A 72089-nucleotide genomic window follows, 5' to 3' on the forward strand; every position below is an offset into this window, starting at 1 on the left:
CTTTTTAGTGCCGAAAAGTTCGGGTCCCCATTGACTGCAATGGGGTTCGGGTTCGGGACGAAGTTCGGATCGGGTTCGGATCCCGAACCCGAACATTTCCGGGAAGTTCGGCCGAACTTCTCGAACCCGAACATCCAGGTGTCCGCTTAACTCTACCAGGAAGCTGTGTGCAGCAGGTACCCCAAAAACTCTAAACCACCTGTGCCAGGTGAAGTTAGGAGACACTCCAGCGGAGGGTCTGCTGGACTCAGGGAATCTGGTGTCCCTAGTAAGGGCTTCCTTGGTACGGTCAGCGGAGTATACTGGCCGGAAAGCCGGGGTCATGTGCATCCATGGAGACTTAAAAGACTATCCAACCGCCCTGGTGTCGCTAACCACAGGGGCTGGCAGATGGACTTGAAGTGGCAGTTGCCCCAAATTTACAATACAAACTTATAATACTTCCCGGGCTTCCCGGCACTGTGGCCTGCTATGAGAGTGACTGATACCCATGAGACAGGGGTAACCCTAGCAGAGTGGCCCGGCTCAGGGGGAAGACCAGAACCCTGGAAACCTGAGACCGAAGGGCCAGTGGTAGAGGTGACCGCCACTTCGGTGGAAGAGGGGGAGACAACCCTGCTAAGTGTGATGGTGGGAGACGTGGAGGACTTGCTGCCGGGTCCTGAATTGGCAGACCTCAATGTCTCCGGGTATAATTTTGGTACCGCCCAACGTCGGGACCTAACCGTATCCCTCGTCTGTGAAAATCTTAAGAGTAGATGGTGAACCACAAGAACCTGGGGCAGAGTCAGTGTTTCCCCATTTTGTGGTTCATCAGGATATGTTGTATTGGATAAACCAACTATGGGTGGAGCCTATTGAACAGTTGGTGGACCCCAAGGCTTATCACAAGCTTGTGTTAGATCTAGCCCACTAACACGTTCTCGGGGTCACCTGGGGCTTCAGAAAACTCAGGATCGTATTCTACAGCGGTTTTACTGGCCAAGCATATTTAAAGAAGTGGAAGAGTTTTGTAAGTCTTGCCCTACCTGCCAGATAACTAGCCCCGAGCCACATTTCCGTAGTCACCTAGTACATCTCCCGATTATCAAAGTACCGTTTGACCGAATAGCTATGGACCTCATAGGCCCAGTACCGAAGTCCACCAGAGGACATCAATGCATCTTAGTCATTCTAGACTATGCCACTCGGTACCCGGAGGCGGTGCCACTGTGACATACCTCGGCCAAACTCATAGCTAAGGAGTTAATGAAGATGTTTTCCCGAGTAGGACTACCTAAAGAGGTTCTGACCGACCAAGGGACCCCTTATATGTCCAAGGTGATGAGGGAACTCTGTAAGTTGCTGCAAATAAAACAACTACGGACGTTCGTTTACCATCCGCAAATGGACGGTCTGGTAGAAAGGTTTAACCAAACATTAAAAAATATGTTGAAAAAGGTAGTGTCTAAAGATGGGAAGGACTGGGACCTCCTTCTACCCTATCTCATGTTTGCAGTGCGAGAGGTACCCCGGGCCTCTACTGGGTTCTCACGCTTCGAACTGCTATATGGCAGACACCCTTGTGGTCTCTTGAACGTCACCAAAGAGGCGTGGGAACAACAACCCAGTCCACATAAAAGTGTCATTGAGTACATTACACAGATGCAAGATCGGATAGAGACAGTGTTGCCTCTTGTTAGGGAGCATATGGAGGCAGCTCAGCGAGCCCAGAGTCGGGTCTATAATCGGCAGGCTCGGATCCGGATTTTTAACCCGGTGATCAGGTTTTGGTTCTGGTGTCGACCGTGGACAGTAAGTTCCTGGCCCTATCTTATATGAAGGATGGCCTTATGCCATCCTTATGTCATGTACTCTAGAAAATTTGAGATGTAAACTACAGGGTACACCAGCCAGGGCGGCGAAAGCTGGAGCAGGTTTACCATGTGAAATTACTCAAACCGTGGAAAGATAGGGAAATCTGTACAGAAGACAGCCCGCAGCCGAGTTTTGTAGGAGAAGAGGTACCGGCCCCTCTGTCTGATGCAAGAGAGGCGGCTGCTACAGTAAAAATTTCAGTGACTAATGGACATTGTGCTTCGTCAACATCGTCGGTAAGCTTCGGCTTACCTGGACGATATTGTCATCAACAGTACCAACTGGGAAAGTCACCTACCCAAAGTGCAGGCTGTAGTGGACTCCCCCAAGTGAACAAAATAGAGGCGATACCGAATTGGCCCCAACCTGTCACCACTAGGCAAATAAAGTAATTCCTGGAAATGGTGGGCTATTACATGAGGTTTGTTCCCCACTTTGCTACTCTAGCCGCGCCCTTGACAGGGCCCTGGAAGGGACGAAAATCAGTGATGGTTCACTGGGATGATCAGGCGCAAGAGGATTTTGACCCTTTGAAGTCGGCCCTGTTTGGGTCACCGGTTTTGGTGACGCCCGAATTCAAGAGGGAGTTTGCGGTACAAACGGATGCCTCCGAAGTAGGCCTTGGTGCTGTACTGTCTCAGGAAGTCAATGGGGAGGAGTATCCCATTGTCTTCCCAAGCTCACCCCAGACAAAACCAGGTACAGTATAGTGGAGAGAGAGAGCCTGGCTGTCAAGTGGGGACTCGAGTCTCTCCGCTACTATTTGTTGGGGAGAAAGTTCCGCCTTGTGACCGACCACTCCCCTCTCAAGTGGATGAGTCAGGTCAAAGACAGGAATGCATGTGTCACCAGATGGTTTTTGTCTCTGCAGAACGTTAATTTCTCGGTAGAACACAGAGCAGGCCAGTTGCAGGGAAACGTGGATGCCCTGTCCCGGATGCATTGTCTGGCGTGTATCCATCCCCTCAGGGTTGAACAAAAGGGGGGGGGTATGTGACAAATGGGGGGGGGGTGTAGTGATCCAGCCTGTAATGTGCCCCCTGTAGTGCTCCAGCCTTGAATGCTCCTCTGTAGTGCTCCAGCCTGCATATCCCCCCTGTAGTGCACCAGCCTGTAATGCACCCCCTGCAGTGCTCCAGCCTTTAATGTCCCTCTGTAATGATCCAGCTTGTGATGTCCACCCTGTAGGAGCCCCACTTTGTAATGCCCTCCCTGTAGTGCTCCAGCCTGTAGTGCCCACCTTATAGTAGCACCAGACTGTAATGCCCACCTTTAGTGCTCTAGCCTGTAATGCACCCCCTGTAGTGCTCCAGTCTGAAATCCCCCCCCCCCCCCTTCCCGGTAGTGCTCCAGCCTATAATGCATTCCTGTAGTGTTCAAGCCTGTAATGCATCCCCTGTAGACCTCTAGCCTGTAATATGCCCTTGTAGTGCTCCAGCCTTTATTGCCCCTGTAGCGAGACATAGAACAAGATGGTAGTGACTCTGGCTATAGCGGTCAATCACAGCAGTTCACACTTTTGCCCCCCCTTGGGCCATGCAGTGAAAGAAGGGTGCACCCTTTCTTCCCTCAGGGCATTCCCTGGTTCTGGAGTTCCTTCCTGATGGTAGTTGGGGTGACAGTGTCATATCCACAACCTCCTGGGCTGGCTCTCAGGCAGCAACCTGCAGGGGGAGTGCTAGGAGAAAGATGGGAGTGGTAGCAGTGGCACAGATAGGATTACTAGTGGTTCCCGGTGGCTATCCTCTCACTCTACTGCTCCCTGGGGCTGTGCAGTGACTGGGGAAGGGGGGGGGGGGGGGTGAGCCTTTTCTTCTGTTTGGGTACACCCTGGGCCTTTTGGGGATTACTGCCTGGTGGTAGTTGGGATGCCCTTCATAGTGATCAGTTGGAAGGGCGTAAGGCAGAAGTACAGGTGTAGGGCTGGTGATAGGTTAATGAAGTCAATGACCCAGCCCAGTTTAGTGATAACAAAGAACAGTGTCTTTATTGTGGATGATGAGTGATGCAGTACAAGCATATATCAGGCACAATTCTCAGGTATTTCACAGAGTTTGCTTTGCCCCATAGCTGTAAAGGCAGTAGCAATTATAGTGGTAAGTAGTAGTATTTCTCCCTGAGTCTTACTCTAAACACACCTTGCAATCTTCCCAAATAACCACAGACATGCAGGTTTGCTCTCATTAGCTCTATCTGCAGATGGCCAGTTTATCTCAAAATTGTGGCCGGAGCAGAAGTAATATACCCTTTGTACAGCAGTAAGGTCTTTTGCCATAAACGAGCATTACTTACTGCCTGTATTAAGTGCACTCCTTAATGGTTCAAAACCTTCTGTGGATGTCTGTTCGCTTTCCCTCAGGGGAAAGTTTCTCTCAGTTAAGTTGTTCTCTGGCAGCTGTTCAGTTACCTGAATGAGGCTTCACTTTGGGCCTACTTGACAGCAGTCTTGCTCAACTCAGACTCACTAACCAGAGGAGGCTGGACCAGTCATTCTCCAGGACAACCGAACTAAGACTGCCAGTATTAACTGGTTTTCATCCAAACACAACCGCCTGGAATACATAGTGCATAAAGAGTGCTTTCAGCATTAAATTACATTTAACTCTTTACGCAATTAACTTTTAGCAGTGATCCACCTGGTCACTGCACAGGTACTGCTCCTACAAGGGTCCTGGAGGCACAGCATCACTGTGAAGTGCATTGCTCTCTACATTGACTTCTTTACATCACCTTCCCATCTTCTCTGAGTAACAGCTGTAGAGGTCTCCTGGTTGGATGCTACAGCTGTCAATCGCAAAAGGGAAGGGCTGTGAAGCAGCGCTATGCAGAGAGCATCTCACAGTGAAGCCCCGCTTCTTGGTCACTTTCAGGAGCAGAATCTGGCAGAATAAATGTTCATATTCACACAGCTCCTAATAATAAAAGCTTCATAGAAGGTATGTTTGTCCTGCTCTCCAAAACACCTACCTAGTGCTGTCAGCAGTTTAGCATGGTCATAACTGCTAAAATATTCCCTTAAACAAATATAAATCACAACGTTGATCACTTATTCACTAACATCAATGTGCTCGTCCAGAGTGATAAAAAAAAACCACAACAAATATTTTCATATTTCACGTCTAGATTTTCTTTAAAAATAGATACTTTATTATAAATCTTACACCAAGTCAGTGTTGCATAGGAGTTCCAAAAGTGTAATCATGTAACATGTACAGCGAGTTCTGCATGGCTCCATTCATACCCATTCTAGAGGGAGCTATTCTCAGATGACCAGTGATCTGCACATATGGCTTCACCATCAAACATGTGCTTCGATGAGACCCATCTCTAAAGTGTTTTAAAAAAAACAAAATTGTAAGATAATTTTACAACAATGAAAGAGAAATAAAAATCTTCCGTACGATGTGGATTACGAGATACCTGGAGGTTAGATATTTGCTCACAGTCTAGGAACTGGCATATTGTTTGCCAGGAAGTGATTTCTGCGTAATGCGGCCATAGACATGACATCACTGTTACCTGAAATGTATGATGCTGACTGTGTTTGGCATTTGTTACTCATCATTTACCCCCTTGAATAGATAATGACCTGGAGAGAATTAGACTAGAGACCTCTAAAAACTGACAGAATTTTATCGTATAAATCTTATATCTATGCATGGGATTTGGAGCTCTGTATCACATGCAGGTGTAATTACAAGAAGATGTCCTATTCACTTCAATAGGACGGCTCGTTTCTATACACTTGTATAGGAACGAGCCGTCCCATAGAAGTGAATGAGAAAGCTTAGGTTTAATTACACCTGCTCACAACTGCAATGGCGAGCAGGTAAAGGCTGTGTTGGTGTCTGACACCCGGCTGATATTTATCACCTATCCTGAGGATAGGTCATCAAGAAAAATATATGGGAAAACCCCTTTAATGCTGACAATAACATAACTATTTTTGGGGTTTTCCAGTTTTACGTAATTAAGACGGAAAACTGATGGCCTTATTCAAATTTGTCCATGTCACCCCCGAGTTAGGTCCCTATGTCAGCGTTGCACATGGACCTAGGAACTGTTGGAGAGAGTTGGCTCCAATGGTCTCCAGGTCTATGTTTTGTGAGGCCCGGACCAAAGTGGTCCATGCCCCAAGGGTTTGTGCAGAAAAAGCCAGGTGTGAATTGCACTATTGATTGCTGTTGGTCTGTATGCTGTCTGTGTGCAATTCATTGAGCATACGGATAGCGCACGGCTAAAAAATACAGCCTTCTGGACCAGCCTTTAAAGGGGTATTCCAATTACTAAAAGTTATCTCCTATTCACTCCATAGGACAGGATAATGAATAATTGGTGGGGATCTGACGACTAGGACCCCCAGTGATCTCAAGAACAGGGGCCTGTACCTTGCCACTCCATTCATACCCTATGGGACTGTATGAAATAGCTGAGCACAGCACTTGCTTATTTCTGGCAGTCCCATAGAGAATGAATGGGGGTACCTCTGTTCTTCTGGTGGGAGTCTCATCATTGATCAGTTAGTTATCCCCATACTGTGGATAGGGGATAACCTTTAGAAACCAGAATACCCCCTTTAAGCTCAGTCATTGCATAAAGAAAAGTTTAGCAACTTTCTGACAATGTCTGCGTCACCTGTATAGCTCATTACAATGTGTCTGAGCTGTCTCTTATTACAAGCTCCGCAGTTGCATGAGCTTTTGGATATACGGTAAACAGGGTTTTAATTCACAGTAAGCAGAAAACCTGGGAATGGCGAGGAACTGAAATACAAAGTAAATTAGGAAGTGTAAGAACTTTCGATGTTCCTGAAAGACCCCATGTGATAGATTACTACATGTTATATAAAAATAATTTCATGAAGATGCATTCGGCTGGGTAAAAGCACTTTATACAAGTCAACGATTGGGGCAATTATTGGGTGGGAGCATTTCTAGAAACACTCATTCCTGATAACTGCCCTGTGTAAAGGGGCCACTGATCACCCGATGAGCTAGCAAACGCTCTTTAAAAATCATCACCCTAAATCATCTTCTATGGGCAGCAGAAGATGGTAAAGCTGGTACTTGTGGTTGACTGTAATATTTAGCACTACTGGTCACTCTTTGGCTTCATTTTAACGTGAAATATAGAAAGGCACATAAAGTGAATCAGCCACGCAAGCCATTCCTGAGAAGATATTGTGGGGGAATAGTCAGGCTGGGTTTAGCTCTTGCACGCCCCCGTGTTCATGGAGGTGGCTACTACACATAGTAAGGCAGATGGGATTTCTACATCTGTAAATAAGGTGTATGATGAAAATCTCTGCAGCTTTGTAATAGACTTGGGGAACATTTATTAAGATAGAAGTCTTAATCTGTGGCCCGCTGACCTCAGATGTGGCACAGTTATTAGGAGGACATCTTGGGTTGCCAGAACTTAACTCTACGCCATCTAGGTTTGAATTATGTCAGTTTTCGGGCGTAATTATAATAAATGTGCTAGGCTCCCTAGACCAAGCACTCCCTACCACAAGCCCCCACTTTTTTGAAAAGTGTCAACGCCCCAAACAGTGGCAAATTTTTCTACAAGGAGCATCTTTTGCCAAATTAAGTGACTTTTTGTAGGCAGTTTTCTGGTGTAGGGAATTTAATGAAAATGTGCTGCTTTGTATTTTAATGTTTTCCTATTTTCAACATGTCTGCTGTTAGGATAAATCATAGCTAATGTCTATGCCAGCCACTTGCTGGCATAGATTTTGAGTGTCTGGTGCATGGAGGCCAGAGATGGGCCACAGCATCTGCCTCTCAATAAGCACACAAGGGATCAAGGCTGGTGTAGGGAACATCAGTCTTCGTAAATAACCCCCATTATCTCTGTGTTGAGGGTTGCAAAAGACTCAAGTCCCGGCTGCTTATCTCACTCTGGATTGTCTAGACTGGAAACAATGCAGCTATACTGTCATCTGTAAGAATCACAGGACTGTACCGATAATCGACCTCTAGATGTAAACAGGAATGATCCCATTCACGGACAGCAAGCATTTTGAACTAACACAACATAGTCCAGATTTACTAAAGTTTCTGCACCTAGAATTTGTCTAAAAAAGAGGAGACACAACTAGGTTTTCTATTATTTTTTTCTTAGACTCATTGAAAGGGATGTGGCTTAACAGAAAGGGCGTGGCTTGGTGGGCAAGGGTGTGGCCTGAGATGTGTCAAAATTGTGCCACAGTTCTGGAGTAAAATCGCATCTCAAAGGAAGCCAACCAATAGTTGGCATAAAGCTGTCTATCCGTGCACCAGAATTATCATCCAACCTGAGCCCCCGTGATAGATCTGGTCAGGTCTAGACCGTACGTCTAAGCTTACACCATCTATAGGATGTTTTTCATTATATGATGATCACATTTTATGCATTGGAGTTATATTCTGTACATTAATAGAGATTACATGATCTGTCCTAAGTCATTTAACGTTTAATTATAATTTATTGAGAAGTTTAACCGCACTTTTATAAAACTTTTCATGTTATAGTGCTGAGACCACCACCGATTGCAGAAATAGTAGGCTAACCGTGGCTTCCCTTCAGCTGTGATCGGCTCTCCTTGCTAGCAGAAATCGGATACATAGAAGTCCATGGGGGAGATTTATCAAAACTGGTGTAAAGGAAAACTGGCTTAGTCACCAATAGCAATCAATTACATTCTACCATTCATTTTTCTGAGCTTCCTAGGAAAATGTAAGGTGGAATCTGATTGTTTTTTTTGGGCGGATCAATTATAACAATGCCTTTCCTTGTCCACGAATCAGACAAGAATAGGACATGTTCTATCTTTTTTGCGGGGCTGCGGAACGGACATTCGGTATAGGGACCGCATCCTATCCACAAAAAATGCGGATGGGATGCAGACCAGAAATACAGTCGTGTGAATGGGGCCTTACACCAGTTTTGATCAATCTCCCCCTAGAGCGTATCTTCAGATAAAAGGGACAGCAGATCACAGCTAATGGGGAGCAGCGGCTGGCTGAATGTTTCTGCCTCTTCATTTCAGTGATGGCGGGGTCTCAGCACTATGACATAAAAGGTTTTATGAAAGCGCAGTTACTATTTAACCTGAGGGCAGAATACACATTGTACACTGGTTGCCGCTGACCCGAGAACTGTTTGCTGTAGTAACTTTGTCTATGTTACAGCTGACATTGAGTCTTTGGTGACGGCTACTTCCATCGTTGTATGCTTTAGGCCTCTTTCCCACGGGCGTGTGCGCATCCGCGCCCGTGTATTGCGGATCCATTCACTTCAATGGGTCCGCAAATCCGGGGATGCGGAATGGCGAGGAACGGAACCCTAAGGAAGCACTACGGAGTGGCTCCGTGGGGTTTCGTCCCGTACTTCCATTCCGAAAAATGAGAGAACATGTCCTATCTTTTTGCGGAACGGCCGGATGCGCAGCACGACCACGTGGGAAAAAGGCCTTATACACATGATCTCTATAGCAGTATCCCATTCAATATGATAGGCGAGACACAAGGTAACCTTCTGCAACATAGATGAGAGATCTATTTGTTTGGAGCCATGCTCTCGTCATGACCTGGCGTGACTCCCCGCTGGTACTGAGACTAGGGATGAAACATCCGAAGTCGATTCGCATAAAACTTTGTTTCAATACTGTACGGAGGTACCACTTAGAACCGAACCCGAGTTCGGGAAATTGTTTTTTACTGTAGAAATCAATTTATGAAGTTATTAAGCGAAGTCTCGCGAGACTTGGCAAAGTATTACCTTCGGCCCATGGGAGCCAATACATTTTAATACTGTACAGAGCGCTCGATCCGTACAGTATTGAAATGAAGTTTTATGCGAATCGACTTTGGATGTCTCATCCGAAGTCGATTCGTTCCTCCCTGAGACCTAAATATCAGCCTGTTATGGAACTTAAGCCCTAGTTCTGAAGAGAGAAGAGATTAAATGACTGCGGCCCTGAATTAACACATAAAGATTGTTTTACAAGATTTAACATGCAAAAAGGCACTTAATGTGAAAGCATTCTCAAGTAAGTTACACTGGGAAAACAACTTCTTTCCCTTTAGCTTTGGCTTTTTTCACCCTTTCCACTGCAGTTTCTGGCACAATAATAAAGAACACTATATATACACTGTCCAATTCTTTTCCAAACACAGCAAAAATTCCCAGTCTTGTCTGTACAGACCCCATTAGTCACGGAGATCCTCCATTCTCTTCCCTCCTCCATGTGGCTTTAACCTTTTCTCTTCTAGATAAAAGGTCTTGGAGAGAAGATTCCCTTTAGGGTTGGGGTCTGCACATAGGATGAGCACACAGCAGATAACCCCCAGAGACTGTGGGTGCAGCTTGGCGCACTTTCTTTATGAACACATTTTGTCTTTTGGTTTTTAGCTGGAGACGCCTCTGTCATTTGTTGAGATGTTCAGCTGTGAAGTAGATGTGGCAGGAGGCGATCCTGATTCCAGTTTTTTGCCTTCCTCTTGTTCATTTCCTTCCAGTGGTTGTTTGTCCTTATCTTCTCCCAGTGCCCTTTCTTGCTCCTCTTCAGCATTTACTGCCTCAAGCTGAGCCTCTTGGGCCAGTCTTTTCAATTTCTCCTCTGCCTCGATTTCCTCTGAAGTTGGGATAGAATTTTTCTTTGGACGTCCCTTTGGCTTGGTAGGTGCCTCTTGTCCACCCTTGAGAACCTATGGAAAAGTAAAGGATTTTTTTTCACGTATTAGGATTCAGTTGGGCATTTGCTTACAACACAACAGTGCGATGGTTCATAGCTATTGTCTTTTAGGTATGGCCATTATTTATACTGACCGTGTGAGGAGTATCAGTAGGTCACAGGTGCTCATTCGTGTAATTCATTCTTAGGAGACCATTGGCCTGTAATAACATTTTGTATGGGCAGGTAAAATCTGTGGTTCTTATTTCTCTAAAGATTATATGAACTGATGACTGTGGGGCACTAATAAATTTAATTATGGGGAAACTGACCTGGTTACATGGACCAGATAACCAAATAATACCTACTTTGGCCAATTGAACTTTAATCTTGCCATCTTGAGAAAAATTCTTTCAACAAATAATTAAAATAATAAATACTTTAATATAATAAAAATATATATATATATTAAATAATTATCTAGGAATAGTTTGTTCTTTGTATGATTGAGCTTCTGCTTTCATCAGGCTATATTAATTAAAAAGCTCCTCCACCTAATTCAGTCTGGTTGCCAAGAATACATTAACTATAAACCACAGCCTTCTCAATGGCACTTTTCAGGAAGCACTTTCCTGGCCACCAAAGTCTCTGAGATTCCCCATTTTAAAGAAGAATTGCTGTGGAGCTGAAGACGACTTTGATCAGGCCTCTCTGCATCTTATACTGCATCAGTAAATATATCACCTCCTACAAGCCCTATTAAAAGTGCTGTCCCACCAAAAATATTGTACATTTTTCAAACCAGCCCATGGATCTGAATTTTTGTAATTTCATGTAGTCAAACGTATGGGGCTCATGCACACATGGTTTTTGCAGATCAGATGAGGACCTATTCACTTCAATGGGGCCGCAAAAGATGTGGACAGCACTCCGCGTGTTGTCCGCATCTGCACGTCCATTCCGTGGTCCCGCCAAAAATTGAGGGCAGGACGTTCCGTTCCGCATTTTGCACACAGCCAGCAACCATCTTTTGCTCATCTGCAATTTGCAGACCGCAAAACGGACACGGTTGTTTGCATGAGGCCTTATTCAGTAAAATGTATCTGTAAAGCACCACCTGCTGTTTGTTCTTTTTCTCATCTCTCTGTCCACCTCGCTGAGGTGGACGCACATGCTCAGTTCCATCTTTCAGCTGCCTCCAACCATATTTTCTGTTAGAAGCTGTGACGGTTACAAGGACAGAGCTGCAGCAGAAAGGACACACTTTCTGAACAGTGATATTGACAGAGCAACAGCAGAAAGGACACACACCCTGACAAAGGACTGCCATCTTGAAATAAATCTAGCAGAGCAATTGGAGTAATAAATGGGGAGAGCTCTGGAACCATTTAAAGAACTTCAATAGTTCTAGCTTTGTTAGAAAATGACTGCCATATACCATATGATGTCTGATTTAATTTTTTACATTAATCATGGGATCCTTTAAGAACAGTAATACATGTAAAGAACACTTGCTGCTGACCTTGGACCAGTAATTTGTATGTCGATACTCCCCCCTGTTCCCCTGCAAACTGGCCCTTGAATGCATTGAGAGGCCTCATGAGCGTGCACACATAGAGAGGACTGCAGGAAAAGTCATCTAATTGCATTCCAGGTCCGGTTCCAGGGATGAGTATCAACATATGAATTACTGATCAGCGGTCAGTGGCAAGTGTACTGTTCATATATTACCGTACTTAATAGGGCTTTCAGTAGGCAACAAATTCCCTTTAAGCACAGGTATAACCAGAGGCATGGCAACAGGGAGTGCAGACATGCAGATTCTATATGGGCTCTGGCACCATATACGAACACAGCAGTATTGTAAATGGGTCACAGGTAGGAGCCTTCTTACAGATTGGGATCCCACTGATGTCTCTAAATATAACCAATTTTATACACTTGTTTCTTACAATAAATGAAACAATTTTAGAGTGAAATATCAAAATCCAAATATTTTTAATGATTACTTTTATTAATGACTCAAAGGGTTTTATGGATTGTATCTGATCTTTTCTATTCTGTAGATTTGCCAGTTATTGGTACTATCATAAGATAAAGCATTACATATATGGCAGCTATAGTAATCCCCATAAACTAGACTTACAATTTTTTTCCACTTCATTCTTCGATTCTGGTACCACGTCTTAACCTGTAGCTGTGTCAATCCCAATGACTGAGCCAAATCTAGCCTGAAAAATAAAGCAGACTGGGTGAATTTTAATGCAGCAGGCCTCCATTAGCAAGCATTATGGCTAACACTATATAGCACTGTTATTTTGACACTGTATGACATCATTATGTTTGCACTGTATGGTACTATTACATAGGTTTGTCGTCTGCAACTGGTGTAGCTGTTGTTGCATATCCTGACAGCCAATGGCAGTATATGGCAGAATTATGTGTCCACTGTATATGATTGTTTTTAGCACTGTACGGTGGTATTACACATAACAAAATCTAAGGGACAAAACTTTCCTGAGCTGAGAGCCAGAATGTACTTGTAATAATATATTTGTTGGATCTGATGGGGTTTACTGTTACTGAAGCATTTCATCTGATGTTTCATCGTACAGGAGCTTGAAATTCACCATAATAAATGTCTCCATAGTCTACAGTGGTTCCTCTATTTGTGCAAATGCTTCTGATCTTGGGCATGTGGGTAACAGGCAGACCGATTGATCTTCCATACTGAATAATTGTGCCAACTCAGATGCCAGAGCTGTATACGGGATTTGGCCATGCTGCAGGCTGACATCACCGTGCAGCTGGGGAACCGTTTAAGCCGCAAACAGCTGGAGTGTAGTTAGGTTGGCAGGGAATGTGAACAGACCAAAGAAATTGGGTTTCTTTAAACAGCCTGAAATGAAAGTGAATAGGATCATTTATAGTCACAGGATGCCTGCTGCTCGGGAAGGAGGATTGTCCTGGTTTTCGAGTGCTGACATTCAAGCTGGTAGAACTGCACAGCCGCTTATCTGGTGGGAGAAGCCTTTGAACTTCTGCGTAGTGTAACATTACTGTCTAGTCTTGTGTATTTGTCTCTTGTCAAGTTTATATTTTATGACCATACTTTTCAGACTGCTGTAATGCAAAAAGTGTGACCTCTTAGCACCTCAAGGTGTGCACATTAGGCCATCATGGTGCAGGTATAGGAGATGCAGATGTTGCAGTTGCTCGTGGGCCCTGGTTCCTGAGGCTCGCATGTGCCCATAAGAGAACAGAAGTACTGTATAATACAAGGATAACAATAAGTATTAGAACACCGACACAATTCTAACATTTTTGGCTCTATACACCATCACAATGGATTTGAAATGAAACGAACAAGATGTGCTTTAACGGCAGACTGTCAGCTTTAATGTGAGGGTATTTACATGCAAATCAGGTGAACGGTGTAGGAATTACAACAGTTTGCATATGTGCCTCCGACATGTTAAGGGACCAAAAGTAATGGGACAGAATAATAATCATAAATCAAACTTTCACTTTTAAATACTTGGTTGCAAATCCTTTGCAGTCATTTACAGCCTGAAGTCTGGAACGCATAGACATCACCAGACGCTGGGTTTCATCCCTGGTGATGCCCTGCCAGGCCACTACTGCTACTGTCTTCAGTTCCTGCTTGTTCTTGGGGCATTTTCCCTTCAGTTTTGTCTTCAGTAAGTGAAATGCATGCTCAATCGGATTCAGGTTAGGTGATTGACTTGGCCATTGCATAACATTCCACGTCTTTCCCTTAAAAAACTCTTTGGTTGCTTTTGCAGTATGCTTTAGGTCATTGTCCATTTGCACTGTGGAGCGCCGTACAATAAGTTCTGAAGCATTTGGCTGAATATGAGCAGATAATATTGCCCGAAATACTTCAGAATTCATCCTGCTGCTTTTGTCAGCAGTCACCTCATCAATACATACAAGAGAACCAGTTCCATTGGCAGCCATACATGCCCACACCATGACACTACCACCACCATGCTTCACTGATGAGGTGGTATGCTTAGGATGATGAGCAGTTCCTTTCCTTCTCCATACTCTTCTCTTCCCATCACTCCGGTACAAGTTGATCTTGGTCTCATCTGTCCATAGGATGTTGTTCCAGAACTGTGAAGGCTTTTTTAGATGTCGTTTGGTGAACTCTAATCTGGCCTTCCTGTTTTTGAGGCTCACCAATGGTTTATATCTTGTGGTGAACCCTCTGTATTCACTCTGGTGAAGTCTTTTCTTGATTGTTGACTTTGACACACATACACGTAGCTCCTGGAGATTGTTCTTGATCTGGCCAACTGTTGTGAAGGGTGTTTTCTTCACCAGGGAAAGAATTCTTCGGTCATCCACCACAGTTGTTTTGCTTGGTCTTCAGGGTCTTTTGGTGTTGCTGAGCTCACTGTTGCGGTCCTTCTTTTTAAGAATGTTCCAAACAGTTGTTTTGGTCATGCCCAATGTTTTTGCTATCTCTCTGATGGGTTTGTTGTGTTTTTTCAGCCTAATGATGGCTTTCTTCACTGATAGTGACAGCTCTTTGGATCTCATCTTGAGAGTTGACAGCAACAGATTCCAAATGCAAATAGCACACTTGAAATGAACTCTGGACCTTTTATCTGCTCATTGTAATTGGGATAATGAGGGAATAACACACACCTGGCCATGGAACAGCTGAGAAGACAATTGTCCCATTACTTTTGGTCCCTTAACAAGTGGGAGGCACATATGCAAACGGTTGTAATTCCTACACCATTCACCTGATTTGGATGTAAATACCCTCAAATTAAAGCTGACAGTCTGCAGATAAAGCACATCTTGTTTGTTTCAAATCCATTGTTGTGGTGTATAGTGCCAAAAATGTTAGAATTGTGTTGATGTCCCAATATTTATGGACCTGACTGTAGTAGAGGCATGGTATTCTCATTTGCACAATAAAAACTTGCCTTGACTTATGCTACTCTACAAATTAACCCTTTATTTAGTGTCCTTACACACATGAATTTGGATCTGTCATATATATATATTTTATTTTTTATTTTTAACCTGTAATAATAAGCGCTGGCATTTTTTTTATCTAATTAAAAACGCATATATGATATTACACAAAAATGTATTAGTAGAACAAATAATACAACATATCACAGAATAAAATAATTAGCAGCAATACATGAAGGTACTATGACAGTATTAGTTCACCCTAATCATTCAAGGCCGCATTGTCACATCTACATAGGGTATGCTGTGCCAGTAATTATTATACACATATCACCTAAAATCTTATAAAGTGCACCTATGTACCCATCTAGCTACAAATAATATTGCACAAGTCCCATAAGTAGCAATACCAGTAGCTACTGTAACCTTGCAGAGAAAAAATCCCAACAGGAATTAACCTGATAAGTTGGAATGCTAACCCATATACCTTGGTAAGGACAAAACAAACACCAATGAATGATAAGTGCAAAATGTAGCATAAGAGAACAATAGCCCAGACCAGAGCCCAGGAGTGAACCCCAACCCCGATGCGACACCCCCTAGAGGAAGCAAGGCAAAATGCGTGTCGAGGTTCTTGCTACTTATGGGACTTGTGCAATATTATTTGTAGCCTAGATGGGTACATAGGTGCACTTTATAAGATTTTAGGTGATATGTGTATAATAATTACTGGCACAGCATACCCTATGTAGATGTCACAATGCGGCCTTGAATGACCAGGGTGAACTAATACTGTCATAGTACCTTCATATGTTGCTGCTAATTATTTTATTCTGTGATATGTTGTCTGTTGTATGATTTGTTCTACTAATACATTTTTGTGTAATATCATATGTGTGTTTTATATTTGGTGTTTTGCTGTACATATTGCAGTCCCATTGGATTGCTATATTTGGTGGTTCCATTTTTTTTTACCTGTAATAAGCTCTGACATTTTTTTTACCTTTAGTAAGTGTTGGCATTTTTTTTACCTGTCATAAGTAGGGTTGAGCGAACCCGTGGAAGTTCAGGTTCGCCCGAACTTCAGGTCAAAGTTCAGGTTCGGGACCCGAACTTCAACCCGAACCCAGACCCCATTTAAGTCAATGGGGACCCGAACTTCACTTTATTATTTTCTATTATAACATGGTTATAACGGAAAATAATAGCATTCTTAAAACAGAATGCTAAATAAAATGTCTATTGAAGGGTTTAAAATAAAAAAAACTCACCTCATCACTTGATCGCGCAGCCGGAATCTTCTTTTCTTCAGGACCTGCAAAAGGACCTGTGGTGACATCACCGCAGGTCCTTTTGCAGGTCCTGAAGGAAAAAAGATACCGGCTGCGCGATCATGTGTATGAAGTGATTTTATTTTTATTTTTTTTAACCCCTCAATAGACATTTTATTTAGCATGCTATTATTTTCTGTTATAACCATGTTATAATGGAAAATAATAAAATCACGCGAACACCGAACCCGAAAAAGGCTGAGTTCGGGTCCAGGTACCCGATTTCGCAAAGTTCGGTACGAACCCGGGTTCGCTCAACCCTAGTCATAAGCACTGCCATTTTTTTTACCTGTAATAAACACTGTCATTTTTTTTACTTGTAATAAGCACTGGCATTATCTAAGGCTACTTTCACATTAGCGTTTTTTGTGGATCCGTCATGGATTTGCAAAAAAGCTTCCATTACAATAATACAACCGAATGCATCCATCATGAACGGATCCGGTTGTATTATCTCTTATATAGCCATGACGGATCCGTTTTGAACACCATTAAATGTCAATGGGGGGCGGATCAGTTTTCTATTGTGTCAGAGAAAACGGATCCGTCCCCATTGACTTACATTGTGTGTCAGGAAGTTTCTCTGACAAATAGAAAACGACTTGCTCCGCACCAAATTGTGGACAGAAAAACGCTGCTTGCAGAGTTTTTCTGTCCGCGATGGGGACGCAACCCAATGGAACGGAATGCATTTTGGTGCACTCTTTTTCGTTCAGTTCAGTTTTGTCCCAATTGACAATGAATGGGGACAAAACTGAAGCGTTTTCTTCCGCTATTCAGATCCTATGACGGATCTCTATAGCGGAATTGAAAACGCAGATGTGAAAGTGTTGGCATTTTTTTGGGCCACTTGTGTGTTATGTGTCAGTTATGTTTTCGGTTTTAGCTGAGGATTTCATCCTTTCAAGGGTGAGATATGCGGCAAAATCACATTAAATCCGCACCAAAAGCCACTGTTAGACATTGCGTATTTTGGTGCTGATGCGATGCATTCAACTGCTCCTGTGTGCAGGTGGCCTTGGGATTTCTATACTTTGTTCCGACATGCTTGATGAGGGGCGGGGAAATAGGTGGAGCTTCACTGGAAAGATGTGGGATCTAAGATCTGCTAATTGTGCCCCCAAATTGCACAACAATTCTGGGGTGAAAATATATCTCAAATTAAACCAACCACTAGTTGGTATCGAGTCAGAGAGAAGTGTCTATCCCTGCACCACTGGAATAAATCTGGTGCATTTATCCATCTAGATTTTTTAAAAGAAGCCAGAAAGACAAAACAAAACACATCTAATGAATAAAAATGCCAGGAGCAAAAAAACTATAAATAAAAAAAGCACTTATGTGTCCTTCTTTTCATATTTCCTGTAGACTTTCAGCTAACATCTGGAGCTGGTGATTTTACAGCAAAAAGGGCTGATGATAAAAAAAAACCCACAAGAGTATCTGTGCGGCCATGCTGCAATGATATAACCTGTCCTATTCTAGTCCATTTGGCAGACAAGATTAGGCTTATTTTTAGCGGGTCCCGTGAAAACTGCGGGATGCACACGGCCCACATCCATAGGCCTCATGCACACGACCGTTGTGTGCATCCGTGGCCGTTGTGCCGTTTTCCGTTTTTTTTCACGGACCCATTGACTTTCAATGGGTCCGTGGAAAAATCGGAAAATGCACCGTTTGGCAGCCACATCCGTGATCCGTGTTTCCTGGCCGTGAAAAAAATATGACCTGTCCTATTTTTTTCACGGCCAACGGTTCACGGACCCATTCAAGTCAATGGGTCCGTGAAAAATCACGGATGCACACAAGATTGTCATCCGTGTCCGTGATCCGTGTCCGTGATCCGTTTCAGTTTTTTCCTATCATTTCAATGGCAAACTTGACTTAGATTTTTTTTTCATTTTTCATGTCCGTGGATCCTCCAAAAAACAAGGAAGACCCACGGACGAAAAAACGGTCACGGATCACAGACCTACGGACCCCGTTTTTGCGGACCTTAAAAAAAAACGGTCGTGTGCATGAGGCCATATTTTGCAGATTCGCGATTTGCGGACTGCAAAATAGATACGGTGGTGTGCAGGAGGGCTTATTGTCATAATTAGTATAGATCCTGCACAGTCGGAATCCATTACAAATAACAGCATGTGAGAGTTTGGGGCCCTGGCACAGATGGTGGACAGGGGCCCAGGGACCTCAAGCTATGTACTCACCGGTCTGGAGTGGACAAGTATTTCTGCTTCTGGAATTTCTTTTCCAGCCCCATGAGCTGACTCTCTGTGAATATGGTTCGGCTACGACGTGGCTTCTTCACACGAGGAGCTGTTTGTTCGAGTTCGGATTCACTGCTGTGCGGAGCTTCACTGGCTGGCGTCTCAGAGCGCGCACATGGTGGAGAGAGATGTGCGGGAGACAGAACCTGAATGGGTGAGGAGGACGTGGAGGGGACAACGTGGCTAAGGACAGTGGGCTGGCGGCTGATGACTGAGAGAAGAGGGTATGTCCGAAGCGGTGATGAACCTGTGAATGTAAAGCACAGAATGGTCTAAAATGGTCCAGCAAAACTTACTTCATACAACAGATTTATTTCTATGGCACTGCTGGATTATGATAATTAGGGGTTATTCATATGGCCGTTGCCCAACCGGGCCCGTATTGCGGCCCACAAACAGCGTCTCTGCAATATACGGCACTGGCCTTGGGCGCACCGTATGACAGATGCAGACCCATTCACTTGAAAGGGTCTGCAATCCGGAAGCACTACGGAGTTCTTCTGTAGGTTTTCTGTCCGTGCCTCTGCGTTCTGGACCGTCAGGTGCGGATCGCAGACCCCAAGTAAATGGGTCCGTATCCGCAGATGGTGGGCACACTGTCAATGCCTGTGCATTTGCGGCACACGTTCGTATGCATAAACCCTTAGAGGAATATGTCAGAATTCTATAAATGAGAAAAATAAGTAAAATAAAGGTTTTACAACTTTAGGCCTCTTTCACACAGCCGTAGTGGTCCTGTGGTCGTATTGCGGGCACTACGGAGTGCTTCCGTGGTGTTCCGTTCTGCGCTTCTGTTACGCAAAAATATAGAACTTGTTCTATCTTTTTGCGGAACGGACGGATCGCAGACCCCATTCAAGTGAATGGGTCCGCGATCCGCATGCGGTGTCGGTGCCCGTGCATTGCGGACCACAGCAGCTGTAAGGAGCACTCGTATGTAATAACTTCATGTGATGCACGCAAGTACTTCACTGTTGTTACTTCACCATGGAGAGGACAGATCTTAAGAAACACTCCTCTTATAATTAAAAAGCCACCACTAATAATGGTGTCAGCTCTACCGCTTTGATAAAAGCAGCTGCTTTAATTAATGAAGGGCTTGAACTGAATTGTTCACTGCAGTTGTTTATACTTGGCTCTGTGCGTTCACCTCCGGGCTCCAGCACCAAGGATCTGCAAACCAAACAATGAACATCTTCCTTGTGTTTGTGTCAATGCAGAATGGTTTCCTGCGCTAAAGAGGTTAATCTTCCAGGACTTGCCTCCTGGGCAAAAACAACCTGTTCTGTTTAAAAAGTCAAGGGGGTGAATATAGAAGATTAATGGATGTCATTCCTTGGCAGATTGATTCAGCAGGAAGCCAAACCACTGTACATAATGTCACAGACCCATCTGATGGGAGAGTAGCCTGTAGGGTAGTGTGCAGGGAGCTACAGGTGAAACTCGAAAAATTGGAATATCGTGCAAAAGTCCATTTATTTCAGTAATGCAAATGAAAAGAAATTGCATTAATGCAGCTTAAAATTAGAATATTGTGAAAAGGTTCAATATTCTAGGTTCAAAGTGTCACACTCTAGTCAGCTAATGAATCCATACCCCCTGAGCAAAGGGGACCTGAGATTGTGACTTTGTGGTTTCATAAACTGTAAGCCATAATCATCCAATCATCCAAATGATAACAAATAAAGGCCTGAAATATCTCGCTTTGCATGTAATGAGTCTCATATGTTAGTTTCACCTTTTAAATTGGATTACTGAAATAAATGAACTTTGCACGATATTCTAATTTTTCGAGTTTCACCTGTATATGCCTGATACAGCGCTGCGGTATTATCTGGAAAGTGTCTGAAGGAATCTCCCTCCATATATGACATATTCATTTCCTTGGTTACAAGCAAATTTATAGCATCATAAAAGCCCCTATTCACCTCTGGTCAAACTGACTACAAATCACAGTGGAGATAATCTCTGCATACATTTTGGAAATGATCCTGTACTGATCCTAAGTTACATTTTATATTATGCTTCAGAGCTGCACTCACTATTCTGCTGGTGGAGTTACTGTATAAACCATCACTTCTCCAGTACTGATCATAAGTTACATCCTGTATTATACTCCAGAGCTGTACTCACTATTCTGCTGGTGGAGTCACTGTGTACATACATTACTTATGCTGTACTAATCCTGAGCCACACCCTGTATTATTCTACAGAGCTGCGCTCACTATTCTGCTGGTGGAGTCACTGTGTGCATATATTACTTAGGCCTCATGCACACGACTGGTCTGCATCCGAGCCGCACTTCAATGGGGCAAAAAAAGATGCGGACAGCACTCCATGTGCTGTCCGCATCCGTTGCTCCGTTACGTAGCCCCACAAAAAAAATATAACATGTCCTATTCTTGTCCGTTTTGCGGACAAGAATAGGCATTTCTACAATGGGCCGCCTGTTCCGTTCCGCAAATTGCGGAAGGCACACGGACGGCTTCCGTGTTTTGCGGATCCGCAATTTGCGGACCCGAAATTACGTAACGGTCCTGTGCATGAGGCCTTATGCTGTACTAATCCTGAGCTACACTAAAGAGCAGCACTCACTGTTCTGCTGGTGGAGTTACTGTGTAAACCATCACTTCTCCTGTACTGATCCTAAGTTACAGCCTTTATTATACTCCAGAGCTGCATTCACTGTTCTGCTGGTTGAGTCACTGTGTACATTCATTATTATATGCCTGCTAAGCGACAAAGTAGACCCATATAAATCAGAATCTCACCTCCCTCCTCAGAACATAAATGATAGTTAAAGTCTACACTAGCTCATGACTGGTGTAGATTTAAAATTCTGGAGCACAGACTGCATGGGCATGAACCAAATTTATTATGCCTCTTAATACATTTGACATATTCTGCGCTGGCAGACTTTATACTAAGACTGGCATATCTAATACCTGTCTTAGTGGATCTGCCCTCAGCATACATACATTACATTATCTTTTTTATACGCAGAACGGCACTCAATATTCTGTAAGTTTCAATTATAAAATCTCCAGAGAAAAAAAACATATGTAACACAGTGATAACTCTCTGGGGACAGATAATGTTGTAGATGTCACCTGCAGTCCTATGTAACACCACAGATAACATAGTGCTAACTCTCTGAGTACAGATAATGTAGCAAATGTTATCTGCAGTCCTATGTAACACCACAGATAACATACAGCAATAACTCGCTGAGTACAGATAATGTAGTATATGCTATCTGCAGTCCTATGTAACACCACAGATAACATACAGTAATAACTCGCTGAGTACAGATAATGTAGTATATGTTATCTGCAGTCCTATGTAACACCACATATAACATAGTGCTAACTCTCTGAGTACAAATAATGTAGTATATGTTATCTGCAGTCCTATGCAACACCACAGATAACATACAGTAATAACTCTCCGAGTACAGATAATGTAGTATATGTTACCTGCAGTCCTATGTAACACCACAGATAACACAGTGATAACTGTACGAGAACAGATAATGCAGTAGATGTCTCCTGCAGCCTTATGTAACACCACAGATAACACACAATGATAACTCTGTGAGTACAGGTAATGCAGTCCTGTGTAACACCACAGAATACACACTAAACATATTTTCTTTCTGTGCCCATTCCATTTTTTTCCGGACTGTATGCGGAACCATTCATTTCAATGGGTGCATTCCGTTTCTATCATTAGGGTACAACCACACTGGGCAGTTGTGTGGCGGTTGTGATGCGGCCACCTACAAGGACTGCAGTGTTTACTTGGTCTACATTGTTAATGGACGCATGGTATTAAAAGTGTTGTGTGGCCATTAACAATACAGACCTACTAAACAGTGCAGTCCTCAGTTTAAAGGGGTATTCCTGTTCAAGATATCACTAGCCACCAGCACGCTCACCTATCTCCGAAACTCCCATAGAAATGAATGGAGCAGCCTCGTGCATGTGTGACTGGCCACTCAGGTCATTTAGGTGGAGCTGCAGGGGGTACAGGGCCCTACGTCTTGTAATCAGTGGGGGTCACAGTGGTAGCACCCCCACCAATCTAATAGTTATCTCCTATCCTGTGGATAAGGGATACCTTTAACCAACTGAAATATCCTTTTAACTAGAGTCTGCTGTTGGACAAACCACCACATGGTACTCAGCCACAAGAACATGGCAATCCCGAGTGTCCGTACCCTTAGACCTCTTTCACACAAGCAAGTTTTCCGTCCGGTTACGATGCGTGTTGCGAACGCATAGCATCTGGACTGAATCTTTACCCATTAATTTCAATGGGTCTGTATACTGTACATGAGCATTGTTTATCACTGATCATCTCTGCGTTTAGGAAAAATCGCTGCATATTCTATATTGTACGTTTTTCAAACAAGCTCCATAGAAGTGAACTGGGCTTGCATGAAAAACGGAAGGCATCCGGATGCTATGTGTTTTTCACTGGTGGTTGTTAGGAGGTGTTGAGTGGTGTTCTTTAGTTTTACTTTATGTCCGTGAAAAACACTGAAAAAACTGAATGCAATTGTAGACAAAACTTGCATGAAAAACCAACCAGACCCTGACTCATTCCGTATCACTCGTGTGAAATAAGCCTTATTTTGTAAGCTTCAATTATGAAATCTCCCAGGAAAGACCATACTTTATATAACATACAGCGATAACTCTCCAGCTTTTGCGCATAAGACTTCATTAGGGTTTTTAATATGCTTTCAAGAATGCTTTAAAAAACAGTATAAAAAGGCAATATTTAAAAAAAACTGAAGAAAAACCCCCCAAAACATAGGACCTAAGAACATTTTAGAAAAAGACCAAGCCAAACAATTGATAGATACCAATATTTGTATAGAAGAACCTGACAATCATCATGGGATTACAATACATAACATGGCAAAATGAAAAATACACCAATTTAATTTCTTGGCCTTTATTAGTTATTAACTTACTTTCAAACATTAAAACTGAATAATAGAATTACCATTACCAAACAAATAACCAAAATAACCACAATGATATATATAAACTCAGCCATAAACTTGAGCCTCTTCAGCAAGTTGCTTAACAATAAGCAATTTTACCGCACGTTAACTAAATGGTAGTGACAAAACCAAAGAAAATTCCCAAAATTGCAGATGAGGTAGGACAAGATACCCCCAAATACCCTTACATTTATACACCCAGCACGTCACCTGACCCATACATTTACACCAATCAATCTGTTGTTACTGGGCCAGGAAGAAATCTCATCCTGAACCATCAACAATTGGTTAAAACCCAAACCTATAGAGAGAACCCGTTACCACCCTGGGCAGATTCTGCTAAAGCACAACAACAGTCCAGAACCAAAACCTGCCCGTTATTTCCCTAAAAAACTTTGCCCAGAGATGACTTTCCCATGACCTCCTTTACTAACTTTCCCTCCAAAACTTAGTACCATGAAAGCGCACCCATGGGGATCCTTCCTAATAGTTTGGATTCCAGTCATTATCATAATCTTAGGGTACTTTCACATTAGCGTTTTTATTTTCCGGCATAGAGTTCCGTCACAGGGACTCTATACTGGAATAGAACTGATCAGTTTTATCCCCATGCATTCTGAATGGAGAGTAATCCGTTCAGGATGCATCAGGATGTCTTCAGTTTAGTCGTTTTGACTGATCAGGCAAAAGAGAAAACCGCAGCATGCTACGGTTTTCTCTCCGGCGAAAAAAACTGAAGACTTGCTTGAACGCCGGATCCGGCATTTTTTTCCATAGGAATGTATTAGTGCCAGATCCGGCATTCAGAATACCGGAATGCCGGATCCGTAGTACCGGCATGCGCATGCGCAGATCGGTAAAAATGAGAAAAATGTACAAGACGGTCGGAGAGACGGATCCGTCCTTGCAATGCATTTGTGAGACGGATCCGCATCCGGATCCGTCTCACAAATGCTTTCAGTCAGCGGCAGATCGTCGGATCCGGCGGGCAGTTCCGACGACCAAACTGCCCGCCGGATCACACTGCCGCAAGTGTGAAAGTACCCTTATTCAAAAATATCCAGTATCACAGAGACATTTGTAATACCTCACACCTGGGGTTACTACGATTTGTACATCATTTATGTTGTTACGTTTTATGTATTTAATTGTTTGCTTCTTGTCGTAGTTCTTGACAAGTTATGGATGGAGAAGGTTGACAAGGAACAGGGCTGACCACCCTGTTCCTCCCCTCTTGGGAGGAGTAGGTTGATCCTGCTCTCTGCCAAGATAGGGAGTTCCTGTCCATAGACAGAGAGGAGAGGAAGCCACCTGCAGAGCTCCTGCTCCTGTTACAGATTCTCCAGAAACTTCCTCAAGTAAAGCCTTGAGATGCTAGACAACAGAATGAGGGGCTACATCAAGCATTGAAGACACTGCTGCAAGGTGAGGAATTACAGCCAAGACATCCATCGCCAGGCTACTGTTAGGCCAGTATAACCGAAGTGCAAAACTGCAGCCATCCAACCTGCCTCCATAATCCTTACTGGTGCCAGAGAGAAGACTGGTGCTACTGAATGTATTTGAAGGTCAACACAGCATTTAGTAAAAGGGACTTTATTACATTTAATTTTTACCGAATACTTCAGTACTACATTTCCACTGCACCGATCCCTGGGGAGCAATGGTCTGAGATAGTACACTGTGACATAACACTTTATCAGGGCCACTACCACTCCCATCCTCCACTCCGGCTCTTCAGGGGCAAGACATGAGCAGGGACAATACTGTGGATGCCAATTATATTATCATATAATATTCTATATTATAATGCAGATAATATTAAAGAAGTACTCCTGCATATTTATCCCGCCTGGCCCTGTCAATCAAGAAGGAGGGGGAGGGGATGTCAAAGAAAGTGGGAGGAGCAGGTGTGCACAGAATGGCTTTGACCTGCCCTCAGTGCACTCCTGGAATGATTTAAAATGGCCACTACCAACCTGTCCTAGAATGTGAGTGGTGCTGGTTGCTACCATTTGCAGAGATGCCTAGGGGGGTGAAGGGGAGGGCCTCACTACTCACTGCACTGTTCTATAGTGAAGTGATACTGACTATGATATTTCATGGCTGAGGATAAATGAGGTCATTTATCAAACTGGTGTATAGTAGAACTGGCTTAGTTGCCCATAGCAACCAATCAGATTCCACCTTTCATTTTCCAAAGGAGTTGTCAAAAATGAAAGGAGGAATCTGATTGGATGCTAGGGGCAACTAAGCCAGTTCTACTTTACACCAGTGTCATAAATTACCACAAAACACTTTAAGGACAATACTAATGTTAATGTCAGATTTTGTATTACTAGTTTCATTTACTTTTATATACTTTTCTATGCAGGGATGATCAGTGAAGCCTCAGTCCCTTTAATTGATTTCTTATGTTATATACCATTATAAATATGCTGCTCCCCTTGCGCTAATTATTATCTTTCCATGCTGTGTACTTGGAGCGTGTATGAGATTCTCAGCCCTATCTGGGTGGCATGCCTGCGCCTGCAGCCTAAGTGATTCTGTGCTGATGAAAAATGCTGTTTCTATGATAATGATTCCTCTCCTGCAGCTTGTCATCATTAATTTATAATACATGCGCAGCTGGATATTGGTAATTAAATATGGCAATCATATAATTATATTTTCATGACTGAATATAATAAACTTGTCCTAAACAGTGAAAAAAAAACTGTTAGCGCTGAGTCACAGAGGCGGCACAGGTGAACTTTCGGCCGTTGCTTCTTTACGGCACACATCCATCTTCCCAAGCTTCGGAAACAGAATATAATTGTGTAGTTACAGTTTAGATAAGTGCTGTAAAGTGAGTAATCACTCCTATCATCCCTGCCCTAGAAACCTGCTAACTATTCTTACAATCTCATACACAGAGCAGATTTACTAATCCTATAGATGGCATAAATTTAAGGCCAGCCGAATCCACTGAGAACGGTCTATAGGGGGCTCACACATGATGTCGGGGAAAAGAAGGATTACCGTAAGCTACATTCACATCTCCGTTATGGAGACCCGGCAGGCTGTTCTTGCACGTAGAAGCCTTCCGGATCTCGCAGGGTCCGGTGTTGCTGGATTCTCTACTTCACCCATTGACTGTAATGAGGTCCGGCGGTGATAAATGCCAGGTGTTGGCCAGAAAAAAAGAGATAACAGCTACACACAAGGGAAGACTGGGAACTAAAAGTGGCCCTGGGAAAAAAAAATAACTAAAAGGGGCTCCTATGTTGTAGGTAGATTCAAATTGACAGAAGGTGGGGCAAAACAGGTAGACGGGGTCAGCAATACCATAGCGCAAAATACTGTCCCAGGAGAACCAAATACCGCAGTGCATCAAAACATACTGCTCCATGAGCTGCCCTCAATAACTGCCATTTTCTGTCCTCCTCTAGTTGTCGCTGATTAATATAAGGAGCAGGGGGCTTAGGAAGTGAGATGCGGGCCACATCAGTTGGATTCAGGAGGGTATGTGCAGGTGCTGGCCAGGTACCCTGCCAACAGCAAAGAGGAGGGCTTGGGTGGGGGCATCAAGCCACTGGGGAATTTCTCTGTAGGGTCAATGGCCAGTCTGCCCCTGGCTACACATGAGCCTTCAGATGACGGGATTCACTAAAAGGAAACAGAAAGTGGCAGCTTGAAAACAGACTGATTTGTAACCCCTGTAAGGCTACTTTCACACTAGCGTTTTTTGCGGCTCCGTCATTGATCTGCAAAAATGCTTTTGTTACAATAATACAACCGCATGCATCCGTCATGAAAGGATCCGGTTGTATTATGTCTTCTATAGCCATGACGGATCCGTCTTGAACACCATTGAAAGTCAATGGGGGATGGATCAGTTTTCTATTGTGCCAGATTATGTCAGGCAGAGCAGGCAGCGTTTTGGTGTCCGCCTCCAGAGCGGAATGGTGACTGAACGGAGGCAAACTGATGCATTCTGAGCGGATCCTTTTCCTTCAGAATGCATTAGGGCAAAATGAATCAGATTTGGACCGCTTGTGAGAGCCCTGAACGGATTTCACAAACGGAAACCAAAACGCTAGTGTGAAAGTAGCCTGACTCAGAACGATCTGAACATTTTTCAGATCAATAAAATCAATAAAATGCAATCATAAAAAAAATTGCAGTGAAGGAGTCCATAGTCTTTAAACTCTTGTCTTGAGATATTACTCCACTTTCTACACCACCCCTTTACTGGAGCGAGAGAGTGACATTTTTTGCGCCACTCCAGTTTTCCACTTTTCAAAACTCGAGTGGGTGATTTAAAAATGTAAAAAGAAGTAAAATGTTTGCACGTATAAACGCAAAAAAGTCACAAAGCCCTATCATACCACTTTTTGAAGCCAGAATCCTGGAGTACTTGATAAAAACCCCTCCTTTATGTTTCAATTCACACTTTTTACCATATCTGCTTGCTAACAGTGAATGGAAACATTTCTGTTTGCTTTTAGGCTAGGTCTACACGACGACATTTGTCGCGCGACATTTTGTTGCACCAATGTCGCGCGACAATTTTTATAATGGCAGTCTATGGTGTCGCACATTCGAGATGGATTTTTCTGCGACTGTCGCGTCGCAGTCGCAGCATGTCGCATGTTGCAGTGCGACACCATAGACTGCCATTATAAAAATTGTCGCGCGACATTAGTGCAACAAAATGTCGCGCGACAACTGTTGCGCCCTATCTGTCGCGCGACTTTTTGTCGCGCGACAAATGTCGTCGTGTAGACCTAGCCTTGAAGTCTGAAAATGAGCCCTGCCCTAGTCTTCACACAGCTGCAATTTGTTACAGTGTAATTCTATGTGATCTAAACACAGCGTCTAATGACCACTGCTGGGATGCAAAGCACTGATAGCGGTGACGCTGTGAACATCTCATGGCTGCCTGGTGCTGTCTTCCTTGCTTGGTGCACATGTGTCTTCCGTGGCACTGGTTTCTCGCTCTATACCTGCTTCTTATTAATTTGTCCTGGCACTTACGTGTGCCAAGAAACTCCCAAAAAATCCATTAACATCTCTGAGGCTATCATTACATCTATTATTTGCTGTGGTGATGTTCCTAATCTCAGGTTGCCATCCTTTCTTTTCCGTGGGAGTTACTGCTCGATGTTCTGAAGGGTACGTTGAAAGTCACAGCAGTTTACTCTGAAGCAATGTTTTTCTGCTACCTGAAGCATCTCTAACATGCTTGATCTTCCTTACCCGTCCAATAATCATATCCAAGACGTGTGTTAACTTTAGGTAGAACCTCCCGAATATTGGAAGTCTCAGAGGAACAGCTAGGGCGGCATCTAGAGGATTACATACCACCCATCCTGCTTCCAATCACATTCCATTTTCATCTTAGGAGAGCGAACCCAGGGGTTCCTGGTATACCGTAACCTACAATGTTTGATGTTCAGATACTTTGTGCCTGAATCGATTGATTTCCACCACACAAAACAGCCACACTTTCTGCAACATAAGTTAGAGCTCTGTAGGTGGGACTTCAGGTCCTTTTACACCGGCAGAGGATTGGGCAATTATTGGGAATGAACATTCCTACGAACCCTTCCAATGGTGGCACCAATTACCTAAATACGAGCAAAACTCTAATTTACTGGGGAATGTGGCCTGGCAATTAGCAGTAATTGGCAGGTAGATTGCATGGCCAGATTGCACAGTGTATTGGCATACTTAGAGTGTTTTACGGGACGAAGGTGCTTATGCAGTTGAATCCTTTTAACCAGATGGTGATCGTATAGCACAAGTCCATTCTTTTGCAGCTCCTTGTCCCATTTTTGAATATAGCTGAATTTATCTGTAATCTGGCTGGAAATCATCTCATATAACAACAATAGGCCTTTCTTACCCTCTATGTCTCCCCTAAGGCCCCTTTCACACGGGCGAGATTTCCGCGCAATGCGTGAGGGGAAAACACATTGCACCCGCACTGAATCCGGACCCATTCATTTCTATGGGGCTGTGCATATGAGTGGTGATTTTCACGCATCACTTGTGCGTTGCGTGAAAATCGCAGCATGCTGTACATTGTGTGTTTTTTTTTCACGTAACGCAGGCCCCATAGAAATGAATGGGGCTGCGTGAAAAACGTAAGCATCCACAAGCAAGGGCGGATGCGGTGCAATTTTCACGCACGGTTACTAGGAGACGATCGGGATGGGGACCCGATCATTATTATTTTCCCTTATAACATGGTTATAAGGGAAAATAATAGCATTCTGATTACAGAATGTATAGTACAATAGGGCTGGAGGGGTTAAAAAAAATAATAATAATAATTTAACTCACCTTAATCCACTTGATCGCGCAGCCTGGCTTCTCTTCTGTCTTCTTCTTTGCTGTTTACAGGAATAGGACCTGTGATGACGTCACTGCGCTCATCACATGGTCCATCACATGATCTTTTACCATGGTGATCGATCGTGTGATGAACGCAGTAACGTCATCACAGGTCCTATTCCTGTGAACAGCAAAGAAGAAGACAGAAGAGAAGCCGGGCTGCGCGATCAAGTGGATTAAGGTGAGTTAAATTTTTATTTTATTTTTTTAACCCCTCCAGCCCTATTGTACTATGCATTCTGTATTAAGAATGCTATTATTTTCCCTTATAGCCATGTTATAAGGGAAAATAATACAATCTACAGAACACCTAACCCAAACCCTAACTTCTGTGAAGAAGTTCGGGTTTGGGTATCAAACATGCCGATTTTTCTCACGCGCGTGCAAAACGCATTACAATGTTTTGCACTCGCGCGGAAAAATCGCGCATTTTCCCGCAATGCACCGGCATCTTATCTGGGCAAAAAGCATGACGCCCGTGTGAAAGAGGCCTAAGGGTACCTTCACAAGAGGCAAAAAAATTAATAAAAATTTCTCTTCTGAATGAAGTTGTTTTGGCAGATGGCAGCGAGCCCCATTCAGATGAATGAAACTGATTTTCAGTTAATTTTGGGTAAAAAAAATAATCTTCTGCATATAAGAATGTACTTGAGATGTTTTGCTCTCATATTTAAAACTGTTAGCTTTTGGGCCATATTTACACATTGCTTTGCAATTGCAATTCTCCACATTGGATTTGGTACCTCTTCAAGTGATATTAACATTGAGTTGGAACAAATATCTTCTAATGAGATCTGGATTTCCATCATATCTAAATATGAGATCTTTAAGGCTGATTACCTGAGTTTTCTAATGTTACCTCCAGACACTGATTTTATCACATACTTAATATTGGGAATATTAAGGTCTAACACTGAGAAGATCAGGATTTGCTTTGTTGTCCAGATTTTTCCCAACATTGATTGTTCAAGCTCTACTCACGCTGGGTTCAGACCTGAGCGTTCGCGATGGAGTGCTCTGTATGCGCGATTGTACGGGCGTTTGCAATTGCACATACAGAGACAAGCGAACGCCCATTGTCGCGCGTTCCCGCTAAAGTCTATGTACGGGAACGCGCGACAAGACGCCCCAAAGAAGCTCATGTACTTCTTGGGGCGTCGGTGAGAACCATTCCCATAGGGAATCATTGGTTCTTGCCTGTTGAGCGTTTTACAGCGCGTAGGAACGTGCTGTAAAACGCTCAGATCTGAACCCAGCCTCAAGGATTTTGTATTTCATCTGACATAAATATGCAGGGCCAACTCTAGTTTCTCTGCTGCTTGAGGCGAGATACTCATCTTGCCTCATGGCAGATACAGTTACGCCAGTCTGCAATTGTTTGCTAACTAATATCTATATCCCTGAAAACTGTCCTGAATTACACCTGATCCCAAAGTCATCAAGGCTATATTTTGTCACCAATAGAGATGAGCAAATTGATTCGGTTCAAATCGAAGTTGACAAGGATTTAGCAAAAATTCTGTTTAAAATCAAATCCAAATTATTGCCAACAAATTTCTCAAAATGGCATCAGTCATTTTTCAGATCAGAAGGCAAGAAATATAATATAAAGAAGGAGGATCCAAAATTTTTGACTACTTTTTTAAAGTAAAAATAAAAAAAGAAATCCGACTGTGCGTTTTTAAAGGGAACCTGTCACCAGGATTTTGGGTATAGAGCGGAGGACATGGGTTGCTAGATGGCCGCTAGCACATCCGCAATACCCAGTCCCCATAGCTCTGTGTGCTTTTATTGTGTAAAAAAAACGATTTGATACATATGCAAATTACCCTGAGATGAGTCCTGTCCCTGACTCCTCTCACATACAGGACTCATCTCAGGTTAATTTGCATATGTATCAAATCGTTTTTTTTACACAATAAAAGCACACAGAGCTATGAGGACTGGATATTGTGGACGTGCTAGCGGCCATCTAGCAACCCATGTCCTCAGCTCTATACACAAAATCCCGGTGACAGGTTCCCTTTAAAGAGGCTGTGACTACAGCAATGCATGTACCACCCATAACTATATAGGTTGCTCTCACTTTACTTAAAGAGCTTCAAAAGGGTTGGGTACAGTTCATGTGTCATCCACAACTTGTCAGGGCAAATGGGGCACTTTTGATCGGAGTTGGAAATTATTTGGACTCAAGACGAATTGGCTGGGCAATTTTGCCAAAACTAATCTGAATCGAATTTCAGGAAATTCACTCATTAATAGTCAGCAATGTTTCTTTTCATGAAGCATTTTTCAGGACACACATTTTACATTTGACGAAAGAGAGGCAATAACATCTAGTGCCGTAGAAATCTGTAGCTATAACTGTTTTCATTAAAATAAGCAGCTGAGTTTTCATCTCTATTCCCTGAGAATAAGGGCTCATGCACACGACCGTGTGTATTTAGCGGTCCGCAAAAAAAGGATCCGCAAAAAAAATATGGATGACGTTCGTGTCCACATTTTGTGGAACGGAACATCCGGCCCCTAATAGAACACTACTATCCTTGTCCGTAAGGCGGACAATAATAGGACATACGGAAACGGAATGCACATGGAGTAACTTCAGTTTTTTTTTGCGGACCCATTGAAATGAATGGTTCCGCCTACAGTTCGCAAAAAAAAACAAAAACGGAATAGACACGGAAAGAAGATACGTTTGTGTGCATGAGTCCTAAGGAACATCACAGCAGTAGTCACATAATATCGTTATAACTGTCCGTCCTTAACCTAAATGACATGATTAAAAACTGATTCTTCAAGACTTGAAATAACATGGCTGCTTTCTTCCAGGAATAGTGCCACAGCAGTCCACTGGTTGGCTCTGGTCTTGCAGCTCAGCTTTATGAGGCTATCAGCACACGAGTGCCGGTTTACAATAAGAATTTTCATTCAAATATTCGTGTGGATCTCTCTGCGTTCCTACACGAAATCCGCATCACAATCAGCATGTGTTACTTGCAGATTTTGTTGCAAATTTTAATGCGAATTTTCGCTGAATGTGGACTGAAAATCGGCAGAAACAATCATATACGGCAGATTTCAAGATGTCTACTGCAGGTCAATTTCTGCACTGGAAAAAATAAGCGAAGTGTACATGAGACCTGTCAAATCTCATACACTCTGCTGGTACTGTATTAGGCCTCCTGCACACGACCATAGGTGTCCCATTGCCATATTGCGGACCGCATTTGCGGATCCGCAATACACAGGCAATGTTCCGTGTGCATTCTACATAACGGATGCGGACCCATTCACTTCAATGGGTCCGCAAATCCAGAGATGCAGAATGGTGCGGAACGGAAGCAAGGAACGGAACCCCACGGAAGCACCACGGAGTGCTTCCGTGGGGTTTTGTCCCATACTTCTGTTCCGAAAAAAGATAGAACATGTCCTATCTTTTTGCGGAACGGTCAGATTGCAGAACCATTAAAGTAAATGGGTCTGCGATCCGCTGCGGCTGCCCCAAAGACAGTGTTCGTGCATTGCGGCCCGCATTTTGCAGGCCGCAGCATGGCCACGGGGCGCACACGTTCGTGTGCAGGAGGCCTTACACTGTGGTTTTTCCATTTTTCCGCACCTTTGCCTTTAAGGGCTCATTCAGATGTAAGGGCTCCAAAACAGTGGTCCGCAATGCACGTGTGCCTGCCATGTGAATCCCATATTGTGGTGCGGACCCATTAACTTGAATGGGTCCACGAGCTGCAAAAGATAGGGCATGTCCTATTTTTTTGCAGTGCAGAAGCACGGACCCGAAATCCCACGGAAGCACTTCAGAGTGTTTCCGTGGGCTTCCCATCCATTCCTCCACAATGCAAAGGATTGGACATATCCTATCTTTGGCCATATCTTGCGGATCGCGGACCTATTCAAGTAAATGGGTCCACAGCCGCAGCACAAAGTGCACACAGCCTGTGCCCATATGTTGAGGACCCAACATATCACGGGACCCGTATGGTAGACTGAGCATTTTTTGCACCTGCGTTTTCTTGGTTTTTTTTTTGCAGTAAAAACATCAGCTCCGTAAACAGCTAAAGGTCTATGGGAAGCATTTTATATTTTTGCTAATGGCTTTTTCTTAATTAGGTGTTTGTTTTTTTGCTTCCTTTCAAAACCACAGCATGCTGGAGTCATAGAGACATCACCTTCCCTATAGAAGAAAAATTCCATGAAGAAAAAGCTTTGTAAGTTTGTAAAAAAAAAGCCTGAAAAAAGGAGCCCTATAAAACACATGCAAAATTATGTGTTTAAATCACGTTTTTATGTTATTTTTAATTTTCCATGCCAATATCTATATTTAAACAAAAATGACTAAATCCTGCAGTTTTCGCACTCACCACTAAGCCTAATAATAGGTGTCACTTCTTGGTCTGTAGGGATCACTTTACTGCGGTTACCTGATTATCTGTTATTCTAATGCTGCCTGTAATGATATCACCTCTGTGTACAGATAAGACAGGATACAGCATTCACAATAGACAATTGTCAAAGCTTATCTATTCTTTCCTTTTTCAATGACCTCTGCATGCCTAGAAGACTCTCCCATAGAAGTCAATGGGGGACATTTATCAATAATGATGTAATTTGCGCCCAAAATACTAACATTACAAATCAAAAGTGGTGATTTGTTTCACCTCATATATCAAAAGGAGCACACCACTTTTAAAATATGACTTTTTAAAATATAACCAGCCACTGTTCCCAATCTTTAACATGTTTTGACGGAGAACCGCTACTTTAAACAGTTATACAAAACCAAAAGCAATCCATAGCCTAAGGGTCCATTCACACGTCCGTTGTTTCTTTCCTGATCTGTTCCGTTTTTTGTGGAACAGATCTGGACCAGTTCTGTACCTATTCATTTTCAATGGGTCCTGAAAAAAAAATCAGACATTGAGCTGTCCGATTTTTTTCAGGACCCATTAAAAATGAATAGGTACAGAACTGGTCCAGATCTGTTCCGCAAAAAACGGAACAGATCAGGAAAGAAACAACGGACGTGTGAATGGACCCTTAATGTTCCCATAAGGGCTCGTTCACACAAAAGTTTTTTGCATTCCGTATACGGAACCATTCATTTCAATGGTTCCACAAAAAAGACGGAATGTACTCTGTATGCGGAATGCACACCGAATGGTGCCCGAGTATTGCGAATCCGCAAATGCGGTCCGCAGTATGGCAAAGGGGAGGACACGTTCATTTGAATGAGCCCTGAACTATTCATTTCAATGAGTCAGCAGAAAAAACTGAAGGTACTCCGTATGCATTCCGTTTCCATATTTCCGTTCCGTTGAAAGATAGAACGTGTCCTATTATTGCCCACAAATCACGTTCCGTGGCTCCATTCAAGTCAATGGGTCCGCAAAAAAAAAAAAATACACATACAGAATGTACTCCGTATGTCTTCTGGATCCGTTTCGTTTTTGCGGAACCATCTATTGAAAATGTTATGCCCAGCCCAAATTTTTCTATGTAATTACTGTATAATGTATATGCCATACGGAAAAACGGATCCAGGAAAAACATCCCGCAAAACACTAAAAAAGACATACGGTCGTGTAAAAGAGCCCTAAGGCCTCTTGCACACAATTTTTTTTTTCCATTTACATTCATTTCAATGGGTCCGCAAAAAAAAACTGAATGTACTCCGTATGCATTCCGTTTCCGGAACGGAATTTCCGTTTTTCTGTTCCGTTCAAAGATAGAACATGTCCTATTATTGCCCGCAAATCACGTTCCGTGGCTCCATTCAAGTCAATGAGGCTGTAAAAAAAAATGGAACGGATACAAAATGCATCCGTATGTATGTCCCTTTTTTTGCTGAACCATCTATTGAAAATTATATGCCCAGCCCAATTGCTTCCGTTTCCGTTTGTGATCCACAAAAAAAAGGAAACCAAACGGAAAAACGGAATGGCAAAATGGAAGCGTAACAGAGACACTACTGAAACATAAAAACGGATCCGTTTAAAACAGACCGCAAAACACTGAAAAAGCCATACGGTCGTGTGCAAGAGGCCTAAAAATGTATTATATTAAGTACAGTTAAAAATACCAAATACAATTAATTTATATGATGGGGGTAAATCAAAACTCCTACCCTCGGACATCCAGCAAATGACTATTCATGGAGCATATATGTGAATAATATATGTTTTTAGTGGCCTCAATCTGCTACATATAAATGCTTGCTAAGCTAAGTACTAGTAACAAGTCCTATTTATAGCAAGTTATATAACATCACATGAGTCTAGAGATAGAACACTATCCATATATTAGGCTATGCACAGGGCTAGGAAAGGACAATCTACATTAGTAGTTACTGCTTAGCAAGCATTTATATGTAGCAGATTCAGGCCACTAAAAACATATATTATTTATTTATTTATTTTATGCACTTATTTAGCGCTACTATATTCCGCAGCGCTTTTACAGACATAATTATTCACATATATGCTCCATGAATAGTAATTAGGTAGGAGTTTTGATTTACCCCCATCAAATCAATTATATTTGGTATTTTTAACTGTACTTAAGAAAATCATTTTTTATGGGAACATTATGGTTATGGATTGCTTATGGTGTTGTAGAACTTTTTCAAATATAAACCTGATTATCTGCCTATTTCTCTCTATTTGTGACAGTTTAACACCAAGGGGATTAAAATGCGACTTTTTTTAAACTAAAATGCGCCATTTAAGCCATCCCCCCTGCCAGACCACATGAAGCATGTTTGCGACATTTACAGTGGTAAATTGCGACTTTTGTCTCAGACTCGGGACGTTTTTGTTATTGTTTTGTTTTTGTTAGATGTCAATTTACTGACAGAACCCTGCTGTTTGGCTCATTTCTATTCTAAAAAATAAGTGCATCCTTTTATAATACTTACCTATTACTTGTTCCCACGAGTTGGTTTTCTTTTCATAAATGCGACTTTTTCACAAAAAGTCGAATTTTTCTGCAATAAGTGTGACTTTTTACACAAAACACCACCACATAAGCTGGCTTAATTGTCCGGAACAAATTGAGCCATTTCGCCCCATAGAAGGATGATAAATGAGGCGTAATGTGCACCAATTTGATAGTCCCACCCACTTGAACATTTAGAACTGATTTCTGGCGTGATGCATTCTTTATGGTGAAAATTCTGGAGAAAATGGTTGATATATTTAGTGCAAATCAAAAATCCATTTTTTTGGTGCATTTTACACCATAATTCTGGCGCAGCATACTTAGTAAATGTCCCCCAATGAGTCCCTCATGTCCATTGTGTCTATGGGCCATGGGGCTGCCGTAAAGCAATTTTCTTAATGCTTTCTAAATGCTGGTAAGAACAGGTCAGGCAAGATGGCCGCCCCCATAATCATGTTCAGTAAATAGAATTAAAAAATCTGTAATTAGAAAATAAAAACAGATTAGAAAAAAGGAGATGTGCTGCTATCTGGTTTTCAGTGCACATAAAAAAAATTGGTGACAGATTAAGCCCTTTAAGCTCACCTTATAATGTATAGTGTACAATGTATGGTTCAAAATATACAGTGTGACAATGATTCATGCATATTTGAATACACCTTTGGCCACAGATACTCATTGCAATGAGTGGAATCTACAGCTAAAATCCAGAACAAATAGAACAAACATACCAAGAATTTGTGTAGAACATACATAGAATTTTTACACTTTTTAATGCGGTTACATTGGACTTGACTTTTTTGTAGATTTCACTTAAGGCCTCTTAAAGCAAAATAAGTGTGTACTCAGCCCAAGAAGTATCAGGTCCCATCTCATATCATATTTTTATTTATTTTTATTTAATTTTTTTGTGTATAAATAAATAAATAATATATATATATTATATATAATATATTATATTTCTATACATATATATTAAATATATATATAATCAAAAGTGAAATAAAATGAAAAAATAAACGTTTTGTACATTATATGTTACAGATTTTTTTCCCCTCATCTTGAGTTTTATAATTCATATCATTTCATTGCTCATCTATGGTTTCCCTCTTACTATATTTTTATCGGCGGTGACATCTCCAGAACTGGACAGTGTCTCACGTGTCTCGAAAGTCTTGTTTCTTTCCACACAGTTTTTGACCCCCCACCCCTACCCTTACAACCATGTAGGTAACTGATATTAGGATACAGCCATACTCACAGGTTTCTGCATACGGTTTTAGAAGCCAAAATCAGGAGTGGATCATGAAAGTAGAGAACGTATAAAGGACAGATACAACTTCTCCTCTTTTTTGAAGTCACTACTGGTTTTGGCTTCCAAAGCTGCATGCAGAAACCTGACCGTGTGGCCGTACCCGTATTTATACTATAAATAAGTACATTTTTTTTGGATTGATTTCTATAATCTACCCTTTACAGCATTCTGAAATGATCCGAGATAGTTCCTCGCTCCTGTAAATGGTGCACACTGTTCTCTCCCTGGCACATACTTCATGAACTGTGGGAGAATTCTGCAGTTGTTCCAAGTTCACACTGGGCTCTGTGTCCAGCCTGCAGCCTTTGGGAACGATCCTTCATGAGGAGATTAAAGCAACCGCTTGTCTGCACTTAATACAGCGAATACACTGATCCGTCAGCAGCACTGCACATGTGTCCTACAGCTAAGAACTGCAGCGAGGGGCTCACCCCACTGTAAACAGCTCACTAGAATCATCCACAATAAGCCCCCCTATTCTCACAAACATGGTGGAGGGCTGAGATGTTAGCTCCTCGGGAATTCACAGCATGTGTTCTAAACAGACGAGAAGAAAAAAAAACTTGCCAAAGAACTGAGCTCAGTCCTAATCAGTGCAGAAAATAATCCTACAAAATATCAGACTTTTTCATGTGAAACAAATGTACAGTATTTTTATAGTTAATGTAAAAAATGATTTGGCAATGTTACGAAATGAAATAAAAAATATTTGTTTTTTTACATATTACATGGAACAAAATTTTAATTTTTGGTTAGATTTCACACTGAAAAATCGATGCCTTCCTTTTTGTGTTAATAACAAACTATCCTTCCAAATGTAAAAAAATTATAATAATAAAACAGATTACTATAAAGTATAAATTAGCCAACTGCAGTAAGAAATACCAAAACTGCTGCTGGTATTTTCTAATTGAATATGATAAATATCATTATAATTATAAAAATAATTATAATTATTTCCAATAATATTTCGTAATAAAAAAAACATTTCCTAAGCAATTTCACAAATTTTTTTCATATGAAAATTCTATTTTTTTTCTAATCATGCACAATAATTTCAACTTCTTAATATCATTAAAAAAAGTCTACATACGCAAATGTGACATTTTTTGGGAGTTGTAAAAACGCTGAATTAACACATATATGTTTTGTTGCACTTTGTATGGCTTATTTTCAGATATTTTTTGCTAGCCGCGTGTCTTACCACTAGCGTTTTATTCATGGTGTTTTTCCCCTATAGAGAAGGTGATGTGAAAACGCTTTAAAAAATCAGCTGCTGAGTCTTTGAAAAGGGGTAAGAAAGACAAAAAAATGCCACCAACAAAAATGCCAGGAGAAAAATATATCTGTGTGCCCTGCATTTCATATTCCCATAAACTTTCAGCTAACATCTGGAGCTGGTGTTTTTACCACAAAAAAATGCATCAAAAATGCAGGTGTAAAAACACAAATGTGCAGAAATAAACTGGCAAAAACCTACCTGTGAACCCAGGGTCCTAACACACATTAATTTTGTATGCCACTTTTTTGCCACTAAAAAAAAGTCAGATAAAGCACATACGTTTTGTTGCGAAAAGTGTGTCTCACCGTGGCGGTTTTCCCCTTATAGAGAAGGTGATATAAAAATGACTGAACTCCAGCATGCTGTACTTTTGAAAAGAAGCCAAAAAGACAAAAATAGGCAACTAATTAACAAAAAAAGGCACGAGCAAAAGAATATAAAAATAACACTTCCATAAACCTTCAGCTAACATCTGGAGCAGGTGTTTTTACCACAAAAATACTGCAAAAGTGCTAAAGAACACCTTGAATAACCTATGTGTGAAACCCACCATAAGGGCTCATGTACACCAACGTATTTTCTTTACGCTTCCGTTCCGGGTTTTTTGCGGACCGTATGCGGAACCATTCACTTTAATGGGTCCGCAAAAACAATGGAAGGTACTCCGTGTGCATTCCGTTTCCGTATTTCAGTTTCGCAAAAAAGTAGAACATGTCTTATTGTCCTCAAATCATGGTCCGAGGCCCCATTCAAGTCAATGGGTTCGCAAAAAATACGGAACATACACGGAACACATCTGCATGTCATCCGTATTTCATCCGTATTTTGCGGATCCATACTGTAGAAATGCTATGCCCAGCCCAAATTGCTCATGTATTTGTTGATTAATAAGTTACTGTTTCCGTTTCCGATCTGCAAAAAACGGATCGCATACAAAAACCATAAAGATATGTTTTGTGGAATAACAGAACAGGAGAGGACTTAAATCAGAGGAAAAGAAAAACTCAGATACGGAACAACGGATCGCAAAACAACACTGGTCGTGTGCATGAGCCCTAAGGGTACAGCCACACGGTTGGGTTTCTGGAAGACAAAATAAGGAGCGCATCAAAAAAGAAGAGAAAGTATAAAGGACAGATACGACATCTCCTCTTTTTTTAATTCACACCTGGTTTTGGCTTCCAAAAACTGTATCCAGAAACCTGACCCTATGGCCGTACCATAAAAATTGTGTTCACCAGATCTGCCCATGTTACCAAGTCTTATCTAATCCTCCCGGCCTGCGGTGGTAAGATGACATTGAGGGGACTGCAGAATTCACACTGACTTTCTGTTGCCATTGATAAGTTTTGTTCTAATTACATTTCATTATCTGTATATAGATGTGCTGACATTGACACCTGCTCCTATATCTCCGGCACTGCCAGTCCTAGGCCTCTCACAGAGGCCGAAATCCTCAATTAGCATTTCTCTGTGTGTGTCCAAGTTACTTAAGAAACGGCCACCCATGGTAATTATACCTGCCCATCAGAGACATGGACCTCTCAGCGCTGCCCCATATAATTAAGGCTTGCGGAGCTGGATAACAGCACTGCAATGTTAGAACATGTGCGTGTAACCTACCGGTGACAATACGGATCAAGTGTATCCCAAATAGTCTGACGGGAAACTTACTGATCCTGCATCCATGTTTACGGGGCAGTAATACTAGTAATATGCATAGTTTCTGCTCCGTTTTTACCTAAAATTAAAGCGTAATCATTATAATATGACAATGAAAATTGTGGTCCATTTCCACACCATTTTCAAGTTCTCTGTTAGCTGTCAGTGTATGGAAACATTCTAGATTATATCCAGAAAACCTGACCTAATATTTCTTAGAGCAGAGGGTTTATGACAACTGTGTTTAGAAGTCTAGACCCAGGGCCAGCAACCTCTGGCACACCATCTTTTATGAAACTACAACTCCTGGCATGCTCTATTCCCTTCTACGGATGCTCTGAGAACAGCAGAGCAAGTGTGCATGTTGGGAGTTGTAGTTTTAAAACAGCTGAAGTTCCGGAGGTTGCTGACCCCGGTCTGGACAATCCTCTCTGAGCTAAACTCGTCAGCAGCACACGTCTCTCTGGTGCCCCGCTGCTTGAGAGTACCAGGACGGGTAAGATATATCGGTCTGACGGCTCATGCGCATGAACGTATTTTCTTTCCGTGTACGTTTAGCTTTTTTTGACCGTAGGCGGAACCATTTATTTCAAAGGGTCTGCAATAAAAAAACGGAAGTGACTTTGTGGGCATTCCGATGTCCGTATGTCCGTTCCGCAAAAAAATAAAACATGTCCGATTATTGTCCGCATTACGGACAAGGATAGGACTGTTGTATTAGGGGCCGGCTGTTCCGTTCCACAAAATACAGAATACACAAGGACGTTATCAGGTTTTTTTTTTGCGGATCTGTGCGGATTGTGTGCATGAGGCCAACAGGAATACTAGCTGTAAAGAAACCCCATACTGAATGGGTTTCTCAAAATGAACTTTCATTACAAGGTCACAGATATTCCAGTGGAGAGCGACTGAATATGAGCGGCCTCCTCTTCACTGAAGCTTAACTTTACGACAAGCAAGCTACCGAACACCACCCATATTACTTTTTTTTTTTTTTTTAAAGATACTTGAAAGGAAAAAAACAACAACAATATTCTATATTTACAGTGTCGTTCGGATGACACTAGTCATTAATATAATAGAGTGACCATCAATCACTGCCAAATTTAACAGTCGGACGCCTTTGCTCCCAGTTTCAGCACTGAGGGAGCCTTGCCCTTTACACGCAGCAGATTTCGTTGCAGAAATCTTCTAAGACTGAAAATCGCTTCTATTCATCGGAATGGGGTTCTTTTGGCAGGAACCACTCGGATTTCTGATTTCTGCAACAGAATCTGCTGCGTGTGAAGGAGCCCTTAGAGCAGGCATGTCCAAACTGCGGCCCTCCAGCTGTTGCAAAACTACAACTCCCAGCATGCCCTAATAGCTGTAAGCTATCCAGGCATGCTGGGAGTTGTAGTTTTGCAACAGCTGGAGGGCCGCAGTTTGGACATGCCTGCCTTAGAGGATAACATCATGTTGGTTCCCAGGTCAATGAGACTCAGATTGCAAATTTGGGACTGAAATCGGTACAAAATACTGTTTTATCACGGTCACATTGCTGAGATAAGTGTGTGCACATGTAGGCAGCCACTTATCTTCTAGCACATATGAGTGCCCCAGTGGAACGTGAGCCCCAAGCCCCGATGCCAACAACGATGCCAACATGCCACACATTGCCTGGGCATGTGAGAAATTCTAACTAATCGTTATATATAATGCAGTATCCATAACTGAACAGTTACCCTCTGGGCAGACAGGTGGCCCATACACTTCTGCTGTACTCAGGCAATTCATATAAATATGGGCACAGAATGCATAGACCTATTTACACATACTACTACACCCACTGTTACTCAAGGGCTTAGTCATACTGTGGGCCGACTGCTGGGTAATGTAGATGTGTGGGGTGGCAACCTATACAACATCCTATATCCAACACCAAGACGATTATAAATAGAAAGGACATAAAGGACCAATATGTAACACTTAGAAATGTAATAATAGCATTGAACTGTGTTATAAGGGTTGGTCCGGTCTTCTGTAAATAATAATGTAATATAATTGTAACAAATGCTCAGCTGTGGGACATATTAGGTCAGGAAAGGTTTTTAATAATGAGTAAAGAGGACCTTTCACCTGGATATCCTTAATCTAATTATTATCCTACCTAATAGTGCGGCCCCCACTTATGTCTTGGCACTTTTTTATTTTCCTAAAGAACCCCTTGGTCGTCCGCTGTGGTCCCCGTCTTTTGGTGCCTCATATGCTAATGAGGCGACTTGGTTATACTAGACGTGGACTTGTATTTCTCCTGGGAGCGGTTATCTTCTCCCTGGCTGCAAGTGCATCCAATCAGAGCATCCCGCTCTTAGCCAGGGAGGAGGAGCTCAAGTTTTCGCGAGAATCGCAGCTCCTTCTCCCACAAGAACTTGAGCTCCTTCTCCCTGGCTAAGAGCGGGGCGCTCTGATTGGATGCACTTGCAGCCAGGGAGAAGATAACCGCGCCCAGGAGAAAGACAAGTCCACGCCTAGTATAACCGAGTTGCCTCATTAGCATATGAGGCGCCAAAAGATTCGGGGTCCACAGCGGAAAACCCCGCTGTGGCAAGACATCAGTGGGAGCCACATTATAAGGGCTCATGCACACGACAGTATGGCTTTTTCAGTGTTTTGCAGTCCGTTTTTCACAGATCCGGTGTTCCAGTTTTTGTTTCCGTTGTGTTTCCGTTCCATTTTTCCGAATGCCATGTACAGTATACAGTAATTACATAGAACCATTTTCAATAGATGGTTCCGCAAAAACGGAACAGATACAGAAGACATACGGATGCATTTCCCATTGACTTGAATGGAGCCAAGCACCGGGATTTGCGGACAAGAATAGCACATGTTCTATCTTTTCACGGTACGAAAATACAGAAATACTGAAACGGAATGCACACGGAGACACTTCAGTTTTTTTTGCTGAACCATTGAAATGAATAGTTCAGTATATGTTCCGCATACTGAACTAAAAAAACGGCCAGTATACTGAACGCAAAATACTGTCGTGTGCATGAGCCCTAAGGTAGGATAATAATTAGATTAAGGATAGCCAGGTGAAAGGTCCTCTTTAAGGGCATGTTCACATCTGCATTAGAGGCTCCATCTATTCCAGATTTCGTCAAAAACAGTGGAGAGAAAAGTTCTGCTTACAGAACTTTTTTCTGTGCTAAAAGAGAAGATGACAGGACTGAAACCGATTGGACCCCATTACAGTCAGTGGGATCTGTTTGGCTCAGTTCATGTCAGTTACTGAAATTTCCCCTGTGATCAATAAGTTGTATTGTATAGTATTATTATATTTGTACTCCCTTACTAACCTTCTAGTTGCTCCAAGAGAGTCCCAGTGAAAATGTATAATGCCATCAGACACAATGTCCAGAGCAGCATCGTAAATACATAAAGGGGGTTTCACAAAACACTTAGGAGGGAAATGTATCAAACGCTGTAATCCGGGGTTCTGGGTTCAAAAAGTTGGGAAAAGGGTGTTTTACAGAATTGTGTGCTTACTAGTGCTAACATTTTGCATTTTTACACCACTCACTCTAGTTTTAAAAAGTGGGAGGAAAAAGAGCGTGGTTAACTATGTTAATTTGTTTCAGATATATATCACTTTGACTTTTTGAAAAAAATTGCTAAAAAGTTGCATACTCAATCCAGTAGCGGGATGGCGTAAAAAAATAAATAAATGGAGCAGAATTTCTATACAAGAGTGTAAGGTTTAAAGATGTGCGAAATTTAACAAACAACCTACACCGTTTGATAGAAGGTACTCCAACACAGACTCAGGCAAAGCCGGCAAAACGGATAAATCCCCCCCCCCCCTTTTAGGATTTGTTACATCTGACTGGGGCTGTTTCTGTAGCAGGTGCTTAAGATTTTTTTAAAGCTGGACTTAAAACTACAATCACCTCTAGCGTCTCTTTGTTTACCATAGGCACATAGCTCCCAACATCTACAAATCCTCCTCTGTGATACAGAGAGCCACACTGCACTGCAGCCACCATCATGGACTGTTGAATACACAGCTCTCCATTCCCCAAATATACTGTATACCCCATGGTATTAGAGTACTCAGGGTACTGACATTAGGAAACAAATGATGTTACAGTGCCTTGCAAAAGTATTCACCCCCTGACTTTTTTTTTTCGTATTTTGGTGCCTCACAACCTGGAATTAACATGCATTGTTTGAGGATTTGCATCATTTCATTTACAGAACATGCCCACAACTTTGAAGATTATATTTTTTTTTTATTGTGAAGCAGACAACAAATCGGACAAAATAAAAGAAAAAGTCAATGTGCATAACTATTCACCCGCCTAAAGTCAATACTTGGTAGAGCCACCTTTTGCGGCAATCACAGCTCCAAGTCACTTTGGATAAGTCTCTATGGCTTGCCACATCTTACCACTGAGATTTTTGCCCATTCCTCCTTGCAAAACTGCTCCAGCTCCTTCAGGTTGAATGGTTTACCCTTGTGAACAGCAATCTTTAAGTCTGACCACAGATTTTCTATTGGATTGAGATCTGGGCTTTGACTCGGCCATTCCAACACATTTACATCTTTCCCCTTAAACCAGCCAAGTGTTGCTTTAGCAGTGTGTTTGGGGTCATTGTCCTGCTGGAAGGTGAACCTCCGTCCTAGCCTCAAATCACGCACAGAGTGGTACAGGTTTTGCTGAAGAATATCCCTGTATTTGGCACCATCCATCTTTCCCTCAACTCTGACCAGTTTCCCAGTCCCATCCCCACAGCATGATGCTGCCACCACCATATTTCACTGTGGGGATGGTGTTCTTTGGGTGATGTGATGTGTTGGGTTTGCGCCAGACATAGCGTTTTCTTTGATGGCCAAAAAGTTCAATTTTAGTCTTATCAGACCGGAACACCTTCCTCCATACATTTTTGGAGTCTCCCACATGTCTTTTCGCAAACTCACAACGTGCCTTTTTGTTTTTAGCTGAAAGTAATGGCTTTCTTCTGGCCACTCTGCCATAAAGCCCAACTCTATGAAGCGTATGGCTTATTGTCGTCCTATGTACAGATACTCCGGTCTCTGCTGTGGAACTCTGCAGCTCCTCCAGGGTTACCTTAGGTCTCTGTGCTGCCTTTCTGATTAATGCCCTCCTTGCCAGGTCCGTGAGTTTTGGTTGGCAGGTTTGCTGTTGTGCCATGTTCTTTCCATTTGGTTATGATAGATTATATGGTGCTCCTAGGGATCATCAAAGATTTTTATTTATTTTTTAACCTAACCCTGACTTGTACTTTTCAACAACATTGTCCCTTACTTGTTTGGAGAGTTCCTTGTCTTCATGGCAGTGTTTGGTTAGTGATGCCTCTTGCTTAGGTGTTGCAGCCTCTGGGGCCTTTCAAAAAAGGTGTGTATATGTAATGACAGATCATGTGACACTTAGATTGCACACAGGTGGACATCACGTCACTAATGATGTGACTTCTGAAGGAAATTGGTAGCACCAGAGCTTTTTATGGGCTTCCAAAGGGCACATACGCACATGCCAAGTTTTCTATTTCCAAACAATAGTTGTATTTATATATTTTTCTCATTTCACTTCACCAACTTAGACTATTGTTTTCTGACCCATCACATAAAATTCAGATTAACAAAACATTGAATTTAAGGCTGTAATGTAACAAAATACAAAAAAAGTCAAGGGGGTGAATACTTTTGCAAGCACTGTATATAACATTTTGTGCTGAGGAAACAAGGACATTTCTACCAGCAGACGATTTTGGACGAGGTTTTGAGGCAGAATTTTCAGCCAAAGCCAGAAGTGGATCCACCCGGAAAGAGAAGCAGAAATCCTTCCTTTATATTTCCGATTCCTTTCGAATGCACTTCTGACTTTGGCAAAAAATCCTGCAAGCAGATCTGTCTCGAAACCTCGTCCAAATAACTTTGTGTGGCCGTACCCTTAGAGTCAAAACAAGGGACTGCCCCGGAGAGGGGGAACAGGTGACAACAATTCTGAAATGAAGCAGTTCTAAATTTAACGTGTGATATGCAGAATGCGCAGATGTTGTGTTCCATTTTCAGGGCATTTTGCTGAGCTTGTGTAGATCGCATCATGGCTGGCCCAGTGTTTGTGAGCTTATTCACAGCCATACATGTACAATCAAGGATGGAGTGAGTCCAGGATCGCCTTCTGAATGTGAAGGATTCTTAGAGTGACTTCCCAGGAGGTAGATTTCGTTGCTGAAAATGTTTGCAACTGAAAATCAGTTCCGTTCACCTGAATGAGGCTTGCAGAAATCCATGTGCTTCCTGCCATAACAACCCCGTTCAGATGAATGGAACTCAAGATCTGCAGAGCGTAAAGGCACCCTGAAAATTCAGCTCCGGCCAAAGCCATTCTTGTCCCAGTTCCCATCTCTGCAGCTAAATATAAAAGAGATCTTTTTTTTAGCTCACGCTCTTCTTAATGCTCATATGCAAATTCAAAATGTATCGCCTTGGGACTTAGAAGAAGATTTTGTAACAGGAATTTGTGCTTGGCCTTGTCCTTAACCATGGATTTATTGATTTCCTATTCATATTAATCACCGCTGCCTACTGCTGAACATGTTTAGGCAGTACTCACATTCATGGTTGTTGATACAAAGCTGTTTGTTTTTGCTTTAAAAAATTTTTATAAAAATAAAATATAAATAGGAAACTTTTTTTTTGAGGTTTTGAGGCAGATTTTCTTGCAGGTTTTTCACCCAAAGCAGGAAGGAGAAGTAGAAGTCCCTTCTTTACATTTCCAATTCCAGTGGAATTTACTTCTGGCAGAAAAATCTGCAGGAAAATCTGCTTAAAAAAACTCTGTGTGAACCTGCGGTCACATGTGAGACCGCTATAATATGCAAATAAATACAAATTGGTCTATCTGTTATAGAGAGAAATATGGAGATAATATTCCCTTAATAGAATACTGCAACAATTGCACTCATAGACATAGCAAATTACCAATCACTGAACTGAAGGGTTTTGCAGATTTAAAAATAAATAAGGTTTTTTTTTATTTAAAAAAAAAAGAATGATTAAAGGTTTTATTTTAAAGGGATCGGCCGCAAATAGGATCTATATAGCTAATTGCTATTGATCTCTCTCATATAGATATATATGAACCTAGGGTGCTGCCACACATTCAGGTTTCCTGATGCAGTTTTGGAAGACAAAACCAGGAGTAAAGTCAAAAAATAGAAGTCGTATCTGTCCTTTATCCCTTCTCTCCTTTTATGATCCACTGCTGATTTTAGCTTCCAAAGCTCGGGAGACCTTGTGGCCGTACCCTAGCAATGCTTTGCCTTTAGGTTCTCTAAAAATGTGATGGGATAAACACGATATGTCATTAAGATTGCCCTAGTCAACAAATTCATTTCCGCTTTTTAGATTAATTATTAAAACAAAAGTAATTGTAATTAAATAATAAAACAATTAGGATTTAAACTGCGAAGAGTTTACTTTAAACTACATAAAAAAATCACCAGTAAAAACAAGTTCCTCTAACAAGTTTATTTATTTAGGTCTAGGCACAGGTTTTTTTATTCCTACAGAACAGGTTTTATGTTTAGAATGTAATTATTATTATTACACATATGTCACTTAAGTAACAAGTGGCATAAAAGATGAGTTTTAAAGGGTGGATGGCACAGATCCATATAGACATGCGCACAGTGGGCACCGACGGGTAAAGTAAAGCAATGATTATAAGGAGAAAAATGACAAACCATAACAGCGATTTCTCCAAATGAGCCCCTAAATATAACCGCAAATACCACAAACTACGACTGGAATGAGGCTTGCAAAAATCCATGTTGTTCCTGGCACAACAATCCCGTCCGCATGAGGGCTCATGCACACGAACATTTTTTGAGTTCAGTATGCGTTACTTATACTGAACCATTCATTTCAATGGGTCAGCAAAAAAAAATGAAGTGTCTCCGTGTGCATTCCGTTTCCGTTTTTCCATTCATAGATAGAACATGTCCTATTATTGCCCGCAAATTGCGTTTCGTGGCTCCATTGAAGTCACTGTATATGCCATACGGAAAAACGGAACGGAACCGGAAACACTACTGAAACAAAAATTGGAAAAATTGATCCGTTTAAAAAGGCCCGCAAAACACTGAAAAAGCCATATGGTCGTGTGCATGAGCGCTGATTGTAACTTATTTTCAGTCTCAGAAATTTCTGCCACAAAATCTGCTGCTTGTGAAGGCGCCCTAAGGTGCTGCTGCCCCAGTATAAGGCCTCATGTACACGACCGTATGTATTTTGTGGTCCGCAAAAAACGGATCCTCAAAAAATACAGATGACGTCCGTGTGCATTCCGTATTTTGCGGAACGGAACAGCTGGCCCCTAATAAAACAGTCCTATCCTTGTCCGTAAGGCGGACAATAATAGGACACGTTCTATTTTTTGGGTGGAATGTAAATACGGATATACGGAAACGGAATGCACACAAAGTAACTTATGGAAAGAAAATAAGTTCATGTGCATGAGGTATAACAAGCAGTAAATAAAACTGGGACTGACCCCTACTCGTCAGATGGATTCGATCCCCTCAATGTCTCTGGCATCATGATATATGCACCTTACGTTACTCTAGACCTCAGGAGTCTCCTTTACCAGATCATAGCAATGGCTGGGAACAAATCACTGCTGTCCACTTTGTATCAACTTTTCCATTACGTTTTATACATGTAATCTCCTGTGACTGGTTTCTTATCAGCAGAGGTAATAATGATGGAAAAATAACAATCCAATACAGATTATTTAGTTTCTTTTATAATGAAATCTTCACTTCTAGAAATAATGCAAAAAGTATACACCAGCCCCGGTGTCCTGACAACATTTTTTCAATTAGTTGTTAAAAAAAAAACTATTAGCAAAGGATCAATGATAATGGAGATAAAATAATGAATAATAACATTTTGTAAGTAATATTATGATTATCAAAATGAAATGTAACTACGTATCTTGCCTTTCTATTTTTATAAATAAAAATATTTCCCAATATAACAAATACAAACAGAAAACATTAGAAATAATATGTTCTGTAGAACAATTATATATATAATTTTATTTATTTATGTATTTATTTATTAACTTTTTGTATATATTTCTGTTAAAATGTATGTACAAAATGAAGGTAAAGAAATAGTTGGAGTACATATACTCTTTTCCTTCCTCTTGTACAAGGGTGCTGACAGACAACATTTACATCCAGTTTTTTTTTGTAAAACAAGTAATTTTTTTGTAAGGCTGTCAGACATTTTAATTGTGTTTTTTTCCAAAATCTTTTTCCTATACTGAAATCTATGGGGGGGGGGGGGGAAACACAACCAGAGCATGCGGTGATTTAAAACGAAACCAAAGAAAGCTAAAGAAAATTATATTGTAGAAATGCATTTTTGAATAGAGAAACGTGGAAAACCATCCCAAATGCTAAATCAGTACTGACAGTTTTCTAGAGTTGAATAAAATAAATAATATAAAAACGGCAAACAAGATCCTAAAAAAATCCCATCATTATTTCTACAAAATATTAAGATTTATCATAATTGACGTCAAATTCATGCCAAAGGCTTCTGGGGATTTCTATTATTTCTATTAGCTGGTGCAGAATGAGGAGACAAGTGACACCTAATAACAGATGCAGCATTTGTTCCTTTTTGCTGTTGTTTTACAGATATATTATCAGCTACAGATTTGTTTAGGTTCTTTAACAACCAAACAGCAATCATAAGCTGAATTAGTGTCAGTCCCATAACATAAACTGGGACAGCTTCAACCTCTGGACAGGACAGGTTGAGTGAAATACAGCTACAATGATGTAGGGGTGCGTTCACACAATGGCAACAGTTTTTTTTGTTTTGCTTCTCTTTTTTGTTTGTTTGTGTCAAACTGATTGGGTGACTCATATAGAATGAGATCAATTGTCATCAGTTTTTAAGTATTTTTTTTATTATTCTAATCTGTTTTATGACTAAGCTTATGTCCAAACTAAGATTATTATTTTCAGTTTTTTGTACATCAGGTTTTAGGGCTTGTTACAGGCAGCATTTAAGAACGGTGTCTCAATCTGATTTGGTAAAACAGTACAAGGTCCAGGTTTGGCAGCTGTAAGGGGATGATCACAGAGTCTTTTATGTGCTGCAAAGAAAAACTGTTGTGGTATCCTCCTGGGATGCAGTTTTTATTCCATTGCAGTTTTTGATATATTTTTTATGATTTTTTTTTATTCTGGCCATTTCAATGGGGAATTAGGATGTGGATTCCACACAAAATCCAGCCAAGATTGAACATGTCACTTCTCTTTCCCAAACCACAGAAAGAAAAACAGCCTTGTGTAAATTTAGGAGCAGTTTTCCCATGGACATAATTTGCAATGTTTTCAGTGTTATTTTTTTTGGGTGCAGAATTTGAACCAAAAGCCACGAAAAAAAAAAAACCTCCATGTGAGCATCCCCCTAAAGGTGAATTCACAGAAGGCCGATTTGTTGCTCATCAATTTTTGGGGGAATTCATTCCTGGTTTTGGCATCCAAAATGACACCCAGAGACCTGAACTTGTGGTTGTACCCTTATAAATGTCACCACTACCCCCTAACACACAACTGTCAGTGGTTCCATATAGTGATCTTCGGGAAGCAAAGCATAAATAGGGTGCAGGAGAGAAGCAGGAGACCGGGTGTTACTGTGTGGGAGTCAGACTCTGCAGGAGAACCGGAATCATAGCCCTGGTCAAAAGGCTAATTCTTCCCCCCCCCCACCCCTTCAGTAACTAACTTGGCCACCTTGTGGAATATGAACAGTGTCCTGCATGTACAGCGAAGATCCCCAACCTTTCTGTCCCCACATTGAACTGCATCAACAAAAAGTCAACATTTCCGATCAATACAAAGTGCGACATTTGAGATGAATGCGGCATTATCGCTACTGCACCTGATCAGGACTCGGAGCTTCTCAGCTCTAGACCCCCTGAGCAGCAGTGCAGACCGGCAGGCTATGGGCTGCTCCACTAGGGTTGTCTTGCAGCGCAGCAGATTTGGATTATTATTGCCTGTGTTTTTTGTTTAACTATATTGATATGGATATAGTTTTATAATATATATATATATATATATATATATATATATATATATATATATATATATAGATATAGATATATATATATTTCTTTATTAATTATTCCCCCCTTTGGGTGCACAATAGTGCAATATACACAGCAATCAGCGCAGCCGACAATTGGAGAAGTAAACTCAATTAGTAAGTAATACAGGAAAATAATAAAGTCTGATGTCCGCTCCTGTACAAAGAAACCGAGTGCGACCCCAGCCTCAGATGTGTGCGACCCCAGCCTTATATGTTTGAGACCCCAGCCTTATATGTGTGCGACCCCAGTCTTATATGTGTGCGACCCCAGCCATATATGTGTGCGACCCCAGCCTCAGATGTGTGCCACCCCAGCCTTATATGTGTGCGACCCCAGCCTTATATGTGTGCGACCCCAGCCTTATATGTGTGCGACCCCAGCCTCAGACGTGTGCGACCCCAGCCCCATATGTGTGCGACCCCAGCCATATATGTGTGCGACCCCCAGATGTGCCACCCCAGCCTTATATGTGTGCGACCCCAGCCTTATATGTGTGCGACCCCAGCCTTATATGTGTGCGACCCCAGCCTTATATGTGTGCGACCCCAGCCTCAGACGTGTGCGACCCCAGCCTCATATGTTATCAGAACCTGACATTTACTGAAAGGGACCTTGCCCCGAGGAGAAAGAAGCCGCTGCCGGCAATACCTGGACAGCCGCACATTGTGCACATCTCCCGATTGCATCGATCTCTGGCGCTTGTACAGTCGCTGATCGTCGGCTCTCCTCTCCTGAGGCATCCCATGTGGATTCAGTGATCACATATACAATCATTTCTATATCGGGAGCTTTCCTGCACTGAACGATTGTATGAAGCCACTAACTGAACCCGAATCGCGCTATATCATGGTCGTAGGGAATCGCTTGGGGTCAGTTTCCTACGATCTGATTGTTGCCAGATTCACTGGCAGATCTATTTCCTGTCGGGTACCGATAAATCTGAATGTGTTCCATTATTTACAGTTTTCTAGAATCTGGCAGGTAGGATTTAAGACAATCTACATAACCAATAAGAGATCACCCCCCTGAAACCGATAGTCTATTATATAGGGGGCAGAACATTATATGATACCAGGAAGAGGCACCCATCCCTTCCATCTCCCCGTGTAAATGGCAGAGTACCCTGCTCCAGTGTACATGGCAGAGTACCCTGCTCCAGTGTACATGGCAGAGTACCCTGCTCCAGTGTACATGGCAGAGAACCCTGCTCCAATGTACATGACATAGAACCCTGCTCCAATGTACATGGCAGAGAACCCTGCTCCAATGTACATGGCAGAGAACCCTGCTCCAATGTACATGACATAGTATCCTGCTCCAGTGTACATGGCAGAGTACCCTGCTCCAGTGTACATGGCAGAGAACCCTGCTCCAATGTACATGACATAGAACCCTGCTTCAGTGTACATGGCAGAGAACCCTGCTCCAGTGTACATGGCAGAGAACCCTGCTCCAATGTACATGACATAGAACCCTGCTCCAGTGTACATGACATAGAACCCTGCTCCAGTGTACATGACATAGAACCCTGCTCCAGTGTACATTACATAGAACCCTGCTCCAGTGTACATGGCAGAGAACTCTGCTCCAGTGTACATGGCAGAGAACCCTGCTCCAGTGTACATGGCAGAGAACCCTGCTCCAGTGTACATGGCAGAGAACCCTGCTCCAGTGTACATGGCAGAGAACCCTGCTCCAATGTACATGGCAGAGAACCCTGCTCCAGTGTACATGGCAGAGAACCCTGCTCCAGAGAACATGGCAGAGAACCCTGCTCTAGTGTACATGGCAGAGAACCCTGCTCTAGTGCACATTGCAGAGAACCCTGCTCCAGTGTACATGGCAGAGAACCCTGCTCCAGTGTACATAGCAGAGAACACTGCTCCAGTGTACATGGCAGAGAACCCTGCTCTAGTGTACATGGCAGAGAACCCTGCTCCAGTGTACATGGCAGAGAACCCTGCTCCAGTGTACATAGTAGAGAACCCTGCTCCAGTGTACATGGCAGAGAACCCTGCTCCAGTGTACATGGCAGAGAACCCTGCTCTAGTGTACATAGCAGAGAACCCTGCTCCAGTGTACATGGCAGAGAACCCTGCTCCAGTGTACATGGCAGAGAACCCTGCTCCAGTGTACATGGCAGAGAACCCTGCTCCAGTGTACATAGCAGAGAACCCTGCTCCAGTGTAAATAGTAGAGGACCCTGCTCCAGTGTACATGGCAGAGAACCCTGCTCCAGAGTACATGGCAGAGAACCCTGCTCTAGTGTACATGGCAGAGAACCCTGCTCTAGTGTACATGGCAGAGAACCCTGCTCCAGTGTACATGGCAGAGAACCCATGGCAGATCTTGAGAATTTCTTCAGTGTACATGGCTGGTTTACAGAGGCCAGCTCTCCCTGACAAGCTGCTGGATTGTTACATCAGGAGACAAGTGACAGCTCACAAATGCTGCTGTTTCACACAAAAGCTCAATTGTGCTCTGATGATTTTTATTTTCCAACAGTCTCTCTTCATTCAGCAAGAACCAAGTGCTTCCAGTCCTCTGCAATCACTGCTTACACCTCCTGTGTGACCTCTGCCGCAGGTTCTCCTACAGTGGCTGCTGCTCTAGGGGTGAGCCGAGGATGCATGGAGAAGAGTCAGCTCTAGGGGTGAGCAGAGGATGCATGGAGAAGAGTCAGCTTTAGGGGTGAGCAGAGGATGCATTGGGAAGTACTCAGCTCTAGAGGTGAGCAGAGGAGGCATTGGGAAGTGTCAGCTCTAGGGGTGAGCAGAGGATGCATTGGGAAGTGTCAGCTCTAGGGGTGAGCAGAGGATGCATTGAGAAGTGTCAGCTCTAGGGGTGAGCAGAGGATGCAGTCAGAAGAGTTAGCTCTAGGGGTGAGAAGAGGATGCATTGGGAAGTGTCAGCTATAGGGGTGAGCAGAAGATGCATTGGGAAGTGTCAGCTCTAGGGGCGAGCAGAGGATGCAGTCAGAAGAGTTAGCTCTAGGGGTGAGAAGAGGATGCATTGGGAAGTGTCAGCTATAGGGGTGAGCAGAAGATGCATTGGGAAGTGTCAGCTCTAGGGGTGAGAAGAGGATGCATTGGGAAGTGTCAGCTATAGGGGTGAGCAGAAGATGCATTGGGAAGTGTCAGCTCTAGGGGCGAGCAGAGGATGCATTGGGAAGTGTCAGCTCTTGGGGCGAGCAGAGGATGCATTGGGAAGTGTCAGCTATAGGGGTCAGCAGAAGATGCATTAGGAAGTGTCAGCTCTAGGGGTGAGCAGAGGATGCAGTGAGAAGTGTCAGCTCTAGTGGTGAGCAGGGGGTGCATTGGGAAGTGTCAGCTTTAGGGGTGAGCAGAGGATGCATTGGGAAGTGTCAGATCTGGGGGTGAGCAGAGGATGCAATGAGAAGTGTCAGCCTTAGGGGTGAGCACAGAGGATGCAGTGAGAAGTATCAGCTTTAGGGGTGAGCACAGAGGATGCAGTGAGAAGTGTCAGCTCTAGTGGTGAGCAGGGGGTGCATTGGGAAGTGTCAGCTTTAGGGGTGAGCACATAGGATGCAGTGAGAAGTGTCAGCTCTAGTGGTGAGCAGAAACTGCAAGGAGAATTGTCAACTCTAGGACTAAACAAAGATACAGACGTATCAGCTATACAGGTCATCACAAGCTGCAAGGAAAAGTATCAGAGAGCCATGTGAAGCTGCAGGGAGAAGAGGCAGCTCTAATAGTGAGCACAATCTGGAAGGAGTGAGCAGAAGCTTCAAGGAGAACTGTCAGCTGTAGGAGTAAACAGAAGCTGCAGGGAAAGGTGTCAGCTGTAGGACTGAGCCACAACTAGAAGTGTCAGCTCTAGAGGCAAGAAGAAGCTGCAGAGAGGAGAGTCAGCTCTAAGGGCAGCAGAAATTGCAACGGGGATGTGTTAGCTCCTGGGGCATTGAAGGCTGCATGCAGAAATGTCAGCTCAAAGGCTGAGCAGAAACATGTGAGAGAAGACTGCTGGGAGAGATGCCAGCTCTTGGGGTCAGTGAAGGCTGCAGGGAGGTGAGGGAAGCCTGCAGGACAAAGTGTCAGCTCTAGGGTTGAGGAGAGGCTACATAGAGAAGTGTTATGTGTGAGTGAGGGCTAGGAATTAAGGAGAGGTGGAGAGGAGGATGGAAGGCGTAGTGTACTAGAAAAACTCTATATTCCTATATTTGTATGATGCCTCTTATATGTAGGAAAGTACACAAATAAGAACTAATAATAATAATAATAATGATAATAATATCTTCTAAGCAGACCCCGCTGTACATCACCTCATGGGCAAATAACACAAGAACCTCCACTGCACACAGCATCAACTAAAACAACTGCTATACACAACAGAGACCCTGCCTGCAGGCTGACCATCAAAGGCATGGCAGGCATTAAAGATAGATAGATAGATAGATAGATAGATAGATAGATAGATAGATAGATAGATAGATAGATAGATAAATATGAGATAGATAGATAGATATGAGATAGATAGATAGATAGATAGATAGATATGAGAGATAGATATAATAGATGTAGATAGATGGATGGATAGATAGACAGATAGAATAGATGTAGACAGACGGACATTACTAGGGCTGGGGTCCCCACACCATCAGGCGGAGGACGGCTCTTACCGGAACACGAGTGCAGCGGTTTGGGTCGCACCAGCAGAGACGGACACACGGAGTACAGCGACAGCTTCTCAAAGTAGTCGCACGTCTCCTTGGAGAGAATCTCGTCGATCATGAAGGACTTGTAGCGCCGCCTGGCCGCTTTCAGCTGTCCGGGGGAGGTGAGCCTGAGCTCGGCCTGGCAGTGCATGTTGTGCTCCGGAGATGAACCCTTGTTCCCTGGATCTCGTCCTCCCGGGTGTGCGGGGAGCTGCGTATCCTGTGCGGGGTCTCGGCTCCTCCGCTATATAAGCTTCCTTTCAGTGCTGCTGTCAGTCAGAGCCGTGCGGTGCTGTGCGGGGCATGGCGAGAGCCGTCAGCAGGAGCTCCCGGTGTGCGGCCGCCTCTGTCACTGATGCTCAGTCCCGGCTGCCGCTCTCTGTAGACTGTCTCTGTGGATGTCACTCCCCCTGGATTAGTGGGTGTCTCTCACTCCCGTCTCTCTTGTTCTCCCCCCACCTGCTCTGTTTCTTTCCTTGTATCCATCACGGTGACATCTGCAAAACGGCTTACATGAGAGCAGCAGCCCCCCAATAGTCACATCAGCGCCACAGTACACAGCTCAGATGCAGTATCTACCGTGTATCCACCTGTACAGGGCTCAGATACAGTATCTACAGTGTATCCACCTGTACAGGGCTCAGATACAGTATCTACAATGTATCCACCTGGGCTCAGATACAGTATCTACGGTGTATCCACCTGTACAGGGCTCAGATACAGTATCTACAGTGTATCCACCTGGGCTCAGATACAGTATCTACAGTGTATCCACCTGTACAGGGCTCAGATACAGCATCTACAGTGTATCCACCTGGGCTCAGATACAGTATCTACAGTGTATACACCTGGGCTCAGATACAGTAGCTACAGTGTATACACCTGGGCTCAGATACAGTATCTACAGTGTATCCACCTGTACAGGGTTCAGATACAGTATCTACAGTGTATCCACCTGTACAGGGCTCAGATACAGTATCTACAATGTATCCACCTGGGCTCAGATACAGTATCTACAGTGTATCCACCTGTACAGGGCTCAGATACAGTATCTACAGTGTATCCACCTGGGCTCAGATACAGTATCTACAGTGTATCCACCTGTACAGGGCTCAGATACAGCATCTACAGTGTATCCACCTGGGCTCAGATACAGTATCTACAGTGTATACACCTGGGCTCAGATACAGTAGCTACAGTGTATACACCTGGGCTCAGATACAGTAGCTACAGTGTATCCACCTGTACATGGCTCAGATACAGCATCTACAGTGTATCCACCTGTACAGGGTTCAGATACAGTATCTACAATGTGTCCACCTGGGCTCAGATACAGTATCTACAGTGTATCCACCTGTACAGGGCTCAGATACAGTAGCTACAATGTATACACCTGGGCTCAGATACAGCATCTACAGTGTATCCACCTGTACATGGCTCAGATACAGTATCTACAATGTATCCACCTGGGCTCAGATACAGTATCTACAGTGTATCTACCTGTACAGGGCTCAGATACAGCATCTACAGTGTATCCACCTGTACAGGGCTCAGATACAGTATCTACAGTGTATCCACATGTACAGGGCTCAGATACAGTATCTACAGTGTATCCACCTGTACAGGGCTCAGATACAGCATCTACAGTGTATCCACCTGTACAGGGCTCAGATACAGTATCTACAATGTATCCACCTGGGCTCAGATACAGTATCTACAGTGTATCCACCTGTACAGGGCTCAGATACAGCATCTACAGTGTATCCACCTGTACAGGGCTCAGATACAGTATCTACAATGTATCCACCTGGGCTCAGATACAGTATCTACAGTGTATCCACCTGTACAGGGCTCAGATACAGTATGTTCTGTGTATCCACCTGTACAGAGCTCAGATACATTATCTTCAATGTATCTACCTGTACAGGGCTTAGATACAGTATCTTCTTTGTATCCAAATGTATAGAGCTCAGATACAGTATCTTCAGCGTATTCACATTACCAGTCTTGGGTATGAAGAGATGATGGGGGTACTGACCTCTGATATATTTATACATAGTTATTAGATCTCCCCTTAGTCGTCTTTTTTCTAAAGGGAATAGCCCTAATTTTGATGATCTTTCACAGTACTGTAGTCCACCTATTCCAGTTATTATTTTAGTTGCCCTCCTCTGAACCCTCTCCAGCTCTGCTATGTCTGCCTTGTGTACCGGAACCCAGAAAAACCCAGCAAAAAATGATATTTTACTGTGCAAGCCTTCTACAAGATCATTAATAAATATATTGAAGAGAATAGGGCCCAATACTGACCCCTGAGGTACCCCACTAGTGACAGTGACCTAATCTGAGTGTGTACCGTTAACAACCACCCTGTGTTTTCTATCACTGAGCCAGTTACTTACCCACTTACAGACGTTTTCTCCCAGTCCGAGCATTCTCATTTTATATACTAACCTTTTATGTGGTACAGTGTCAAATGCTTTGGAGAAGTCCAGATACACGACATCCATTGATTCACCGCGGTCAAGTCTAGAACTTACCTCCTCATAGAAACTGATTAATTTAGTTTGACATGACCGATCCCTCATGAAGCCATGATGATATGGCGTTATTTGCTTATTTTCATTGACGTACTCCAAAATAGCATCTCTTAGAAAACCTTCAAACAGTTTACCCACAACAGATGTTACACTTACTGGCCTATAGTTACAGGGAGCTGTTTTTGACCCTTTTTTTGAATAATGGCACCACATTTGCTATGTGCCAATTCTCTGGAACACTCTCCGTCAATATAGAGTCCTTAAATTTCAGAAATAAAGGTCTGTCTATTACATTACTTAATTCTCTTAGGATATGGGGGTGTTTGCCATCTGGTTCCGGTAATTTGACTATTTTGAGACGCTGCTGCACTTCTTCCTGGGTCAAACAGGACACTTTTAATGACAAATTTACTTTTACATTCTGCATTTCATATAACAGTTTATTTTCCTCAATGAATACAGTGAAGAAGAAAAATATTTGATAGCTTTACTTTCTCATTGCTCTCTGCATCTCTCCCCTCATCACTCTGTAACGGGCCAACACCAAAAGATTTAGACTTTTTACCATTTATATAATTGAGAACAATTTAGGGTTAGTATTCTGACAGTATCTACTTTTACAGAGCTAAACTACAGTATCCTGAATGTATCCACTTAAACAGATACAGCATCTTGAGTTCAGCCACCTGTACAATGCTCTGGTACAGTATCCTAAATGTAGCCATCTATGCAGACATCAGATATAATACCCTCATTGTATATGTCCATCTATGGAGCTCAAAGAAGAAGGGGGTCAGTCAGCACATCCCAATGCGCAGGTGCACAAAGCCATGGCTGAAAGCACAAACACAAAAAAAAAGTAAGTAACAGCACTCTGCAAACACAAATAATGTACAATAATGCCATAATTATAGAAAATATTTTGGTGCTAATGCTATGCTAATTTTCTAAATTTGAGATTCTTGGCAATTTATTTTTTTACTAAATGATTTGTGCCTGTCTGCCAGCATCAAGGCGATCTTTATAGGACAGGAACCTAACACTAAATGCTACCTGTTATGGTGTCATAATGGTCACCATATAGTACAGGGAATGCAGGTTCCACATACTGGATCCACTCTACCTTTTGCTGTTTTTGTCCCATAAGGGCTTCCATTAAATCCAGGGAATTTAGGTCCAACATGCAGTGTCGTGCCTAGGGTGTTTCGCCCCCGGTGGCGGGTCCTTTCTCTGGCACCCCCCACCCCCGCTGTCACAAATACTTTAAAGAAATTCTACCCCCTCACAGCAGTATTGCCCCTTCACAGCTGCAATGCCCTCTCTGTGCCCCCATAACAGTAGTAATGCCCACTGTACCCCTTTACAGTAGTAATGCCCATTGTGCCCCGTAACAGTTATGCCCACCCCCTTAATAGCAGTAATGCCCTCTGTTCCTACTTCCTAATAGTAATGCCCTCTGTGTATACTGTTTGTACAGCTGATAACAATGTATACTGTCTGTACTGCTGGTAACAATGTATACTGTCTGTACCGCTGGTAACATTGTATACTGTCTGAACGGCTGATAATGTATACTGTCTGTACTGCTGGTAACAATGTATAGTATGTATACTGTTGGTAACATTGTATACTGTCTGTACTGCTGGTAACAATGTATATGGAAATGCTCCACCTCCTGCAGTGTCATCATCATAATCTCTTTAATATTATTATTATTATTATTATTGTTATTAATAATAATAATTGTCAGTTCCCCCAGTTCTCCTGCCAGTGTCATTACTGTTATTAATCTGATAACATCCATGTTCTATCATATTACGATCCTGGTTATTACAGTGTGTATAGTGCTTCTATTACTTCCTTACCGGGGTTGAATTCTGGTGTTTCTGTCCCCCTGCACCCCTATACTTTACTGACTCCTGCATTTAGGATCCCTGTGTTCCTTTATGCTATACTAACCCCTGTAAGTAACCTTATCCTATACTGACCCCTGCACACAAGATCCCCATGTGTTACCCCTATTCTATACTGACCCCTGCATCCAGGATCTACGGTGTGTTATCCCTATTCTATACTGATCCCTGCACCCAAGATTCCCAATGTGTACCCATATTCTATGCTGACCCCTGCACTCAGGATCCCCTGTGTGTTACCCCTATTCTATACTGACCCCTGCATCCAGGATCTACGGTGTGTTATCCCTATTCTATACTGATCCCTGCACCCAGGATTCCCAATGTGTACCCATATTCTATGCTGACCCCTGCACTCAGGATCCCCTGTGTGTTACCCCTATTCTATACTGACCCCTGCATCCAGGATCTACGGTGTGTTATCCCTATTCTATACTGATCCCTGCACCCAGGATTCCCAATGTGTACCCATATTCTATGCTGACCCCTGCACTCAGGATCCCCTGTGTGTTACCCCTATTCTATACTGACCCCTGCGTCGAGGATCCCCATATGTTACCCCTATTCTGTACTGACCCCTGCACCCAGGATCCCCATGTGTTACCCCTCTTCTGTACTGACCCCTGCACCCAGGATCCCCCATGTGTTACGCCTAGTCTATACTGACCCCTGCATCCAAGATCCCCGATGTGTTAATCCCATTCTATACTGACCCCTGCATCTAGGATCCCCAGTGTTACCCCTATTCTATACTGACCTCTTGACCCAGGATTCCCCTTGTACCCATATTTTATACTGACCTCTGCACCCAGGATTCCCCGTGTATTACCCCTATTCTATACTGACCCCTGCACCCAGGATCCCCAATGTGTACCCATATTCTATGCTGACTCCTGCACTCAAGATCCCCTGCGTGTTACCCCTATTCTATACTCACCCCTGCACCCAGGATTCCCAGTGTGCTACCACTATTCTATACTGACCCCTACACCCAGTATTCCCCATGTGCTACCCCTATTCTATACTGACCCAGTGTGCTACCCCTATTCTATACTGACCCCTACACCCAGTATTCCCCATGTGCTACCCCTATTCTATACTGACCCAGTGTGCTACCCCTATTCTATACTGACCCCTACACCCAGTATTCCCCATGTGCTACCCCTATTCTATACTGACCCCTACACCCAGTATTCCCCATGTGCTACCCCTATTCTATACTGACCCAGTGTGCTACCCCTATTCTATACTGACCCCTACACCCAGTATTCCCCATGTGCTACCCCTATTCTATACTGACCCCTACACCCAGTATTCCCCATGTGCTACCCCTATTCTATACTGACCCCGTGTGCTACCCCTATTCTATACTGACCCCTACACCCAGTATTCCCCATGTGTTACCCCTATTCTATACTGATCCCTGCACCCAGTATTCCCAATGTGTTACCACTAGTCTATACTGACCCCGTGTGTTACCACTATTCTATACTGACCCCTACACCCAGTATTCCCCATGTGTTACCCCTATTCTATACTGACCCCGTGTGTTACCACTATTCTATACTGACCCCTGCACACAGGATTTCCATGTGTTACCACTATTCTATACTGACCCCTACACCCAGTATTCCCCATGTGTTACCCCTATTCTATACTGACCCAGTGTGTTACCACTATTCTATACTGACCCCCTGCACCTAGTATTCCCCATGTGTTACCCCTATTCTATACTGACCCCCTGCACCCAGTATTCCCCATGTGTTACCCCTATTCTATACTGACCCCTGCACCCAGTATTCCCCATGTGTTACCCCTATTCTATACTGACCCCCTGCACACAGGATTCCCCATGTGTTACCCCTATTCTATACTGACCCCTGCACCCAGTATTCCCCATGTGTTACCCCTATTCTATACTGACCCCCTGCACCCAGTATTCCCCATGTGTTACCTCTATTCTATACTGACCCCCTGCACACAGGATTCCCCATGTTTTACCACTATTCTATACTGACTCCCTGCACACAGGATTCCCCATGTGTTACCCCTATTCTATACTGACCCCTGCACCCAGTATTCCCCATGTGTTACCCCTATTCTATACTGACCCCCTGCACACAGGATTCCCCATGTGTTACCCCTATTCTATACGGACCCCCTGCACACAGGATTCCCCTTGCACCTCTATTCTATACTGACCCCCTGCACACAGGATTCCCCATGTGTTACCCCTATTCTATACTGACCCCTGCACCCAGTATTCCCCATGTGTTACCCCTATTCTATACTGACCCCCTGCACACAGGATTCCCCATGTGTTACCCCTATTCTATACGGACCCCCTGCACACAGGATTCCCCTTGCACCTCTATTCTATACTGCCCCCTGCACCCAGGATTCCCCATGTGTTACCCCTATTCTATACGGACCCCCTGCACACAGGATTCCCCTTGCACCTCTATTCTATACTGCCCCCTGCACCCAGGATTCCCCATGTGTTACCCCTATTCTATACTGACCCCCTGCACACAGGATTCCCCATGTGTTACCACTATTCTATACTGACCCCCTGCACACAGGATTCCCCATGTGTTACCACTATTCTATACTGACCCCTGCACACAGGATTCCCCATGTGTTACCACTATTCTATACTGACCCCTGCACACAGGATTCCCCTTGCACCTCTATTCTATACTGACCGCAGTGCCGAGAAGGGACCATATCATAGGCGTGCGCACGGGGTGTGCTGGGTGTGCCTGGGCACACCCTAATCACACCACTGTGCTCCGCCTCCTGCGCTGCTGCCTGCCGCAGTGCCGCTTGAGCCCCAGCTGCCAGCCCCGCACTGTCCGCACAGCTTCAATATGACATACATCGACTGACGACGAGTATAATATTGTAGTGTATCCACTGCTCCTGTGCTCCGTGACTCCGTCTCCCGGCGGCCGGCCGCGTGATGTCACTCACTCCGACGTCACGCGCCTGCTCCGCCTGCTTCATTAAGTGGGAGGAGCATGCGCGAGCGGCATGACGGAGTGAGTGACGTCACGCTACGCTGCTGTCGGCCGCCTAGTATGAATGTTTGAAGAGCGGGAGCCCGCCCAGTGCCCAGTGAATGGATGGTGAAGGTCAGGTCTTTTGTGCACTGTGAAAAAGATAAACTGATGTGAATACTATCGGCAGTCCTGACTGTGCCAGTACGTCAATGGTACTGTGGTAGATTATTAGATAGCAGCACAACTTGGCACAAGTTTAATTACAAGCTCACCTACATGAGGAACCGTGGGGTCGTACAATAGTTGCCGGCTTCCACCCCCTATTGGGGGTCAGTTACTGTCAGGGACACTGTTATGGGGGGTGGGGGGAGATATCTGTGGATGATGACACATATATCGCACAAGATGCTGCTATATATATGTGTCATCAACAGATCCCCCCGGCCCCCCATAATAGTGTCATTAACAGATCCCCCGGCCCCCCATAACAGTGTCATTCACAGATCCCCCCGCATCTGTGTCAGATTCCACACAGATGCCCCCATAACAGTGCCAGTCTATTAAGGTCTAACAGTCTATTAAGGGGATATCTGTGGAGGACACTGTTATGGGGGGATCTGTGGATGACGCACTGTTAATAACAGTGCGTCATCCACTGATGCCCATAACAGTGTCATCCACAGATCCCCCATAACAGTGCGTCATCCACAGATCCCCCATAGCAGTGCGTCATCCACAGATCCCCCATAACAGTGCGTCATCCACAGATCCCCCATAACAGTGCGTCATCCACAGATCCCCCATAACAGTGCGTCATCCACAGATCCCCCATAACAGTGCGTCATCCACAGATCCCCCATAACAGTGCGTCATCCACAGATCCCCCATAACAGTGCGTCATCCACAGATCCCCCATAACAGTGCGTCATCCACAGATCCCCCATAACAGTGGCGTATCCACAGATCCCCCCATAACAGTGCGTCATCCACAGATCCCCCATAACAGTGCGTCATCCACAGATCCCCCATAAACAGTGCGTCATCCACAGATCCCCCATAACAGTGTCGTCATCCACAGATCCCCATAACAGTGCGTCATCCACAGATCCCCCATAACATTGTGCGTCATCCACAGATCCCCCATAACAGTGCGTCATCCACAGATACCCCATAACAGTGCGTCCATCCACAGATCCCCCATAACAGTGCGTCATCCACAGATCCCCCCATAACAGTGCGTCATCCACAGATCCCTCATAACAGTGCGTCATCCACAGATCCCCCATAACAGTGTGTCATCCACAGGTCCCCCATAACAGTGCGTCATCCACAGATCCCTCATAACAGTGTGTGATCCACAGATCCCCATAACAGTGCATCATCCACAGATACCCCATAACAGTGCGTCATCCACAGATACCCCATAACAGTGCGTCATCCACAGATCCCCCATAACAGTGTGTCATCCACAGGTCCCCCATAACACTGCGCCTGCGCACTGAGGAGAGACAGAAAAGTGGGCAAAGAATCTGCGGAAGCAAGCAGAGGACGGCACAGCAGACGACTGAACATCTTCTTTTGTAAGTAAATTGTTTTATTTTTTGTCTTTTATTATATTCTGGCTTTTGCTAAAAGGGACTGTAAAAAATTGTTGTTGTTTTTTTAGTTATGTATGATACTTTTTGATAATAAGTAAATGTGGTGGTGCTGTAATGTGGCCCCCAGGGCTCTCTGGAGGCAGGCTGGGCTGTGGCAGCATACGGTTGGCCAGGCAGCAGAAAGGCTCTGGGGCGCTCATTGTGCTCTGGAACTTTTCCCTTCATAGCCACTGCTATCTCTCTCTCGTACAGCGCGGACTCTGCAGGAGGCTTTCCGTTTGCTCTCCGTCCTCATAAAAGTCTATGGGAATCAAAACGGATCCATCTAGTTCCCGTTTTACAAGACGGAAAACAAAGTCCTGTCGACAGGATAACAGCATAAGGGGCCCAGACGGATTGGTTATGCTTTCTCATAAACTTCTATTAGGACAGAGCAAAACGGAATGCCTCTGAAAGGTTTCCGTTTTGCATTCCATCTGGCCATTCCGTTATATTCCGTTTGAAACGGAACCTATAACGGAATGGGATAACGCAGACGTGAACCCAGCCTTAGGAATAGATTGTTTCTGAATACTCCAGCGTACCGAGGAAGAAAGGAAAACTCTTGAAAGCTTGTCTTTTAAGTATTAGGTTAGTACAAAAAAAACTGACACACTGTTATGGAGGATCTGTGGGTATAATATATATATATATATATATATATACATACATGCGCGTGTGTGTTTGTGCTTTAGGGTGCACACCCTAATGCAATAGGCTGCGCACGCCTATGGACCATATGCTGCAGTCGGGTGACTCCGGTTCTCGACATACCTGACCTTGTTCTCCGGTGTGCTCTCTGTACCGACCAGCCGAGCAAAACGTGAAGCGTCTTCTATCCGGCTCCACGCAGCCAGTTTTTTTCCTTTATTTCTATATCTTTGTGCAAATGTGTGATGGAAAATAAGTAAAAGAAAAGACAAAAGGATTATCAAAGTGATACTTTTTTTATAGTTTTTATTTGCACGTTACAATGTACAGTACACGGCGGTATCCTTGAGCACTCATTTTTCTGTAGCACATTACTATACTTGATAAGCGGATCCCTTCATCATCACACTACAAAAACGCCACATTCATATGGTAGGCTTTTAACACTTTTTTTATTTTATTTTTTTTAACCATTGGATGTTCACTAATACAAAGCTGCATTTTTTGCTCGAGGATTTCGACGTGGATCTGTGCCAAAAAAACCTGCAGAAAACGCCCCCAAAAATTACATGGAGCTGTTTTTTTATGCTTGCAATTCATTTCTGCTCCAAAATAGGGCATGCTACCTCTTTTTTCCACATAAAAAAAAACAAGCAAGTGCTGCTTTCCATTGAAATGTTTTTTTAAGCCAATTTCTGAGGCAAAAACGCTTAAAAATCTCATGTAGACTCTGAGTGTGTCGTTATTTTTTGTGGATTTCACCCTTCTCAATGCAATAGTGAGATCTGCAACAAAATAGCCTCAAATCCACGCCAAAATCTGCAGGTAATACATGCACGTTTCGGTTCGGATTTGGTGCGGAAACGCAAGACAGCCCTCATCTTTGTGCAAGCAGCCTAAAAGGGCCTGAAACAATTAGGCTGGGTTCACACGTGACTGATTAGCTGCGGATTTGCGGTTGCGGATTTTTTTGCGGCAAATCTGCAGCGTTGTACAGTACCAGAAAGGTGGATGAGAATTTCTGAATTGTTCTATTTTTTTGCAGAACGGAAATACGGACATATGGAAATGGAATGCACACGGAATAACTTTTTCTTTTCGAGGACCCATTGAAATGAATGGTTCCACATTTGGTGCGCAAAAAAAAAAAAAAATGGAACGGACAACGAAAGAAAATAACTTCACGTACATGAGCCCTTATACTATGGATTTCATTGTGGATTTCACCCTTTTCAATGCAAAGAATGACACTACGTCTACTCTGCGTCTGCGGAAACAGAATGCGCAGCGTGTGAAAGCACTATTTGGTGCCTTTTTTCTGCTTCATATTAGAATAATAAATGCTGCAGAAAATCCACAGCTAATCAGTCACTTGTGAAGCCAGCCTTAGGGTCTGCTGGGTACTGAGGGGGTCTATTGTGTGACAGATGCTTTGTGGTTTACGTTCACATGCCAAGCATCTCTACATCAGGAACTCCCAAAAATTTGCTAAACTAATTGGAAACCAGAATAAATCTTAAAGATTACCATTAATAAGTGTATAGATCACAATATGGATATGAACACATCAGCAGCATGCTAACAGTATTTGCAGATGGATCCAGCAGTTATTAGGGTTCTGAGACACATAACTTTTTATGGCTTTTTTTTTTACCAGTACTGTAATTTTATGACTGCATTTTATTCTTGGCCACCTGTCTTTTTTTACACCATTTTGTGGCCTTTTTCTAGCATTTTACGCCTATCTTTGATAGCTAAGCTGCCGGAAGATGCGCCCAATTTAAGACGAGCCACATATCCTCAGCCTAAATTGAGAAACTACTGCACTCCCTGAGTGGAGTTCTTTCCAGCTCACATTTAAACCTGTTTCTAGTTGTAAATGTTAGTAAATTCGCTGGGGCCGATCTTCCTGCTCCTGCCACTCCCAAGTGGTGAAGACGACGTAAAAACTCAGGAGCGACAAAATATTGTTGCGCAGGCATTTAAAAAGTTGCAAAAAGTGGTCTGCAACTTTTTTTCCCCCAGTAACCCCCAGTGTGTCTTTATCATTGTCTTTTTAGAAAAGGTCTTGTAAAAATGCCGCAAAAATGCTGAACTTTTGCATTCTGTGTTTTTTTAAAAGATGCCAGAACGACAAAAAACTATCCGCATCAGTATGTCCGTTCCGTATCCCCGCAAAAGAATAGAACATGTCCTATTCTTGTCCATCTTGTCAATAGGCATTATTACAATGGATCCGCAAAAAAAACGGATGCCATATGGACGTCATCCACTGCAAAATACATACGGTCATGTGAATGTAGCCTTAGGGATACTGAAAAAAAATCTCCTGGTTTTGTTATACATAATAATGTAATAATGATAACAATACTAATACATAAAAATGATATATAATAATAATGACAATAGTAATAAATGCTAATAACACGTAATAACATAACAGAAGTTATATTGAAATATATAACATTGTTTTTGTTGTGTATTTACAAACATCAGTGTGAACAATCGATACAAATATTGCTATGAGCCTGAGATTTTTCCACTTTTTTCAGCTCCACTCTGTTTCCTAGAATGTATTATTTATCAAGGCTCACATCTGTATCGGACTCAGTTAAGAGCTTCCTCGTAGAGTCTGTTAAAAAAGCCAAAAAACTGGTGCAATATTTTTATTTTTTTTCTAGTAAAGTGACAGCCAGGCCCCATGAAGGACCAATTATAGTTAATGGTGTCATTCGAGTGCCGTTGATGTCCGTCATGTAAGAGATCTGGCACTGCTGTTGTTTAGTTGTCTCTTCCTATAACAGAGCACAAAGAGGCGAACCGCGCCTAATTCTTCAGCTTCTCAAAATAATAATAATAAAAAAGAATGAACGGCTGCCGTTGTGCAGCCGTTCTGTGCATTGGGGACCGCAATTTGCGGTCCACAATGCATGGGCGACGTCCTTGCGACGGCCGGGACGGGTCGAGACCCATTCAACTTGAATGGGTCCGTGATCCGTCTGCACCTCAAAAAAATAGAACATGTTCTATTTTTTCATGGTGCGGAGGCAAGGACAGAAACACCACGGAAGCACTCCGTGGGGTTCGGATCCGTGCTTCCATTCAAGTGCATGGGTCCGCATCCGTGATGCGGGGTGCACATGTCCGATGCCCCGTGTATTGCAGAACCGCCGTATGCGGGCCGCACAACGGCCGTGTGCATGAGCCTTAGATTAAACGCCAGACTTAAGGCCAGAGCATCCTCTGATCAGCAATTCTACGCCCGACCACCGAGGTTATTAAGGTTCATTTGGGGTGCTGCCACACGTCACGGCTGTGCTTGGTTTTGGGTGCAGCAAAAAAAAAATGTTTATGCTTCCAGCAAAGGAAAATACAAAGCCATTCACACACAGCAAAACTGAACTACATTAATGTATCTGCTCTGTGGTGTCTTCGCAGGACAGCGACGTGTGTCCTAGAATGGACAGGTATCATCACATTTCTCTTGTTTCCAAGCAGTTGTAATGATTATTGGACAATGAAACAACTTTTATCATTGATCTAATTCCATCGTGCCACCATAAGGCTACCTGCGCACATTGCGGATGCGAGGCGCACGGTTTTTCCACTTGGATTCTCGTGCAGAAAAAACGCACATCTCATGTACTCTTCTTTGCTTTTGTTTTATGCGTAAATTGATCTGCTGTGTGGCGATAAACCGACACTTTGTTGCCCTTCTATCCCCATTTTAGCAGATTCAGGTTGAACGCACACAATCAGGTTTTGATCAGGTTTTTAGATGTAGTTTTGAAGCCAAAAAAGGTTGTGGTTTCAACGAAGATAAGTAGAATCTGCCCTTTATCCTATCTCGGCCTTTAGGCTGGGTTCACAAATGACTGATTAGCTACGGATTTGCTGTTGCAGATTTTTATGCGGCAAATCCTCTGCATTGTACAGTACCAGCAAAGTGGATGAGGATTTCAGAATTGTCACATACTGCGTAAAAAAAAAAAACACGCAGCAGCAAAGTTAAGGTATTGCAGGCTTGAAATCTGTAGCTTGTCAATTTATATTGCAGATTTCACCCTTTTCAATGCAAAGACACAAAAATCCCCAGGGTGTGCACGCATGGTGCGTGTTTTTTTCTGCTGCAGATTAGAAGCTGCAAAAGCTTCTGCTGAAAATCCACAGCTAATCATGTCATGTGTGAACTCAGCCTTAGGGCTCATGCACACGAACATATATTCTTTCTGTATCCGTTCCCCTTTTTTTTTGCGGACCGTATGCGGAACCATTCATTTCAATGGGTCCGCAAAAAGTTACTCCGTATGCATTCCGTTCTGTATGTCTGTATTTCCATTCCGCAAAAAAACAGAACATGTCCTATTATTGTCCGCATTACAGACAAGGATAGTACTGTTCTATTAGGGGCCAGCTGTTCCGTTCCACAAAATACGGAATACACACGGATGTGATCCGTATTTTTTGCGGACCGCAAAATACATACAGTCGTATGCATGAGCCCTTAGGATCCACACTTGGTTTTAGCTTCAAAGCTGCATCTGAATGCCTTATCCAAACCGGTGTTCGGGCAGCCTTCACACGCAGCAGATTTTGTTGCAGAAATTGCTGGGACTGAAGATCATTCATATGATTGGTGCTTGCAGAAATCCATGTGCTTCACACCAAAACAACCCCATTGAAATGAATGGAAATTATTTTCAGGTGCAGAAATTTCTGCAACAAAATTTGCCACGTGTGAGGGTGCTCTTACTATACAGGAGCCTAATAAAAGCCGGGTAGATCTGATTGAAATCCGTGCATA

At 43.1% G+C, this 72089-nt stretch overlaps 1 protein-coding gene across 1 annotated transcript; it reads right to left on the minus strand.

Moving 5' to 3' along the window:
* Nucleotides 1-3817: 3817 nt before the first annotated feature.
* On the minus strand, nucleotides 3818-57905 carry BARX2 (BARX homeobox 2). Its single transcript, XM_044281748.1, has 4 exons — nucleotides 57507-57905; nucleotides 19014-19320; nucleotides 12663-12747; nucleotides 3818-10550 (listed from the first exon to the last, which is right to left on the minus strand). The coding sequence occupies exons 1-4, from the start codon at nucleotides 57691-57693 to the stop codon at nucleotides 10251-10253; spliced, it is 879 nt and encodes a 292-aa protein (XP_044137683.1). The 5' UTR covers nucleotides 57694-57905; the 3' UTR covers nucleotides 3818-10250.
* Between the last annotated feature and the right edge of the window lie 14184 nt (nucleotides 57906-72089).

The sequence above is a fragment of the Bufo gargarizans genome, chromosome 2, assembly GCF_014858855.1.
Source record: "Bufo gargarizans isolate SCDJY-AF-19 chromosome 2, ASM1485885v1, whole genome shotgun sequence".
Lineage (NCBI taxonomy): Eukaryota > Metazoa > Chordata > Amphibia > Anura > Bufonidae > Bufo > Bufo gargarizans.

Bases quoted from the DNA above. Each gene is read 5' to 3' on its own strand.
- BARX2 (XM_044281748.1), bottom strand. From the start codon at position 57,693: ATGCACTGCCAGGCCGAGCTCAGGCTCACCTCCCCCGGACAGCTGAAA. The intron at 19,321-57,506 runs GTAAGAGCCGTC...TTACATTCACAG, and splicing joins ACCGCTGCACTCGTGTTCCG to GTTCATCACCGCTTCGGACA. The intron at 12,748-19,013 runs GTGAGTACATAG...TTTATTTTTCAG, and splicing joins TACTTGTCCACTCCAGACCG to GCTAGATTTGGCTCAGTCAT.